At 43.7% G+C, this 70,476-nt stretch overlaps 3 protein-coding genes across 3 annotated transcripts in view; 1 reads left to right on the top strand and 2 right to left on the bottom strand.

Moving 5' to 3' along the window:
• KIF3A (kinesin family member 3A) overlaps positions 1-11,690 on the top strand; it is a 20,202-nt gene extending 8,512 nt beyond the window's left edge. Inside the window, exons 10-19 of the mRNA XM_050905275.1 lie at positions 1,473-1,544; positions 3,447-3,455; positions 5,078-5,234; positions 6,130-6,310; positions 6,637-6,747; positions 7,527-7,652; positions 8,789-8,842; positions 8,974-9,042; positions 9,252-9,376; positions 9,912-11,690. Of these exons, the coding sequence (XP_050761232.1) occupies positions 1,473-1,544; positions 3,447-3,455; positions 5,078-5,234; positions 6,130-6,310; positions 6,637-6,747; positions 7,527-7,652; positions 8,789-8,842; positions 8,974-9,042; positions 9,252-9,376; positions 9,912-9,960 (953 nt within the window). The 3' untranslated portion in view covers positions 9,961-11,690. The remainder of the gene's footprint in view (positions 1-1,472; positions 1,545-3,446; positions 3,456-5,077; positions 5,235-6,129; positions 6,311-6,636; positions 6,748-7,526; positions 7,653-8,788; positions 8,843-8,973; positions 9,043-9,251; positions 9,377-9,911) is intronic.
• Positions 11,691-15,073: 3,383 nt separating this feature from the next.
• Positions 15,074-17,471, bottom strand: IL4 (interleukin 4). Its single transcript, XM_050905625.1, has 4 exons — positions 17,337-17,471; positions 17,024-17,071; positions 15,403-15,534; positions 15,074-15,166 (listed from the first exon to the last, which is right to left on the bottom strand). Exons 1-4 carry the CDS (start codon positions 17,469-17,471, stop codon positions 15,074-15,076), a joined length of 408 nt encoding a protein of 135 aa, XP_050761582.1.
• A 13,284-nt stretch (positions 17,472-30,755) lies between these two features.
• Positions 30,756-54,681, bottom strand: RAD50 (RAD50 double strand break repair protein). The gene is made up of 25 exons (XM_050905320.1): positions 54,531-54,681; positions 54,039-54,122; positions 53,644-53,795; positions 52,836-53,021; positions 52,483-52,687; positions 51,898-52,026; positions 50,958-51,123; positions 49,881-50,074; positions 49,088-49,294; positions 48,016-48,198; positions 47,654-47,811; positions 46,570-46,745; positions 45,647-45,884; positions 44,041-44,230; positions 42,997-43,123; positions 42,565-42,758; positions 42,121-42,231; positions 41,459-41,551; positions 41,265-41,378; positions 40,335-40,462; positions 39,298-39,522; positions 36,184-36,269; positions 35,614-35,756; positions 33,217-33,350; positions 30,756-32,864 (listed from the first exon to the last, which is right to left on the bottom strand). The coding sequence occupies exons 1-25, from the start codon at positions 54,657-54,659 to the stop codon at positions 32,678-32,680; spliced, it is 3,939 nt and encodes a 1,312-aa protein (XP_050761277.1). The 5' UTR covers positions 54,660-54,681; the 3' UTR covers positions 30,756-32,677.
• Positions 54,682-70,476: the final 15,795 nt, after the last annotated feature.

The following is a 70,476-nucleotide window of genomic DNA, read 5'->3' as shown; positions in this document are numbered from 1 at the left end:
TCCTAGAAACGAAGCTATTTGGTGCCATCTCCGTAGATGAACAGCTCCGAACCTGTGTAGTATCTGCTTCCACTTGGGTAGTTGTGCTTGTGGTAACATCCCCTTTTGTGGTGGCTCCCTGGTTGCCGCAAGGTGGCTGTGTATGGCTTGTGACTGGTGGTGTGGAACTTCCCCTGCTCACAGAGGTGGGAGGAAGAAGACACCAAAGATCAATGGTAGGCAGATGCGGGTTTTTATAACCATGGGAATGGTTGGAGGGGAATTTTGGCTGTGGTTTAGGCAAAGGATTCATCTGTCTTATAGGTGTTCAATAACTCACTCTTCTGGTGTCCTATTTTATGTTGATAGAGGAAAAACTTGACCTTTGGGTGTCTTTGTGCAAGCTGAAAAGCTGAATGGCAGCTGCACATCCCTTGTTTGGGAGCACTCTGGAAATCCCATGGTGAAGTTTGCTTTGTTCTACACCAGTGTTAAACTACTGCGTAACATCTAAATCCCAAGGGATGTTGCTGAACCTAGAATTGCAGGTCATTGTGTACCATGGGATGCTGTGGCTTCCAGGGAGCTTGCTGTGCCCCTAGAACCTCTCTGATGTTTCTTCATGGGGAGCAGAGAAGTCAAGCCCAGTGCTACACCTCAACTTCCAGCTTCTCTAGTAAACTAATTTTGGCATTCAAACTGCCTTCCTGTCCTGAAGCACCCACATCTGTTTAAAAAATTCCTGTTAAAGCGTTCCTGCTTTAGATGCACTCTCTTCATTTTGGTATCTGTCCAAGTAGAGTTGTAAATGACCTTTGTCATGCCTTTGGTAGTTGTAACAACTTCATTTTTCACCTTTTGGTAATTTCTAGAAGCAAAAAGATTGACCACTGTCTCCAAGAACCAAGTCCTGCCCAAATCTCCTCCCAGGAGGAGACCACCTTCAGAATGCTGCTTGAAAGGAATAGAGAGCAAATAACTGTGACTTACTGAACTTCCAAACAAGCTACTCTGAGTTCCCTAAGTAAGGGTGCTGCTCAGCAGGAGTATGTACAGTAACTGTCCCTGTGTAAGCTGATTCTGCCTTCTAGAGGGAGGAGTGCACATTGCCATGTACATAACACTGGAAAGGACTCCTGGTCACTGAATCCTCTGCTACTGCAGATATCCACAGCCTTCTCCACTATGATCTGGTTTTCTGTGCTGTTGTTGCTTGAAATGGAAGCTGCCTTGGCATGTTGTTTTAAGCTGTAGGCTGGTTAAGATGGGTTTTAACTGAAGTGTCTTTCTGAGCATGCTATTTTGTGCTGGGAAATAGTTGGCTTTGCAAGCTGAGTCTGGGAGGGATCCTAGCAAATGCTTCCTAATGGGAACTTGTGCCTTTTTGAACTAGGTTGCTGGCCCTTCTGGGTTTCTTTCCTTAAGAACTAACTTCCCATCTGCATGTTTCTTCCTCTCTGGGTTTTTCTGTGGGACGCATTTCTGTTTTCCAGGCAGTAGCAGCAGCAGTAGTTCAGACTCCACATGCTCTGTCATAGAGAAACCTCTGGATAAGTCCTTCACTAGTGAGTGGGAGCTCTTCAGTCCTTTAAGCTTTGGCCTTTCCATAATCTGCACACTCCATTTTGCAATGCTGCACTCTTCCCCGCTATGTCTGTTGGAAAGATAAACCTGAATTTTTAACTCTGCTAAAGCATGCCTTTCCTTTGCTGCTTCCATGCTTGAAACAGTTGTTCAATGTGCGCATTGTTAGCCAGATATGTGAGAGAATAGGAAGCAATTTAGTATGCTGCTTGAGCAAGATTTAAAGACAATTGAGAAATGATAGGTTAAAACAAACAGTTTGCAACTTGTGTTAAACGCTCCCTCTAAAATATCAGGAAGAAGTCTGAGCTAACTTTTTTATGGGAGTTGCTACAATGAGTTCATAAAAAGGACAACTAGACAGGTGAAATGGGTTGTGCTGTGTTATATTGGACTCTGCTTTCTCAAAATTAGTTTTGGAGAAAATGAATGGAGCAGCCAACAAACAACACGAGGTTTATACTTGCAAAGAAAATGTGGTAACGCTTGGTTGATTGGCTTTTTGTTTAAGTATCTGCCAAAAGAAAGAATCCTCAGTGGTGGCTGGGGTTTAACTGCCCCATGGCATTGAGTTCTTGATCACTGTGGGACTTAGTTCCGAGGAACAAGGGATCTAGATTTTGGTCTAGCAGTGAGGAAAGTCTGGTCTGCTCCTGATCAGAGAGGGCTCTGTCCCTTTAAAAACCCTACAGTCAGTCAGTGATGACTGAAGAAATAAATGACATCTCAGGACTTGGCTTGTAGGGACTTCACTCACTGTCGTGGTTATCCTGTATAGATGCAGTCTACTCTCCTCCCTGTGTGGAGAGTGTCTGGAAAGTATTGCTGTATAGTTCAGTCACACTTATACTAGTTACGTTAGTGGAAAGCATCAGCTCAGAGAAAGTGTGGTGGCAGGTTAAGAAGGGTCACAACCTAAGGGAGACCTTTGGTGGGTCATATGATGGTAGGCTTGGAAATCTGCTTGCTTCAAACTTGCTCTTTCAAAGCTTGCTTGAAACGTGAATATTTTATTTGGATGAGGACAGTTAATAGCAAATTGCTGATGTGGCAGTGGGTGGATGAGTCCATCTCCTGCAAGTTTGGAGACAGCCCTGTTATGGATGTTGCACTGGGCTTTTGGTGATGAGGATAAGTGTGGCTATATATGGTTTGGGATATTAACTGTCCTCAAGCGTGACCCTTTTGCATGTGGTGTCTTTCATTATCCCTTTCCTGTCCTGCCTTTTTTGCTGCACTTGCTTGAATAACCGAAACTGGCTATATACCTCTATGGAAGCATCAGTTACTGCAAATTAACCTACTAATACCTTGTGTAATTAAATGGAGAAATCTTGTGCTGAGACTCCTATGTGCAGCTGTCATGTATCTTGCAAAGAATTGGCCTGGAAACTTGGTTAAAACTTAATGTCTCTTTTGTATGCTAATATTTTACAGGTAATGTAACAGAATTGGCTGTCTTGAGTTGGGGGGGGGAAGTATTAAGTCTCTTGTTGAAGAAATCTACCCTCTTTAATTGTTTCTTAGGGCATGATCTTTGCGGCAGGCTCATAATGTTACATTTAGATTCTGCATTGCATTGAATGGGCAGAAGAATGCAAGAGTGAGCTGAAGATTATCCTGGATATGCAAAGCACTCTGAAGTACAGAAACTTTCTCTGCTTTAGCATAAAATCATGATGCATTAATGTTTGCTCTAACGGAGTTTTTTAGTGATGATTATCCTGTGTTTTCTACTCTAGAAACATGCATATAAAATTAATGTTTGTTCTGATGCTGATGATTGTCCAAAATGATCAAAGGAATAATATATTTTCTTTCCTCCTCTTTTTATGCATATGCTGCCTCTCTGCGATTTGCTTTCTACTTCCTCTTAATGCAAGATCAAGCAGGTTGGTGTAATTGATTTCCATCTCCTTATAATACAATTGCAGAGCTTGTGAAAGGGTCTTACAACTTGGTTTGGTTCACATTTTTCTCCTAAACTGAGAATATATAGGGCTGTGTACTAACAGTAAGAAGCCTTTATCTGGCTTATCTCTTTTTAATATGATGAGCTCTGTATAGCACTTTCAGAAAGCTTCTTACTCAAAGACTAGAGAGAGAGATTTTTCCGCCACAAACCCGGAAATAAGTGCTTATTATCTGATTCCAAAGTTTAGCAGATGGAAACTAAGACATTGTTTGCTGTAGTGCTGAAGTCCTTGCCTTGCCACAAAACTAATTAAATCTCCTGTGTGTGTGAACAAAACATGTATACAGATACATACATACCTGCATGCATGTTTACAGATACAATGCATTTTGTCTGTCTGTTAGAGGTCATATATGTATATAAATAAAGCTGAATGCTATGAAGACTGGAGGGAAGGGAAGCCTTTTACTGAACGACTTCTTGAGCATGTTCTGACAATATGCATTATGTCACTGTGAAAAACAGTCCCTTGACAGTTGATGGCTTCTGTTAGTTTCTAGGCATCTGGATTCTATGTGGGGTTTTTTTTGTGTCTGGAGAAGAGCAAAACAATAAAACGAAGGATTTGCATGTAGTGAATAAAGGGAGATTTAGGACTTGTGGGAGACTTGTGGATTTGAGGAAATGCACGTAGGCTGGGCTCGCTTTCACTCCAAATAACCCCCAAGGATCTCTGTTCACCTGCCTTAGGCACTCCTGGGATTACAATGAAAGTTGACTCAAGACTTGTGGAGTGGCTTCCAAGAGTAGCAGCCTCACGCTTTCTTTCAAAATCACAGGTTTTTGGGACCAACCCTTCGGGCCGATGCGTTGCTCTGGCCACTTCCTTTGTAACCCTCTATGAAATGTACCTGGTTTGCTGCAGTAGTAGTTATGTTGTAAAGACGCAGTTGATAAGTCACAGCAAACCTCAGTACTTTCAAATCTGTGGGTAGTCACTGTTACATAGATTGAATACCATCAAAAAGTTTCTTTAATTGCCTGTTTTTCATAGGGCTGTTCTGAATTTCTCTAGTCTCTGTATTTTCATAGTAGCGTGTTCTTAAAATGTCTACGTGTTCGCTTTGCAATAGGTAAGCCCGTAAGGAGGACAATGAACAAGGGGTGTGGTGGGGATGCTAATCTGAAATTTGAGTACATAACTCTTGGTACTTTAGCTCTTGTAGCTGTAGGTCAAGGCAGTCTTCTGTTTTCCTTCATTTGGCCTAGGCTGCATAGTTAGAACACCTGAGTTTCCAGCTCAGACTTCTCTTTAGGCAGTGTTCCTTCTCCAAGTGTTCTTCGTATGTTTTCTATTTTGGGGGCATTATGTTACAGTGTTAGTTATATAGCGTTCTTTCTCTGTAGGAACTGGTGACAACTGGTCAATGTTAAAACAGGATTTGAAAGACTGAGTTGTGCCCAGCTTGGAGCTGATATCTAATTAAATTAATTTTTGTTAAATGCAAGTATTGAATATGAACTTGAGAAAAAATGCTGTGATACAGAGGCTGTCTTATTTTTCTGTGAACTAATTTGTTTCCCCTATCTCTTCCAAAGGCAAAAAGAAAGTTTCCCCTGATAAGATGGTAGAGATGCAAGCAAAGATTGAAGAGGAGAGAAAAGCTCTTGAAACTAAGCTCGATATGGAAGAAGAAGAAAGAAATAAAGCCAGAGCCGAACTGGAGAAGAGAGAAAAAGACTTGCTTAAAGCTCAGTGAGTACCCTGCTTTAAGCAGTTTGTGTGGTCGTGTGGGTTTTTCCTTCCTTAATCTACAACTCAGTTATGGACATCTGGAGATGCCATGGTGAGGTGCCCGTCAAACTTCGTACTGAACATCAGCTCTTGCTATTATCGTAGTGAAAGAGGAGCTTGCCCTGGTTTCAGAGTTTAGAGCAGATGGAAAAGACAAACTTTATCCTTTTGCCACTTCTTTCTTCTCTTAACTTTATCTAGTTGTGCAAGGCAGCCTAGAAACATAAATGAGTCCTCCAAACCACGGAGACCTGTGAAGAGCAGCAGTACTGCTGTACTGCTTGGCCCAGTGGGCAACAGCTGTGTAGCAGGCCAGGTTTCCCGCAGCACACTGTCACGAGCATGTCATTTTGGGTGTAGGGGTTCTCCAGTCTGGAGCTGAAAAGCTGCTGAGATCGCACTGGCCCATGCAAATAGGACAGTCCTGCTGTCAGAGGCTGCTCCAACAGCAGCCAGCATTCCTGGTTTGCATCTCTGCTGCCCTGCCTTGATCTCTGTTCACTCGCTTCTGTTGCTGCAGCTGCCTCTGGTCATCGCTGGCTGGTGGGGCCTTTGGGGAGGGGGGTGCCTTGGGTAGCCTGGTAATATCGCTGGTGCCTTGCAGCCCCTCACAGAGGGGACTTGCAGCAGGAGAGACTTCTCTGCTGACCTGGTTTTGCTTGAGAGAAAGCGATGGGAGCTGGAGCTCAGGGAACTCCCTGCGTTCACTTGCACTGCCTCACCCCAACTTAAACCCTTGGCAGCAAGACACGTTTTTCCAGCCTTGTGAATGCTGTCTGGGCTGTAAAACTGAGCTGGACCTGCTGCCTTGCGAGCACTGTAGGATAGGAGGTTTTACGCTTACCTGTCTCGCTAGACAAGAGCACCAGTCCCTGTTGGAGAAACTGTCTGCGTTGGAGAAGAAGGTGATTGTGGGAGGAGTGGACTTGCTGGCAAAAGCAGAGGAGCAGGAGAAGCTTCTAGAAGAATCCAATATGGAACTGGAAGAACGAAGGAAGAGAGCAGAACAGCTTCGCAAGGAGCTTGAGGAGAAGGAGGTGGGGTTATATGCTGTAGCTGTCTCAAAATAGCAATGGCAGGACACACCACATTGTGTGCCTTGGCATTGCTCATGTGGATGAAACGTGGCTCCACTCTGGAAGCACAGCAGAAGCTAACCACTTCAGAGGCCACATGTTGGCAGGGCTCACCTGTAGGGCAGTGTGATCGCTGTGGGTCTGAGCCAGCCTGGCTAAGCCAGGTCTCCGTGTCCTTGGCAAATGCTTTGTTTTGTTCAAGTAGTTTCTCCTCTTGTTCATACTATTGCAGATAGTTTCTTTGATTATGTTAATGTGTGGATGTCTGTGCTAAATCTTGCACACAGCAAGAACGCTTGGACATCGAGGAGAAGTACACCAGCCTCCAGGAAGAAGCACAGGGGAAAACCAAAAAGCTGAAGAAAGTTTGGACCATGCTTATGGCTGCAAAATCAGAGGTTAGTGTCCGAAGTCCTCAGCCTATGATCACGTAAGGGACTATAGCTGGGAAGGGTAAGCCATCAGCTTTGTAACACTGGAAAAAGTGCCATATGTTTAGAAATGTTTTTCTGTGTTGTCCATTTGGCTCACATAATTCAAAAAGATCTAATTAATTGTGCTGTCAAAGCTTCATAGAGGCATGTTGTAGAGCTTTTCCCCAAGGCAGGCTGAGAGTTGGGGTATGTGTGAGACCCTGAGATATTCAGAACTTCAAGGAAAAACACTGGTTATTTCTGAAACAAAATAAAAGTTGTTTGCTGGCAGCCTGATCTCCTGCTCTGTGGCAGCCCAAATGCTCCTCTGCTCTTAGCTGTCTGTCCTTTCTGCCTGTTGCCCTCGTGATCTCTTTCCTCAGTCACTGGATCAATGTGTCCTTTGGCTGGTATCTAGAGTTCCTGTTTCATGAAAAGTGCATTTTGTCTTTGAGATCAGAGATTTTCCTTGAAATCTTGCCAGGGATATAACTGGTCTGCACACTCTTCATCTGCTCTTAGCTGGTGCAGAGCTTGGATTGGCAGAAGGCCAGTTTCGTTTTTGTGAAACTGAGAAATTAATGCTACTTTTAGCCATCTCTGAGCTGGAACGTTTCAGAGGGTTTACTCTTCAGAGATAAATATTCTAGTGCTTATAACCAGAGTTTGCTTTTGTTTGTATAGGCAGAAGACTGTTCTCTTTTAGGCTGTTACCATGTCTTAAGCTAGCTCTGATGCCTCTCAAATGCCTGGTTTGTCTTCAGATGGCAGATCTGCAACAAGAGCATCAGAGAGAGATTGAAGGATTACTAGAGAATATTCGGCAGCTGAGCAGGGAACTTCGTCTTCAGATGCTTATCATAGACAACTTCATTCCTCAGGACTACCAGGTAAAGACAAAGAACCTAAGCCTGTGATGTAGGATTGTGCTATGCATGCTAAGCCCTCTAGCTTTTATTCTGTCCAACAAATGGAATGAGTTGGCCTCTTTTCTCTTCATGAGGTATTCACAGTGAACTGATGGAGACTTGTTGTGGCACAAATGAGTTGGTGTGTATTGCTGTGAGCCTTTGTGTGCTGTGGCTCAGCTGAGCAGGTGCAACTTGGTTGCATTCATGTGTTCGTGCTGTTATCTGAATTGTTAGAACCAGATGATGTTAAAGTAGGAAAAGATGTTTTTGTCAAGTGACTCTTGTAACCTGGTGGGACTTCTGCTTGAAGTTCAGTTGGAAGAAGATCAGAGTTAGTGGGTGCATTTGGCTCCAAAACCAGCACGAGGATGTGAATAATGAATGCAGGATGGCTTTGTTGTATTTCTCAGGGGTTTTGATAACTTTGACTACAATTCCATGGTGTGGAATCTGTTTTAGGGAAGCAGTGTATAATGTGTCAGGGGTTGTAAGCAGAGGGATATACTAATTTCAGTTCTCTTGCAGTACATTTTCCTAATGGTTTAAAAAAAAAAAATCACATTCACAGTGTATTTAACTGGTATATTCACTGTGTGCCTGTGCTCTGGGTCTGTTCAAAACCTCTTTTTCCATTGTGCTTGAAGTTGTGCTTGCTAATGTCTGATATTAATACAAAGTAGTAAGACTGAACTTGGAACTCTTCACTTCTTGTTTTCTTTGTGACCCCGATATCCAGAAAATTCATGATGAGCTTAAATATGATGCACGCTATTTAATAGAAAATATAAAATCTATTTCCCTTAATCTTTCATTTTTTCCATATTACAATGTGTGTTTATTGCTATCCTGATGGCATTGGCATAATGGGAAACCCATGCTTTAGTGGGAACTCCAATGCATACAGTTTGGAAGTGGTATTTTTCTCTTCTGTAGTCTTTGGAGTGTAAATAGGTGTTTTAGAACATGATATGGCTGTCCTGATAAAAACAACTTGGAATGGTCAAAACTGTTCTTAAGCAGCTTATCCAGGCCTTTAGGGATGTGTGTTCTGGAAAATGCATCTGGAGGGTAGATTGTGCAAGTCTATAACAATTACTGTTCTAATTTCTTTCTAGGAAATGATTGAAAACTACGTTCACTGGAATGAAGACATTGGAGAATGGCAGCTGGTAAGCTAGCCGACTGGCTCATGTACAAGAGCTTCTGAGGAGTTTAGTTGAGCCCAGAAGTAAATTGATAAAGCTGTAGTCAGTTTTACTGTGCACAGTAGACTTTACTAACAGACCTTTCTTTCTTTAAGAAATGTGTTGCATATACAGGAAACAATATGAGGAAACAGACACCTGTCCTGGATAAAAAAGAAAAAGATGTGAGTGACTCTTTATAAGCATGTATTGAGCTGCATAGGTCTAAGTTCTGCTGCCTGTGCGTACCACTGCATATTTATAGGGAAACTGTCCAATTTCAATTTTCTTTTCTTTTTGAAGAGATGAGTCTTTCTAGTGTTACAAAAGCACTGCTGATCAGAGTATAAAGTGATTCTGATGTTTGTTTTGTGGGGTTTTTTGGTTTTTTTAGCCCTTTGAAGTGGACCTTTCCCATGTTTACTTAGCTTACACTGAAGAAAGCTTGAGGCAATCTCTGATGAAGCTGGAGAGGCCAAGGACTTCAAAAGGAAGATCCAGGCCCAAGACGGGTAGAAGGTGAAGAACTTTGGAGTATCTATGTGTAATGGGGGATTTACCCAGGGGAAGGCTTAAGTTTGTGCATGCAAACTTACCGTAAGTCTTCAAACATTTGCTTAATGAGAAGATAAAATGCTAAAAATTTTGCACGGTATAAAGTTTACCGGTGCCAGGTGTGACAGAACCAAGCTGAAATCTCTTTATTACAGTAAAATCTTATCCAGAAAGACTTGTCTGGGGATTTTTCTGATGCCCTTTTGCTGCATTCCCCTCTTCCAGCTTCTTGCTTTATTTTAGTGTGTTCTGTGGTTCAGTTAAGCATCTCGCACGTTGACAGTGCATATAGTGTTATTACTGGCAAGTAATGTGCTGTTGGGGGAGATTTCAGCATGGGTTTTCTTGGTTATTTTTGTTTGGTTGGTTTTGACAAATTCTTGTGGAAGAGTAACGCTGTAGTTTTGACTTGAAATGTGGCTGGTCCCTGTCTTTCCTAGACAGCATAATGATGTGTGTATGGTGTTATTTTTCCCTTTCCTTTCTGCTCTCGAAACAGAAAACGTTCGGCAAAGCCAGGAGCCGTCATTGACTCTCTGCTGCAGTAGGTGTGACCTGTTCAGAATTGCCGTAAAAATCAGTGAGTGTATAAGATTTGGCCAGAATGTGGAATTCAAGAGGTGGCACAGTTTGACAAGGCTATAAAATCCATGCCTTGCTGGTATGGAGCTTTATTTAAAAAAAAATGTATTTTTCCTTAGTTGCCCGTATATTGTATGTTATATTAACATAATATTAAACAGGTATATATGATAGTTGTGAAATTCCATGTGTTAAACGTGTTGTGCAGGGAAACTATTGTTGGCAATCCTTGTTGAAATGTATAGAAAATAAGGGTTCTAGATGTGTGTTTAAGTGCTAGACATGTTAGCTTAAAACGGTTGATGAAATCTTAAAATTTAAGGCTGGTAAATCTGATTTATGCCCTGCTTTGCACATAACTGGCAACTTTCACTATTGTCCTCTGTTGCACTGATCTGTGTTTGAATGTGGTTGCTGCAAACCTTTAAGAGCATCAAGCCCTTTTATTTAAGTGTTCCTCACTGTGGCTATTAACCTGATTGTATTGTGTAGCAAATACACAGTCCTTTCCCTTCATTTGCTGTCTTGCTGTACAAAGAAAGTAGTTGGGTAGGGGAAACATGAACTACAAAAGTCTGAGACTTCTGGGAAGGGACCATGCTCTGTTTAAGTGCAACAGAAAACAAGTGTGTCTAAGTAGTGCTTTTATTTTTGTCTGTTTGCGTGTGATCTGCTGGCACTGTGGAGAATGAGGCCTTTGATGCAAAGGCAAAAGAGAGCTTTTTTCTTCTCTCCTTTTAAGGCTGTGTTGCAGCATTGCTTTGGCTGCTTTTTATGCTTCTGAGCTGGAATTTTTTAGATGTATGTGAATTGTTTTGTAGTCTGAACAGCAGAGATTGTTTAAGGAGAATGCTCTAACACTAGCGCTTGGCTTCAGCCTTGGGACTGTGAGCATTATGGCTCCATTTTCTCAGCCCTGGCTACGAGGGCACTGGACCAGTGCTCTAAACTGAGGATGAATTTGATTCTCCTGTATTAAAACAGGCATGAATTGCCCAATTTTCCCAGAACAGTAACATCCCCTGAAACAGCTGATGCTGTTTGTGTTCCTGTGTAGACTGTATCATCTCGGGTTTCTGGCTATGCTCTGATGAGAGGAAGAAAATTCTGGTCTCTGATGTTAACCATTTATTTGTGGTGGCTGCTCTTTTTCTTTGATATTTATGCTGCTAATAGACACGTATCACTTTAATACATTGCTTTTGTGTCACAGAGAAAATGCATCTCCTTTGGAATGTGTGTGTGCTTTATAACTCACGCTGGAGCACATCATCTGCAGGCATCTTAACAGCTCCCATGCCAGGGTGGTGGTAATTAGCTGTAACTTCCATGTAATCTTAGTGTTACCTAGAGGTTTAAAAAGCTGTGATTACTAATAGGAGGAATTGAATCCTCAAGCATGATGGAAAGAACAAGACAGCTCCTTAGCTGTCCTAAGTTCTTCCTAGTAGCCATGTTTGCAATTACCAGAATGTTCTTGTGAAGTACTTGGAGTAGTTAGAAGTTGGTAGCCCTTTCTTACTGTCATGATGCTTAACTGGATGTACCTTGTGGTGCTCTTAACAGGATCTGTAGTAGTTAAAACTGGTCTTGTAAGGGCATATTTTGCTCTGGAGATACATTCAGCGCTATTCTAAATGAGTTGTAAGCTTTTCACTGTTTTTTTAAATGTGTTTTTCAGGATCATGACCTAGAAGAGCATACTGCCCTCTATTTTGGGGGGGGGGGAAGCGTCACCCAAGTTCATGCAAGGTCTGGCTTTGTCACCTAAGTTCATACAAGATACAAACACTGGCATTTGTGTCCTCTAGCCTAGCACTTTGACAAAAATTCTGAGTGTTTACCTCTATCTAAGCTGTAGTTGGTTTTGCTCTTGAAGAGCTGACCTTTGAATGTGCTTGGATAGAGCTGGGTTAGCTCATGTTACCTGCTTCTCATCAAACAAGACAGACTGGAAATGGCTTAAGTGCTGTTTTGTCTTAGGCCTTGTGTCAGGGCTCAGTCCAAGCAGATAGGTGCGTAGTTTTGGCCTGTGCTAGTTCTCAGAACCAGGGATAACTGTTGTATTTCCCGTTTGTGTTAGTTACGTCTTGTGCTAAGATTTGTTGAATGATCTGGTTTTAAGGGAGTTTCTCCTGAACGGTGCTTTCAAAAAGACTGTAGAAAATTCTTTTACCTGACAGACATCAGTGGCTTAAAGATACCACTGTGAACCATGACACTGCATTTAAAATACTTAAAACTTAACCATAAAGGCATGTGCTTTACAATTTAATGTTACAGTCCTGCTGCTGAAAACAATAGTACTCTACATATTTAATTGAGCCTTGGGGCAGAGAAAACACTTAATAAATAATTGCTTGCACACCTTTGTAATCGGCAGATTGGAGAAACTGGTTGTAATCCCCTGTTACAGGGACTTGGAGAACAAATTACCTGCTCTTACAAGAGGCCTTTAAATAAAGTGGAACACTACCATGGGCATGATGATCTATCAGCTTGGCTTACCTTTTAACTGGTGTGTTTTGTTGAAGTTCTGGGAACTTTTCTTTTAAAACCAGGGAGTCTGGCTTGCAGGTTTACCACGTGGGGCCCTCTCTGTAGCCCTGGACGATCTGTGAATGTCTAATAGGTCCATGACATGTTTTAATGAGGAAGGGGTTTGGTTTGTATGGGTTTTTTTAAGAGCTTAATACAGCCATTCCCATCCCAGGTCAGTACGTGCTCTATAGTATTTATCGAAAATCATATTACCATAATATATATTGTGTGTGCTCATCTTTGCATCTTGCTGCCAGAAGATTCCCCTCATTCCAGAACATCGACCTTAACATTGAGGTTTTTGATGCTTTATGTTGTTTGATGTTGTGTAAATGAGTTATTTCATATTTAACTTGTTCCTGATCCTTTCTTTAAGAGGAGGGGAAAATGGTCCTTAGTGCCTTTCACTGACTACACTGTCTGCACGTGTCCAGCTCTCACCCTTCTCAACAGTTCTGCTTAGCCAGTCCTGTATATAGGAGAAACTGCTAGTCTGTTTGTATAGTTTGTCTTCCTATTTATTGGTTTTCTAACTCTGTTTATTTCTGATTATTCTTTGTTTTATGATTAAACTTTATTCATTACACTGTATATATCAGTATTGTGTCCCTGGAGCATGTTCATACCGTGAAATAAAATTCTTGATTCCTAGTTCCACCTCTGTGCATGTTTTTCAAATAACTTTATACATACAGCATCTTTCTAGCTCAGTTGAGTCAGAAGATACGTCAGGAAGGGTAGCTAAGGTAGTCCGTATAGCTCTGGGATATACGGCACTTACTGGAGAAGTTAGAGACGTGAGTTTGGGGTGCTTGGGGCCAGGGCAGTGGGCAGCAAGCTCCTGTGGAAGAGGTAGACAGGGCAGAACGAGAGGATGCTTTGCAAGACTCCGGAGGAGATCAGTGGGACGAGGCCAGCACGCGGATCACGAGATGTGCCCCAGGGAGCTGATGAGCCCCTTGTTTCAAGCCCGTCCTCTGCTGGGGCTGTCCTGAGCTGCCCTCGGGGAAGAGGAGAGCCCAGCTGAGCCAGAGCACTGCAGGAGCAGCTTCTTGTCCACCGAAACAGTCGGTGCTGCCTGTGTTCTGCCTCTTCTTGCGTACGTGTGCTGCATAGGTGGTACAGCTGATGGGGAGGCGGCTTTTCATGCTGTTCTGGCTTTGAGTGTCCTTGTGCTACACAGCACCCTGTATTTGTGCAGATGGTGTGAATTTACCTGCAGTAATGGGAAATGTTCAGCTCTGTTTCCTTTCCTGCATAAACTCTATTGGTCTGCAGCGCGTTTCTTCCTCTGGAAGATATTTCAGCCTGCTCATGCAGTAGGTAACAGGTTTTTTGTGGTCTGCTAGCTTTGCAGCTCCCCTGAGTACTGTGACTCAGTTGATGCACGAACCAAACCCTGCACAGTCCTGGGACTTTCCAAAGTGCTCTCCCACGCAAAATGGTAGACACCTAAATACCTGCAAGACGCCGGTCCCCTGCTGCTAGAGAGACTTGAACCACCCCCCAGGTCTGCCACAGGCTAGAGTCAGCCCTTCGACAGTGCAGTTTTGCTCCCTGTTGCCATTTCTTTCACTGCTGTTGCTTACTCCTGGGCCACAAAGGGCTATGCCATATATAAATGGCATATATATATAAAAATATATGGTTATAATAAAAGTATAGACTATGAAGTGAGGGGAGAACAAAGGGCCTGCTTAGCTGTGGACCTGGCATCTCCTTTTGCAGCTCTAGCACACACTTCCAAGTTCATGGCTTTCAGGAGCCGGCCCTGTTTGTGGCTCATCTTCTCCAGTCTGGCTTCTCGTGGCCTTTTTCCTCTGCATAGACCTGCTTTCCTCGTGTCAGTGCAAGCCTTAACCCCACAGCGGGACAAACTCTTTGTTTTGGCAACTCTTTGCCAGCACCGCCCTTGTGCCAGTGGACTCTGGCTGCTGTAGCCCCACGTATTTCTTGCAACTTGTATGGCAAAGTAACAAAAATGACTTTGGACTTCAGGGGCTTAAACCCCCTTATTTCTAAAGCCCCTGTTCCATCTAGGAACCTGTCACTGCCCAGCTCTCTGGAGCTAGCACTGCCCCTCTGTGCCCTGGTTCCCAACCCAGTCACAAACTTGCCCCTTGCCAATAATGTGGATAGAAAATACCCATCCTTTCTTCCCTGCTCTGTGGTTTCCCTCTGTTGCCATCAGCCTGGTCCCCACTGCTTCTGGACCGGCCTTGGGGAGGGGCCCCTCAGTTTTTTTTGCTGGGGTGGTGGGAGAGGGCTGAGCGGGTGTCCCCAGGAGCTGGGGGCTCCTCGGTGCTGCCAGCCAGCTCCTGCAGCCCAGCGCCCCACGTGCCAGCCGGCACCTTCGAGCTCAAACGGGCTTCTGTGCTCTCCGGTTTCTGGCCAAGAAACGTCTTACGCAATGCCAGCAAATTTAGTCCAAAAATACATTTATTTAAAGAATTATTATAAATAATCTTTGAAAAATACAGTGTCATTATAGTTTAAAAACAAAACAAAAAAACAAACAGTGGCTTTTCACTTCAGACTCTAGTCTTTTACTAATCGCTGGAGGACTTTGCGTAATTCCGTTAGGAAGTAATTCAGCGAAGTAGTGTTGCCTGCTGCCACAGGACATGGTGCCTGTCATAGGAGAAAAAATGGCTGTTAGGGTGCTTGCTGGGGGAGGGATCTGGTTCTGCAGCGTGGTCTTGGCTGCTAATGGTGGTGCGGGAGAGGACTGGGTGAAAGCAAAACTGGTGACCGAGGGAGAAGCCGGACATGCAGAAAGCTTGAAGGCTGAGGGCTGTACGGCCCCGGCGCGGTGGGTGCCGCAGGGGCCGAGGGCCGCGAGCAGCGAGGGAAGAGCCTTGCCTTACCTTGTGGACTGCGCTCTTCCTTCGGAGCAGGCTGAGCAAGTTGAGGGAAATGCCCTCCAGGTGCCTGTGGCAGCTCCGGCTTTCCCAAGCGACTGTGGTGGCTTTGCATAAGGTCTCCATGTTGCTGTCTTTCTGGAAAAAGACACACGTGGCTTTTTTAGAAACCCTTTTGTACGGTCACGGCTTCGTTAGCAGCAGATGAAAACAGCGCAAGTAATACATTTCTGTTCTAAAGGGCGGGTGCAAAGTGCAGCTCGAGATGTCGAAGCCTCCCCGGAGCTTCCCAGCCGTGGGTGTGCACGTGGGTCTGGTCCCGTCCCCGGCGAGGAGGGTGCCGTCAGCCGCCGGCGAGAAGTCGTGGCAGAGTTTGTCACAGCGGTGAGCACCCACGTGCTTAAAGCATCGTGCTCCTGCTGCGGGCGTGAATGTGGGACCCTGTGCTCGGGGAGCTGCTCCCTGCGGGGTTCCGTGGCAATGAAGCTGCTTTGGGTGGGCAGAGGCTCTTCGGGAATAACAAAAGCCCCTGGGAAGAGGTTGCCTCCGTCAGGTGCTTTGAGTAGATAAAGTCCCATAGCAGAAACACGTGAAAGATGAGGAGCCAGTAAGTGAAGTGCTGGTGGCAATAAGAAAACTATTCAACTGTCTTCCCTGGGCGACGTTCCCGATGCCGCCTCGCTGCAGCAGCGCGGGCAGGTCGCTGAGGGCTCTGCCTGCTCCCAGCTCCCCGGCTTTCACCCAAATGGCACCACCGAATAAGCAACCGGCCCGTCCCCATGAGCACGGCTGAGTCTGCGGGCGTTGGGTCATGCAGCATCCCGGGCGTCTCTTCTCGCTCCCAGGGCCGGTCCCTGCGGCAGGAGGGGTGGGGGGATCCCCCCCCCCCCCCCCCCGAGGGGGTGCTCAGCCCCCAGCCCCCCGAGGCAGGCTGCTGCACCCCTCGGCAGCCGCCCGCCCGTGCAGCGCGAGGTGAGGCCATCGGCTTTCTGTGAAAACAGGAACTCTGGTGCTGGGGAGCTTGGCTTAGGCAGCAATTTTCAGAGCAGAAATAGGCTTTATTATCTGCTATTAAATCTTCTGCTAACTGAAGAGCCTTCCCCCAGATAAGGGGCTAAAGAGGGATAGTATGTCTAACCAGAGCTCGAGATGCTGTGCGATAGGCGCGTGTGGGTGTCTGTGAGACAGTGACACACCGCTCCAAGGCAAAGGAAGAAGTTCCTCTCTTCCTTTCTGAAAAGCTTGAAAAACCCTTTATGCTGCTCAAACACAAGCTGCCCATTCCTGCCTGCCCCTCTGGCCTCCCCCTTGCCTCCGGGGTGGCCGGGAGCAGCCGATGCTGCTTTCGCTGGAGGTGGAGACGGGTGTGGGAAGGTAAGGGCACCCGTCCTGGGCACCGGGAGCGGCGAGGACCAGCCTGGCAGCCCAGCGTCACTGCTCGGGGCTGGCGATGGGCTCCTTGCTCCCGTGCATTGCCACACGGGGACGGGCAGGACTCCCGGGGCTTCACGCCTGCCTCCTGGCTGCCCCGTGCTCTCCTCTGGCCCCCGGCAGCCTCTCCCAAGGACCCATCGTGGCCGTATGATTGTTTTCGAACAAGGACAAGTTAGGCTTTTTTCTCTCTTACCATATTGCCTGCAAAAATATTTGTCACGTTCACGTTGTCACAGGAAACCTTTATCAAGACAGAAAGGAGAGGAGCAATCAGGCTAGAGAAACCACTAACACGGATCCATCCTGACACGTGCGCACGCAGACACACACCCATCCGTCCGTCCGCCCGCTCTCGGCCCCCCGGGAGCGCTGTGAACCATGCGCTCTGCCTCGGCACTGCACGCTCAGCACCTTTCTTTGACTCAGCATCCCTCTCGCCGAGCCCGACGAAACAATCTGTCCCTCCCATCAGCGGGTAAAGGCTGAGCCCTGCGAACGAGCCCTACCTTCGTCTCCAGGAGCTCGCTCAGCAGCCTGATGCTCTCCTTCAGCAAGTTGGAGGTCTGCAGCAGAGCGGCCGTGTGGCCCTGGCAGGCTGACAGCGCCAGGAAGGTGAGCAGGACCGGGACCGGGATGCTCATGGCCTGCTTGGACTGAACCCTCTCAGCTCGCAGTTTCTGGATATTTTGGTGATCTATACCTGTGTGTGCCTTTCTGGAAGAAACATCTCAATTTATGGCTGTAAAATTGCTGAACCTGTAGGAAAAACTTATTTTTCCCTTATCTGCACTTTCCAAAGTTGCTCCTATCCAATTAGGACAACAGGTCTTTTTTGCAAAAGTCAAGATTTTCTTCTGATCTTGCATTACGTTTCAACATAGGAAATTTCCACCGTAAGATAACGGTGGTAGGAGTCAGGTCACATACAAAAGCAAAGTATGTAAACTGCCTGATGTGGGGATTCTTCATTTCTCCGTATCCCAAGACTTTCTCTACACCGTGAGGTGAAAGTGGCCGAACCGGGGAGACCACAGCTCTGACCGCACTCAAATAATGGAGCTTTGCTTTTTTTTCTGTAACTATCCTGCGAGCTCTTCCATCTCGCGTTTCATTTGAATATCTCCAAATCATGCAAAGCATCCTTCATCTGCATACTATTTTCTGTCTATGGTTACCTTAACCTGCGCCCGGGGGAGAAACAGAAAGCGCGGCAGAGCCCTGCCTGGGGCCCGCGGGGACAAAAACCTCCTGGGTAGGAGCGAGGCATCGCCGCCTCCCGGGGCCGGGGGGGTTTATGGAGAGCTGGGGGCCCTCCTGGCCAAATGGGATCCCCGAAACAGTGTGACCCTGCCCGTGGCACCCTGCGGGGACGTGGGCGAGGGACAGGGAGCTGGCGCGGGGTGGTCCTGCGGCATCGATGCCCGGGAGCGCCGGCGCTCGCATGGGACAACGGGGTTTTGCGACTCCGCTCCGGCGCCCGGCGTCTCGGCGAGCTGGAGGCTGCCCCGGCCCGTCCTGCCCGGCTCGGGGAAGAGCCCGGGCGAGGTTCAGGCAATGGGCTCTGCTGGCACCACCGACCAGCACTGCCGCAGGAAATCACGCTGAGAAATTAGCTGAGCTGGGAAACTTCGGAGTTTTGTAATAACTAATAGGTATTTTTCTAACTCAAATAGCAACTTGCCATCAGATGCTTGATAAGAGTTTGTGAGCGCTCAATTAATCCAGGAGCAGCCAGACTGAGAGTAATTTTGTTTGTCTAACTACGAAATGCCCCAGATGAAGTTAGTGCCACTGACTCAGAAAGACCTTTGCGAGGGATTTGCCAGTGGAGCGCTGCGCCATTTCCTACCTGCACTGCTCTCGATGGAGAGCAGATAAGCGAGCGCGCTCCGGCTGCGGGACCGCACGGCGGCGGCGGCGGCGGCAGCGGCGGCAACAGCCTCTGCGGATGGCGGCCGTGGGGCTGGGCTCCTCACTGGGATGCCCGGAGCCGCCCCGCTGGTCTGGGATGGGGTGGTGGTGGGAGGCTCCCTGCCTAAAAGCGATGCTGGAGAAGGGGATGGAGGTGGTGGTCCCGTCCCGCAGACACAGTGGTTTCCCCAGTGATCACAGTGGAAAGCTCTAAAACTGGAGTAAATGAACAGAAAATGCTAAATTAACAGAAAAATGTAACCTTTGAGGTACTCGGGCTGAATCATGGTGGAAAACTGCATCACTGTGCGATGGGAAAGTCACCAGTGAAGGAAAAAATTCCCATGTCCTTTCCCGAGGGTGGGATGTGGCCGATGGCAGTGATGGCCCCATCGCTCACTGGAGGGATGGCTCCGGCTACGGCTACGGCCCCGGTGCGGTCCCCGTCTCTGCCCGTGCGGGGCGGGAGTGTTGTTTCTAGAGCCCTGGCAGCGCCTTCGTCTCAGCCATCGTTCGGGGGATGAGCCTGCTGCCATTTTCCCTACCGAAGGCAAGTGCTTGGTTCAGAAACGTGTCTTCAATTTTTCTCCACTGCCATTCTCTGCCTCGTGCTCTGTGGTTTGAAGCATCTCCCCATCACACAAGGATTCTGCCTGGGCTCCCAGCGCCTGCGTCCCCGCAGCCACCGAGCCCAGGGCTCCGCTGAAAGCCACGGCCACCAGCTCAGCTTTCCCCCTCTTTCCTTGGCCCAAACCGGAGCGATTCCAGGACAGCCACTGAGAAAGGGCCACGAGGCTTTGCCTGGGTGTCACGCGCTGGCCGGGGTAAATTTCGGCTGGCAGTGGCAGGGATGTTCTGCTGTTTTCGTGCATTTCTGTTGCCTGCCGTGTCTGGTGCCGGTGCTAATGATGCTGGGGTTTATCCAGAGCAAATCCAAAGGCTGCAGTTAACGCCCCATCGCATGCATTTGTAGCAATTTCCTGCATTTATAACAATTATTTCCAACGGCCGTTTTGCCTATTCGTTTCCTACCTGCGTACCTGCCGCTGCCGGCACCCAAGCAGGCACTCGTCCCATGAGCCGGCCCCGTCCCTTCCCTCGCCCGTCGGCCGAGCGTGCCCTCCCCTGTGTGCGGCACTGCTTTGCTGCCCGCTGGCTCCCGTTTCAGCCCTGCTGCCCCCCCAGCCCGCGGTCCGCACCCCAACAGACTCCCCTTCATCATGGCCCCATGCACAAGACCTTCTTCCCAAACGAGGACTCGCATCCCCGCTCCCCCAGCCCTTCCTTTCACCCCGTATTTTCCTACGCCGCAAGCCAGGTAGGTTCATTGGTGCCGTTTGCTTTCTTGACGACTTGCTCTCAGTGGCAGACTGGGCAGATTTGCTGTATATTGCCCCCAAAATGCCGGCCTTCCCCACCCCATTGCCCTTGCCCACGGAGGCAGCACCCCCCGATGCTCTTACATTCACTGCTGAAGGTAAGAAGAGGGGAATCGACAGCAGAAACCATTGGTACCAAGAGCTTGTTATTCAGTAGTTTATTGCTTAAGCCCTGAGACACTTTTATAACATCAGTGCAAAGTTGAAATGAAAAAAAAAAATACAATGAAGACATCCAAATACATGGTAATTTGAATATATTAACTCTGTCGTAATACAAATATTTAAATAGAGGGAAGAACAATAAATTACGAATCAGCACACATTCATTTGTTGTCGTGGAAAGGCAATTAGGCAATAATAGTTCCCTAAGAATGAGGTAGCAGTATTTTAAATATGACTGTATTCCACAGAACTACTCTTATATAAGTTAAAAATAAAACACCTGAATACTGGCTTTCCCTTTTTGTTTTGGGTCCCAAGCAAAGAAAAGCTTTCAACAGCCAGGACTTTTTGGTCTTGAATCTTTAGATTACGCAGTGTAAAAATAAGTTATTTAAATAAAATATAATAATAAATAAAATAACTCCAGAAGTACGAGGCCAATGAGCACCCATTAGATCCAAAGTTATCCTACAGACTCTCCTGGTCTTCACTATTAATAACTTAAAAGCCCACCGACAATACAAAAAAGACACATTAAAGGTTACATTGACAGTTCTGGCTGGCGGCGAGGCAGCCCCCTCCCTCCGCTCCTTCCCCTCCCAGCTTTCGCTCTCGGATGCTGCCCTTCCCCAGCTCCGCTCCCACCGGGCACCTGCAGGGAGTCATCTCCCTGAGCTGCTGTAGTAGTTCATTAGCGAAAAATGCACCATTTCAGCCTAGATTTTGATCTCTTTAGGAAGAGGAGATGGTTATGAAGAAGCCTCCCTTCATTAAGAGGAACAGGAAGCAGATAATTTGGTTTTGGTTTTGGTAGGCGCTGCAGGAGGAGGTGAACGAGTTAAAAGCTCAGCCTCCTCGGCCACCCGGTCCAGGCGTGATGCTCTTGCTCCTCCCGGCTGGGCAAACCCTCCCAGCAGCCTTCCTGGGGGGTCACAGCCCTCCGAGGGCTCGCATCCCTGCCGAGGCTGCATCCAGCCCTCCTGAGGGATCACATCCCTGCCGAGGGCTCGCATCCCTCCGAGGCTCGCATCAGCCTCCTGAGATCACCCTGCTGAGGGCTCGCATCCCTCGGGAAGAGCCGCAGGGCTGCGAGGGAGCACTAAGGGCGGCCTCGTCCAGACGAGACCTCTCCTGCGGAGGCTGAGTCACGTCTAACACACAGCACTTGGACGGAAAGCTGGGGAGACGCCAGGCGCCTGCCGGGAAGGGGACATTTCCCATCGCGGCCGAGCGATCTCGGGTGCCTGGCGTACCCGCTGGGACTGGCTGTTAGGGTTGCGTTGGGTTTAGGAGGGCTGGGGCAGAGCTGAGGAAGTGCATGCAAGGAGGAGCAACAGAAGTCTGCAAAACCTATTTTAAGAGCTACCAGCAGTAAGATCCCTGGGCTCGGGGCTGGCAGTGGCGGCTCTCGCCGGAGCGGCGCCCGTCTCACTGTGCAGTCAACGTGGCCAGGCGCCTGTACATCCCCTGGGTGAAGTTCCCCAGCTCCGGCAAGAAGTTGCGCAGATAGATCTCATTTTCATTGCTCAGGGAGCAGTTCTGGGGAAGGAAAAGTGTAAATACATTAGAGCTGACAGCAGGATTTAGCAGCTCAGGCAGCGGGTAGCCAGGCTACCAGCCCAAGCAGATGGTTTGTTTCCATTGCCTCTGTCTCCGTATAAAGAACTCAGCAAATAATTCAGAGTCGTGAGGATGCTGCCCCAGGAGGTTGGGAATTTGTCCTTTGCTCAGGACAAGCACCCGGCCCCTGTGCCCAGCGGTGTGACCCCCACGGCCACCGGTCTGGGGTGGCCGGGGCTGGCGGGGACATTCACTCTTTTCCCGTGGAGGCAAATTATCCTGCAGCACTGCGCAGGTCTGGCCCCGTGCAAGGTAACGGATACCGGCTTGATCAGTCCTGTGGGTATTTCTGGGGAGCCGGCGCTGAAACGGGGCCCGTGCTCGGCAAAGCCGGCGTGGGGGGCACAGCCGCAGCCGCAGAGCGGGGCAGCGAGCGGGGAGGCTGCAGCTCCTGCTTACCGTCTTGTCCTGCAGGCTCTGCAAGTTGATGATGAGCGGCTCGTAGACTTTCTTGCATCTGGTGACTTTCGAGAGCGCCATGGCAGCCTGGCACAGCAGCTCCTGCTCCAACAGCTGGTAAACACAGGAGGGAAAAACATTATTAGAGCCACGTAGGCGATTTAAGTTAATGCTACTTATCAAGGTGGCCAGGACTGGTGGGAGGTTTCACAACGACTTCCTAAACTAACTGCTTTCATTTTGCGGCTGTAATCGCAGCCCCGTGCGGTGACTCGGGCCCTGGGCTGTGCCCAAAGGCCGGGGTCGGGGGAGCCGGGGGGCAGAGGTGCTGGAGGCAGGTCCTCGGCCGCAGCTAGCATCGAGCCGTGTGCTCGCCCCCAGCGACTGGCACTTGAGCAGCTCTTGCTCGGTGAGTAATAAAACTACCTCTGCTACGTGGGCTGTGCACCGCGGCGAGGAGGGCGCTGGCTATGTCTGTGTTTATTATAAATGCGTTTTCCGCCTATCTCTCCATCATCTTTTACCTTTCGATCCGTGAAGGGGACCTGTGCCACTCGGGTGTCATTGCAGGGGACCTGGAGAGGTGACACAAAGGAGAACCGTCATTACGAGACTCTCATTATGAGACCGTCCCCGAGGAGCCGCCAGCTGTGCCCTCCCCCGGGAAGGGGCACCCTGTCCCCATCCCTCTCCGGCAAGGACACGGCACGGATACACCCCAGGTGCTGCCGCCGCCGCCACCACCGAGATCCGTGTTTCAGCAAATTGTTTCAACAGGCTCCTGGGAAGACGGGACCCGGGTTTGCACAGCACTTGCAAGCGGTTGTTTGGGAAGGGGTGGGAGGGTCCCCGGGTGCTCAGCGGGTGCTATGGACCGGCGCAGAGCAAGGACCCCCCGGCAGCTCACACAGTGCTGGGCCATCATGTCCCCATCACCAAGCTGCCCCGGTCACCTCGACACAGCTCTGCGTGTTGGACAGGGAGGTTTGGGGGAGGTTGTCTTGTTCCTCAGCGTTTTTTTCTGCAATGTGCCCAATGTCAGGTGGAAAACTTCACCCTGCCTGACCCCAGCAGCCTCTTGTACCACCAAGACAAGTGCTGAGCACCCAAAGCCTAGGCTGAAATGGGCTGGGGTGCCCAAAGCACCAAGGAACATCAGCATCATCAATAATGTTCCTCTGGTCTGTAAGCAAAGAAAAGCCAGGAGGTGCAGCAGCATTTACCTGCGCTCCTGAGTTGAGCTGTTGGATGCAGTGGGTGATCTCTGACAGCTGTAGTTTGGTAGAGTCAGGCATCAGCGGTCTGGAAGAAATGAGCTCGAGCAGGGGGAGGAGAGCGAAAGCAGCCTTCAGCGAGGGGAGCATCCTGTCGTCGCTGTCCGAGCGCTTCCCGTGCCGGCTGGGCTGGCTGGCCAGGGCCTCTCTGCCTCGCTGCTTGGCAGAGCATCATTTTTATAGTGCGAAGAAGGACCGACGTCTCCATTGACTACCAAATATAGGTGTCTTCCTGTGCTGATCAGGCGAGATGGTGGGAAGTGCCATTCGCCCCAAAGAAGGGCATTATGTAATGACGGCAAAGACTTTTCGCCCTTAACCAACGTTATCTGTTATTCAGCTACCATGCAGATTTTAATCACCTAATTGATAGATGAAGAGATACTGGGATAAGAAGTTGAGAATTTCTCTTTGACGTTTGAGGATCTATTTACTATCGAGCGTGTTTGTAACATGCTGCATGTGGAAAACCATGAACATGTGCACGACTTAACCAAGCGCATCGCAAGACTCGAGTAAAGTCAAGCCATGATGTTATGTGCAGAGAAATACCTCCTGAAGCTTTCCTTGTCTCCACGATGGCAAAGACAAACAGTTACGCAGAAGGACCGGCTCCGCGATGTGCGTGGCTGAATGCCTGCCGGGCTCCTGCCCTGGATGTCGATGTCTCACGGGGGACGACATGACCCCGGCAAGTATCGGGTTGAATTTGGAGCCGTCTCCCTGCTGTGCGCCGGGAGCCAGACCAGCCTTGCCGTCCAGGCGGGTCCGTGCCCATGTGCTGCGGCTGCAGCTCAGGGATCAGCATCACCCTCAGGCTAGAAATCCAGGAGCCGAAGTGACACGAAAGCAGATATGTGCTTTTGCACTTGAACGTGCACCTCTGCCGCCCGGGCAGGGCCCTGCAGCTGGCTCAGCACCCACCTGCCCCGGGGACACCACCATCACGGGATGCGGGTGGGAGCACCCCATTGCCCGGCGCTGCTTTCCAGGGCACCCCGACCGCGTGCTGATGTGGCGGACCTCTCCTCCCGCGTGGCCCCTTCTCCCCGGCGGTGGCCCTGGGGACACGGCGGGAGCACAGTGCCCCGTGCCACAGCTCGGCCATCGCTGGTGGAAAAAGGCATCACGGGTGATGGCGGCGCTTTGGAGGAGGAAATGGCGCGCGGCTGCTGTCGGAGAGGAACAGCTGAACCCTTGTGTCAGAAAAAAAATTCATGTCGTTTGACCATAATGGCAGCAGCTCCGGCGAGCTCAAGTAGCCAAAGTCAGATCTGAAAGAAAAGAAAACCTCAAAACTTTTATCAAGATGTTAAACATCTGCAAAGACAAAAAAATGCTCTTGCATGTAAAGGAAGAAGTAGCTGAGGGGGTTTTCTGGCGTGTGGGTGTTTGGGTTTTAACTAGGACTTGCTCAGCTCTGTAGCATGTATCCCATCCTGCGAGGATGGCTCCTGCAGCGCCTGGCTTGGCATGGCGCTTTTCAGTCCTGTGCGGTGCCATGCCCGTGGGCCACGACGTCCCACGCCGTCCCACGCCGTCCCACACCGTCCCATGCCATCCCAGCATCCATGCCATCCCACACCATCCCACGCTGTCCCATGCTGTTCCACACCATCCCGCGCTGTCCCACACCATCCCGCGCTGTTCCACACCATCCCACGTTGTCCCACGCCATCCCACACTGTCCCATGCTGTTCCACACCATCCCGCGCTGTCCCACACCATCCCACGTTGTCCCACGCCATCCCAGAGGACATCAGAAAGCCAAGAGTAACTCAGGGACTCAAACCACCGCATCCTTGAGCAGAAGAGCAGACATGAACCCGCAATTATTTCCCACCATGGCTGAAACATGTTGTCAGTGGGAATTCCGTGGGGAAACAAGCTGACTCGCCAAAATGGCTCATTTCTTCCCCAAATTCTTAAATGCGCTTTTTCCAAGCGCTGCTGCAAGCCCAGGTGAAGCAGCTCGGTGCCAGCAGCTCCTCGTGGCTCCGCTCACGCCAACACGCGATGCTGTCGGGCAGCCCTGCGGTGCTGCTGCCCCGGCTCGGGCAAAGCCCCAGATTTCACCTTATACCTGGTTAGAGGCTTGTAAATAGTTGTAAATTGTTAAATTCATTTAGAAAATGTAGAAACATTCAAGTTTAAACCTTTTTTTTTTTTTTTTTTAATTTTGAGTAAAGTCAAGGTGTTGCATAGCCTGAGGAAGCGCTGAACTTCACATTTCAAACAAACCCCTTCCCAATTCACTGCATTCTTTTTGTATTGGAAGACCTAACATTACAATGGGAGGACTGGGCTGCGGCACTCCCGTTTCCTTGCTTATATCAGCCCGAAAAAATTGGTTTTCCTGGAAAAAAAGATGGTGATGATTCCCAATCATTGAATTTCCTGCAAAACCGAAAGGCTGGGTCAGAGCCAGATAGGAGCCTGGAGCTTTCCCATCACAGGCATTGGGAGGAAGGTGTAGGAGCTGACGTGTATCCAGGGCAGCACAGTACAGTGTGCGTATGTCCGTCTGTCCCAAAGCCGGTGTCCCTGGGTCCCTTGAGCCAAGCTGCTGGAGCCGGATGCCGGAGCGGGATGCACCGTGGCCCCAGGGAAGACATCTGTGGTCCCATCCCCTGTGCCCTGGCGTGGGGCTGGCAGTGGCACGGTGGTCCCAGAGGGATCGCGGGGCCACGGGGGGCTGCGGGGGGGTGGAAGCCCCTTGGCTGGGAACACCCCGAAGCTGCAAACCTCGCGCAGAGAGCGTGTGTCACCTCCCTCAAAGGCAGATAAAATCATTCCCCCAAACTATTGATACGGTAACATGAACCTGATGATGGGAAAAGCTGACATATCAATTCGGCTCGTGTGGGTGGAAAATGATAGCTAGAAAGTGGAGCCCAGTTCTGAGAAACGGCATCAAGCTGGGGGCTCAGGCGAAAGGCGACGCAGGAGAGGGGATCGCAGCCCTTCAGGAGCGTCACTGACCTGAAGGGAACCGAAATAGCTCGTTCAGAGAGTCTTTGGCTGTGCTGAGCGTTAAACCTTGTCGTGATTGTGAAATAATACGGGAAATTTCTGCCTGTGCATCACCCCCAGTGCTGGCGGCGAGACGGGCGCTGCCGGCCGAGGGACGGCTGAGGGACGGGGGTGCGTGGGGCTGGGACACCACATCCCTGAGCCCGCTGCTGCTGCTGGCCGGGGTGGATGCAGGACCCCAGGCATGTGAACCCAGCCTGAACTGGGGCTCCTCATCATGGAAGAGCTGGTTTTGCTTCCAGCTGCGGCCGGAGGCAGAACGCAGGCAGGTCCCGGCAGTCCAGCAGCTCAGGGGGCTGTGCCTGCCCTGCCTCGCACCCCATGCTCTTCATGCCTGATTTAAGCCACCCCACATCGGTCCCCAACTAATTCAGAAAAATGACCCAAGTGGTTAATTTAAGTGTTGCAGTTTTCCCCATCAGGCTCCTCTTGCCCCAGTGTGGAGGAGAGGCTGGGGGGGCGAAGGCACACACTGGGCTGGCACCAGTCAGGCCTTTCCATAGCTGCATCTCTGGATGATGACACCAGAAAACAGAGGAACCAGCTGAAGAGACCCTCAGTGCAACCAAAACCAGAATTTTTGCTTTGTTCTGTGTCCAAAGCCATGGCTTTTTTCTCTTTTTTTCTTTTTTCCCAGCAGCAACGCCAAGGTTGGTTGCCTACAACCATCACACACAAACGAAGAGCAGTGGGATGGCTGGAGCCACGGCCACCACCGGCACGAGACGGCATCGGTGGACACGGATGGAATCATTGGAAATCAATGGAAAAAAACCAGGCGTGGCTGATGGCTAAAAGTCAGATTTACAGGGGCTACAGCTCCCTGTGGCAATGTCCCCTTCGTTTTCCTGGCTCTGTAGGAAGTGGGGGAACTACAGTCCATAGTTTTAGATGGGCTGAATTTGTGCCTTTGCAGTTAAATAGGCAGTAGCTTTGTCTCAGTACCGGCGACAGTCGGCAGGCGGGAGGAGCGGGAGGTTTTCCACCCAGCTGCATTTGGCCATCCCTGGCTCAGGATGGGGAGAGCAGCCCGGGACCGCGGGCAGGGAGGGCACCCCCTTCTCCCGGGCGATTCCCGGCGCACGGCTGCCTTTTGTCCTCCCGCAGTCTCCTAGCGCGCTCAGCATGCCCCTTCCTGGCTGTTTTAGCAAAGGGAGGCAGCTGTGCCACCTCCGCACCTTTGCTTGAGCAGCAGAGTTCACCCCTACGGCAGTCCCAGCCGCACCGAGTCGTAGGTTTTGCGGAGGAACAGGACGGGATCATGTCATTAAGAAACAACGTCAGAACTCGTAAGGTCCAGCAGATGCTTTAATTGAGGTGATACAAACAACTTCAGGTCTCTATTGTTTTTGAGGGCTTGATTTTGGACAACCCTACTAACCATTTTGTTGTTTCCAATACTATTCCAGCTTTGCCTTTTATGAAATCCTCACTGAGAAGCCACAACATTTTTTCCAGGCCGTTTGCTCGTGTGCGCTGTTCCTTACTTTTCAGAAGATGGTGGAGAAGTCAAATAAAACCTTTTATAACACAAAAAAAAAAAAAAAATCCCAAATGTGGGTCACCATGTAACGTCTAGCATCAGCACATGTAGTATCTCTTGAATCAGTGGTTGAGTTTACAAACTGCGAGTGTTTCAGACCCTGCGCTGGGATGGCACCGCAGGTGCTGGAGCCAACCTGCTCCCTTCGGCCGGTGCAGCCGGAGGGAAAGGTGCGCTACAGCTACAGCTAGAGCAATTGCTGGGTTTTTTTTCTGCATAAATCAAATTACGCAGAGTAGGATGAAGCCGGATGAAGGAGAATTTGCAAATTGCATCACATTTCCCGAAGGTGTAATTTTGCAGTAAGTAGAGAATAAGTGCTGGCTCCTGGCAGCTTGCCCCGGGGGGGGTGCAGTAAACAAACTGTCATACTGAAATAGATTAGAAATGATATTTAGTGTGACATTTAAATGCTAACAAAGATACATGGAGACATTAAATGACTAAGCTTTTGAAAGCATCATCTATATTTATTGGTTTGGCTTGTGGTGTTTATTTGTAGACAATCACATCTGTTTGGTGTTGTTTTTTTTTTATTTTTAAGGCATGCAAAAGCTTTTTGCCTAAAACGTGGCATGCAGGATGAAAACTGGACCTCCACCATTAGAAACTTTATGGAGAAGTTGCTCCTGGAAGTAGCAAGTTACGTGTTCTGTAAGTCACTTTTTTTACTTCAGGCAGGTCAGAAAGCAGTTTTGGTTGTTAAAAAAAAAGAAAAATTAAAAAATACATCTTCTCTGAAGTTTTAAACACCCAAAGTACTTTGGGCCAAGTGTCTTTGTAGCAGTCTGTAAGCAGACAGCACAGCATTGTACTGTGTAAGTAATAGTGAAGGAAGCATCAGAAAATCGAAGTACTGCTTTTCCACTGCTAATATAAATTCCACTTAGAAACAAGACCGTTCAGGCAGGGATGTCTTTAAGGCCTCTTTTTTTTTTTGCTAGTGAAAGTAGTTGCCACCCTGCTTACTAAGTGCAGATAAACCGAAAATAAGTTACTGAAGAAATAAATGATGTGGCATAGAGGTGGGAGGAAAAACACTTGCCTGTGCAGTGCATGCTGCAGCTCTCAATCTACTGCAGATTCCTGGCTCTAACAGCATTCACCAGAGCCGAGGCTGCACTCAGACCCAAATCCCTTGGAAGGGATTTATACCCTAAGCCTTTCCCGGGCTGACATTTGCCGTAAGTCCCCTGCCAACATTTGCCTGTACAGGCACGGGAGGCATTTGGTGGTCTTGGAGGGGTGCTGGGTGCCTGCTCGGCTATGAAATCACCGTCCCAGGCAACTGCCTGATTCTTGGCTCCTGAGCCCACTGCAATCACACTCACTGATAGTTCTGTGAAAGCATTCAGAATTATTTTTAGTTGTCATTTTTGGCTCTTAAATCATGGCATATCTGAGCGAGCGTCTGCCTGTGCCTGTGCCTTCCTTGTGAAGGACACTGCGCGGAGGACGGCTGCTGCGGAGCCGCTCTCCTGCGCCGGGGTTTCTCTGCTGGAAATCCACCTCAGCTCCAACCAAAATGGCAAGCGGAGAGCCCGTTTCTGCACCGCTTCTGTCACCTGCCCAATGAGTTACCGCAATAAATCTGTGCCTCACTCGCCTTAGAACATCTCTGCTTGGTTCTGCACTACAGACGGCGTTGAACTTTGCATAGCATCACGTAAAGGCGGCAACCCCTTCCCCCTCCGATGCTCTGCTCCTCGCAGCGGCTCCGTGGCGGCGGCCGTCGCCCGTGCGGCGAGGCAGGAAGCCGCGGCGGAGCAGGGATCCCCTTGACGCGGTGCTGGGGGCGGCTGACTGCGCCCATCTGCAGCAGCCCTGTTTCCTGTGGGTGCAGCAGGAGAGGCGGCAGCAAAGCCCGCTCCGCGGCCGGTCGCAGCGGGGGCCCGTTTCTGTCCTCACTCTCCCCGAGGCGGCCACGAGCAGCAGCCGATCATCAAAGTGTTTAAAGTTACTCCTACACTCGATTCACATGAGCACACTTTTTTATGTTTCCCGGGCCGTATCAAAACCATGGGGCTGGCGGAGTCTCTTTTCCATGCTGTTAGCTATAAATGAGCCCATGGATTATTCAAATGAAAGAAATCATTATGTGGATTATTTGTTGTCAATTTAATACTGACACTCAATATAGGAAACGTTAGTTTCCCACCACACTTTCTGTACTTTTTCCAAGTTCTGGCAAAAAGCTTAATCCCCGAAGTGTGTGTTTGAGGATAAACTTTGCACCTGGGGAACAGAGAAGGGCTGATTTAGGCAAAGAATGTGCCCAAACTACTTTATAGAGGAATTGCAAACATGCTTTAACTAAAAAAAAGCACAGAATTCACAAAGGTTAGGGAGTTGCTTCTGAAGATAATGTAATTCTTCATGAGCTGGGATGTATGTGTCATGCTAAAATAAACAGGTAGTACAGGAAAATTTGAAAATTCAAAGTCATTTTTTCTTCTGTTGATTATATCTTTAAGAAAATTCCCCTTCAGGAAGTAGTACTAGAGTCAGTGAAGCTTCTTGTTTAAAACTGCAAACGTAATGCATATTAGTAGCATTTTCCTTTGCCTTCTCTTCGCCCTCCCCCCCCCCCCCCCCCCCAGTTGGTGTTAATTGCTTTTTCAGGGGATTGGTGAAAGAGCGTAATTGCTAGGAAGTCCCATTCATTCGCTTATCTTTGAGTGGTTTCCCGATGACTGGGGCCACCCTGACTCTAGTGACTTGCAGTTTCAGAAAATTCAGGTAGAAATCATCCTTAGTTCAAGTGCTCAGTTTCTGGTATTACCCTTTAGAGCACCTACTGCCAACTCCACTTAACTCTGGCCACGTAGAAGGCTGAAGAACATTCGCTATCGAGACGAAGAATCAGACCCGGGGTACTGTTGGGTTTTGTCTTTTTTGGTGCAGACATCCAGACCCTTTAGGAGGTGGTGTCGGCGGCGGTATGATTGAACGTGAGGGGCTCAGCAGAACCAGGAAGGAGCCAGAGCACAGCTCCCGTGGGCAAGCAGGGCCACGCTTCACCCTCCCCGTGGGCAAAGGCCTCGGGGCGCCGGGGCGGGTGCCGGGGCTGCCTCTGTCCGTGGTGCTTAACCGGCCCCAGGCCCTGCCTGCACCTGCCAGGTTTGCCCGCACTCCTACCCCTGTCCTCGCTCGCTTCATCCCTGGGCAATTTGTGAAAAAGGGATTCCTGCATCCTGAAGCGTGAGGAAGGCAGTGTGCAATGTTCGCAGGCTCATTCCCTTATTTGCCAAAGACAAATGTCCTGATGTTACAGAGATGAACTTTTTTTTCCACGGCGTTTTAAAGATTCTTCCTCTGAAACTGAGCTTTGGTCATACGCTGTCTGCTAAAGGAGGTTCAGCCGATCACTGCTGTCTGCAAGGATTTAAAGAGTTGTAAGTCCAGCTTCTGCTTGTGGACTTGTACCCGGTACCTAGAGTTCAAGGTAGAAGAGGTGCCCCCTTACTTGGTTATGAAGAAACAGAGACCCAGAAATCACATCCCTCAGGGTTTGTGTGGCTTCAGAGGCAGCGAGGCATGTTGCTGAGGAACCCTCGTCTGAAATCTCAGGACTTGTGATGATCAGGTCCTTTGCATTTTGAAGCGTGCCATCCCTGTTGGCTTTCCCTTGTCATTCTAACTGAGCGGCAGGTTCCCTTTGGCCTGTGTTCAGCAGGGCCATCAGGTGTTGCTGCACCAAGGAAAAGAGCTTCAGGAAGAACTCTGAGTGGTGCAGGTGAAGCTCAGCATCCACACAAATTAACTCTCTAAGGCATTTTCATAACATTTTCCACAGAACTTGATTGTATCTCATGGAGAATCAGACTATGACATAACTCTCATAAATGCCATCACCTTAAAGCAGCAGAGAGGTAGATGACGCTAAGCAAAGAGAATATGGTTAAAATATGCTTCTGTCATCCATTCACTCATTCATCTAGTTAGAGATGGGACTTTCCTTTATTCTGAAGAAAGCTGTTATACTTTGTGAAGATTCTTGTCTCTGAATAGCCAGAGTAATGTCGCCTTGTAGAGAAAGTAGTAGAAGTTCTCTTTGAAGCTTGTGAATTTTGTGTAGACTAGATGGGTAGCTATGAACATGCCTTGACTAGAGAGATACAAATCAATCCTGAACTTGCCATAATGCAGAGATGGAGAGCAAGCCCTATTCTATCGACAGAGCTGCAGCTGTTCCAAAGAATCTGCACCTGGATCTCCCTGCCAGGGCATACGCAAAGAACATCACGACTTTATTTTCACTTTTAAAGCGTAAAATACATCTAAAAGTTAACTGCATTGTATTCATTTAAATTCTTCCAAATCATGGCGATTCTTAAACCCGGGCACAGAAATATGTAGAAAGATACGAAGTTTAAAAGTCTAATAGTTTCAGACTCGAGCTAAAATTGTTAGAAATCTTCACTAGCATATGATATGAAGGAACTCTATTTTCAGATGCCTTCATTTGAGCTCTATGAAGTTAGGCAGCTAAGCCAGTCTATAACACGTAATTACTTGAAATACTAATGAACGTATGAGCCTAGGGAGCTGACACTGCATTTCATGATCTCAGAGCACTGGTCAATGTTCTTCTTTATCCTATAGAACGTTTCCACATATTCAGAACGGCCCAGAAGTTCAACAAAATCTTCATCGTGAGTTATCACCAGAAGCTGAAAGTTACGCTGTTGGGAGCGGCTTTTTATTATCCTAAAAAGAGATATTATTTAGTGTATGTTTATCTAAATCACATTCTAGTTTTACAGAACTTGTAAATACATAGTACAAAAATATTTAACTATTGATAACGAATGACATGAACTGTCAAGCAAGCAAATGCAGATTAGCAACTCTTTTTACCCACTTAAAAAAATCCCAGATAATTTAAGAAATATTGTTCCTCTTCCAGATAAAGGATAGGGAATCTAAAGCTACTGCTTTGCATGTATATTTGCAGACGCCAACAAAGATATGCCAGCTTGAAATATAATTCACTTCTGCTGCCTATTATTAACATTTGAAAAATATCCATCTTTAAGCTTCACAAGAAGAGATCACTTACTCCACCAGGGCATGTGCAAGAGACTCTATGTTTTCTCGATCAAGATTGGTAGTAGGCTCATCTAGTGCCAATATGCCACAGTTGAGACAGAATGTTTCTGCCAGAGCAAGACGAATAATAAGAGAAGCAAGCACCTAAGGGGGAAGAAAAAAAAAAAAAACAAACCACCACCAAAATCTCACTCTTCTAAGTGTTTATAGAGGAACTACACGTAACATGCTCTTTTTAATGTCATTACAAACCGTGACTAAAGTTTACCCAACAATGTGCTGATAGTTCACAAAGTGACAATAACTAATTAGTTACTGAAAAACTACATTAAAACTTCAAGCTTGAATTGAAAGATCCATGCTACAAAGTACTGTGGGAAAAATATCAGAGCTCTCAGTCAAATACTCAAAATTCAGGAGATATTGGAAGTAAGGATTCCAATCCGAGGTAAAGATGCTATGACATTGTCATCTGCATTACCCTTACACTCTGTTCAAGCCCCACCCTACTGCAGCAGGGATGGTGGAAATTTGTACGCGTATCACAAAGTTTGAGTTACTGAACTCCTGACTACTTACTAAAACTGAAGACAGTAGGATTTACCACCTTACCTGTTAGTTTTGTATTAACATGCCTAATCATATTGTTATGAGATCTCCTGAACTAGTGAAAATTACAGAACGCTCGATGGAAACTGTACTGCCAAAAATACTTTCCAATTATCACGACTGCTGGCATCACAGTTCACGATCAAAGAATTCTCAGAATATAAGCTAAGAAACTGTGAACAAGTTTCACTCTCATTTACATAGGAGTCTAACGTAACATCCTAGGCTACTTTAGGAGAGGACACATTTTTTGCCTATACTGCTGTTTTATAAGATTTGGATTTCCCCCAAAATTAGTATGGAATTTTCAAAACCAAGTACACATCTACACTCAGGTGGGAATTAATTTGACAGCATTTTTCATATTCAAGCAACAATACAGTATTCATCTTCTCATGAAATACCCTTTCATGATTCTATTGCTGCATGCACTTAAAAATACATAATTTTGTTCCATTCCTTGATTTCATTTTCTACTACTGTCTGTACCACCTGGTTGTGGACAAGGCCTGGCTGCCAGTGAAACTTCGCTGGAGTAAGCAACATGGTGGGAACTGCTACTCTGGAAGTAAGGGAGTAGGCAGTTTGTTACTTCAGGTAATGGCAATTCTTACTCAACATCAGAGAGATCTAAATCTGTTGCCATCATAGCCCTTTCAGCTACTGCAGAAGAAAGGGAGCCAGAAAGCTCCAGCTCCCACTGCAGAAGAGGAAGGAGAACGTATCTCCCTCATACAACTGCAGTGTCCTCGGGCTAGGCTGTCACTGGCACCTTGCATAGACAGCCTTAAATGTCAGGGAGAGCTCTCCAGGTCCTTTATTTACAGTACAGCAGGCACAAAGGATGGGCAGAAAGTGTTCCAGCAGGTAAGAAATAAGAGCAGCCCTGGCTGCATTTTTGTCCCTTTCTACTATCTCTGCATTTAGGAAGATCGCTTGTTCTGGTGGGAACGGTTCATCTAAGGAAGCAGCAGAGTTTCCTGCTGTAATACTGCAGGTAGCTTTGGTTGCCCAAGCTGCGTAACCAATATGCCAAGTGTCAAATGGCTACAAGCATCATGTTTTTTTTCCATACCTCAGCTCTTCAAAAAAGCCCCAACATGTGAAAGAGGTGTGGTTAACTATGATGAACCTCTGATCACTGGTACTGCCAAGGCAGGTGTGACATCAGGCCGCTGGGCCAGCGTGCGTTATTAAAGTACCGCGACAGCTGAATGGCCAGACTGCAGAGCCGACAGCTGACACAGATAGGACAGAATGAAATGCAATGCCTGAAAGTATGGCACGGGATGGTATTTGGTGACATGAACTGAAAGGTTATATTTAGCAGTAGGGGAGAGTAGCATAACTTGGAGAAAAAGAGGTCTTATCACACTTAGAGGTAGATGCAGTTGTGAAAAGATGACCAAGGGCCAGTCCTCAGGAAGGAAAAAATATGGGAGCAAGTCAATAGACCTAAAGCTATGGGAACCTTAGTGGTAACTAGCAAGAGACAGACTGGGAGGATTTGAACTTGAGGAGAGAGGGAAGTTGAACCCCTTCACTCCTGCAGGGACTCAGACCAGTCCCCAACTGAAACAACGGATTTTGGCACCCCAAAATAGGGTTCAGATGTTCAGAATCATATATTGCATACTGTCAGCAAAATCCAGATACAGTGAAGGCAAGTTGTACAGAATTGTAAATTAGAGTTGGAGCCGCCTGTTCTTCAGGGTCACTTCAGAACGTGTTACTCTTTTGCATTCACCCGAGTCAGTTTTCAGAATCCTCTTTACTGCGTACTAAAAAATGCTATTACCTTTTGCCCAGCACTACATCTTCCTCGCATATCCAGTGCTGTATCTCCCTTTATCATTACTACTCTATAATTGTAACTTCTTCTTTTATCAGAGGCTGAGACATTCTCATCTGCATCAGAACGAATTTCTATATATTCAATATCTGAAAATGGGAAGGAGACAGTTTTTACATTATGAAAAATCTTTAAAAATATCATAGGATTAAACAGAGCTGAGAGGTATAATATGCAGTCACCATCAAAAATTCTCTGCAGAACTCCCACTAATAGACACATCTTTGAAATTAATTTTTCCAAAATTGAAGGAATGAACTCATGCAGTTCCCCTGTCTCAAGGAAACTGTAACTTCGGAAAACATAGAAAAGGGAAAATTACCTCTATTTATCCTGTAACTAACTACATAACGTGTAATAAAGGAGATTATAGTGGTGACCAACAGATGTAGCCTTTAGAATGGAGGCAACTATTTTCAGATCCTGGATTTTCAGTATTTTGAACAAACACTTTTCAGTATGCAGTGCTCAGTATCAAATGGATACATATGGGCAAAACTACAAAAAATTACATACCTTGTCCTCTGTAGGTGCTTCGCCAAAGGTCACGGATTATTTTGTTGATTTCTTCCATCTTCATGCTATGAAATGTCATTATTGCTCTGAAGAACAACAACAAAAAGTGCAAATTGTTATAGGTGCGGCCACGGACCGCTATGGACTACAGGAGCTTTAAGGAAGGCAGCAGCTCCCTTTCCATACCCTAAATACTTTTACTAAAAATGTAGTGAGTACTACTTCATTTTGAATGCCTAAGTATCTAAAGATTAAACACACTCTATTGTGTAAATAATTCTACTCTCACAAACAGCTCAGTCTGAAGAAGTAGGAGAGTAATGAAGACAAAAAGATTTGCAGTCAGTCACTCGACAGAGAGCAAGTTTACCTGACTTTTTAAGAGATTTATAATTTATGTGTGAGGTATATTTTCAGACTGACACCAAGAAGACGAGTCTGATGTTAAGTCTTCCAAAACCACAATAGCGTTACTCATTGGCACAGTGCCCCAACAGTGCAAATAACTGGGTCTCAGTAGGAAAGGAGAGCCTGTGAAGTTTCCTCGGAGCAGAGAATTCTGTATTGAGAATATAATTTATAATTAACCAAACAGACGTTATGACTAGGGCTACCTTTCTCTTCAGCAGCAAGAGTAACATAGGATGTAATTAATAATTTTCAATTTAATTTCCCTGGTTAATATATCAACATGACTTCAGTTCAATAATAGATGATTCCTTAGGAAAGCATTCAAGAAAGGACAGGATGCTACATTTCTAACTTGGCTTTTTAAAGAAAAAGTACTCTGTAATGAAAAAAATGCTTGCTCAATTTATGCCAATGTCTTCTTTCAAAAAAATACGGTGGAAATAAAATATACTTCTGAAATGGACTGTTACATATACTTTTCCTATCTCCCCTCTTACAGGAATTATTTTCACCTGTTCTGGGGAATACTGAAGTATCAACTCTAATAGGATTTGTTAAGTCCGAAGAAAGAAGAAAGTGTTTTCAACTATTTATTTAACTAAACCCAAGAATGCATTCCTCATCAATATTTATCATAAACCTCTAAATATTAAGTCAATAAAGATCAACTGATAGCACAGAACACCCAAAATGTTGGTTTTCCCAGCTACAGCTTTCAACCTCTGGCCATCAGAGTTAACATTTCGTCTCACCGATTTTTCAGACGATTACCAATAAGTGATGCTTATCTATTTTTCTTGAAATTACAAGACTGATTTCCTGTTTTGCCTTAAATAGAAACAATAGATGATTTGATACCATACAAAAAGATTCTGAATTCTAAAAGGGAAATTCTTGGAGTGCATTTCCATTTAAGCTGAAAGGGAAGAATTATACGTGCTGTGAACAATTTAGATCTTCACAAAATAAATTCTAGATTAGCTTACATTCTAATATTATGTCTAATTTTATTTTATCATTAAAACAGCTTAAAACAGGGTTCCTCTAGACCGTCTTTTCAACTTGGAAAGTTCTCATCTATTTAGTTTCTCTTCTTGACCATTACACTGTACCCTCAACCACATTATTGCTCTTCTGTGCTCCTTTTTCCAGCACTACTAGACCCTTTTTAATACAGGAGACCAAAATTCCATATTCAAGACATGGGTGTACTGAGAATTCATACAATGACCGAAATGTTTCTCTTTCTTTCTTTTTTTTGCTCCTAATATTCAATTTATCTTTCTGTCACTGAGCACCAGTTTCGTATTTCCTGAAATGTATCCACTGATTCCAAGATCCCTCCCCATCGTCCATCAAGCTGCAATAGCTCATTGCAATTCCATCATTATAATTGAACATACAGGGTTTTTTAGGGAGCCATATGTTTTACTTTGTATATGTTTACAAATTTTGAGATGCTATTTTTGGCCAGTCAGTCCAAGACTAGAAAACAAGCTTCCAGAGGAAGCAGAAACAATCACAAAGTTTACTACACTTTCCGTCATATGCAAGACATGTTTCTTTCGATCCTGCCTTCTCTAATGTAAGCACACAATCACCCACACTGGAAAAGGGGAAAAAACACCTCTATATTGTAATATTCTTTAATGAAAACACAATTGTTTACCTGAGAAGATGATCATGGGGAACAAGAAATCTACCTGGCACATCTTATTCATGTTAAGATATGACCAGAAGATGCTAAAATATACTGCTATAGAAATGAAGTAGTACAAGAGACTACGCAAGAAATACCCGGGTTAATAATGAAGGATTTAAACACAGATTTCACCTTTCCTAAACTCATACTGTGGAGTTTATGTATTTTGAGATAACATGTGAGACAGACTTTTAAGAAACACATTCTCCCAATTATCCGTTATGTATCCTGTAATACTTTCCTCTACTTCCCTCAAAAACAAAGCCCACCAAAATTACAGGAAGAAAGGAAAACCATCAGCAATTTTGGGAGACACACTTACAAAAGATTCCTAAAAATACCTTCAAGTGGAAGAAAAAAGCTACACAGGAATAGAGACAGAGGAACAGCCTGCGGCTCCACTGGCTCTTCCACGTTTTCATACAAAAACCAAAGCTGAATGTGTTTATTGCCTGGACATTCTCTAACCACCACAGGCAACACAGCAAAAGATTACTTCAGACCAAGAATTCAGCACAGAAGGCACAGACGGCTGATGTGCTGGGTTCACTCACTATTACCTCTCTCAACTTGAATTGCTGCATTGCAAATATGAGTCCTAACATGTAAAACCATAACTCAAAATAGGTCCTACAGAGAACTGGGAATAAAATTATAACAATCACTAGACTTATCTATATTAAACTCCAGTTATTACCATCAATGCATTTACTGTACGTATATTACATACATTAACTTAAAAATTTCCTACATCCTACCAATCCTGTACAGTTTGTAGTATATTTTCATTAATTTACTTAAAAAGGTGTACCTTGTTATCTTAACATTTAAATGTCTGATTTTATAAAGAGAAATAATTAGGTATCTCAAAGAATTATATCAATTTACTATTTCTAAGTTACCTCTGCAAGTCTGAAATTGAAAGCTGCTTTTGCATCAAGGTTATCAACGGTAATAAAGCCAAAAACATTTAAGAATTACCCTCCTATGACAATACTTACTTATCAAGAGCCTTGTAATAAAGATCCAGGTCTTTGTTCACTAGCTCTGTTGTTCTCATAACAATCATCATCTCCCTGTATTTCTCCTCTGCATCTCTGAATTGTGACTCTCGAAGTTCCTTTTTAAACCGAACAATCTCTTCCTCAAATCCACGTTGTCGGCCAAGTGCAACATGATGGTTTCTTTTCAGAGATTCTATTTTCTCCTCTAAATGTTTTTGTTCACTGTGAAACCATAATTGATATACAAGTCTTTTGTATTTAGTGTTTCACAATTTTTTAATCGGGGTTCTAATTTTGAGTTTATGTTAGACAGTAGCTCATTATATTGTAACTATAAAGTCTGTAACAGTTAAAATTACCGTACTAACGTCACTGAAATTAAGACATTATTGAAAAGTTTGTTAAGAACATATTCAAATCACTATTCTGAGTGGGAGCAGCAAGTTATCAAGTTCGAATGCCAAAGTGCTATATGTAGAAACATATAAAATAATTAATTTCATAGGTGGAGTTAAGTTCGGATACTGAGCAAAATAAGATGAATTAATTGGGTAACCTCTAGAAAGCTAAATAAATAGTTCACACATAAGAACCAGCATACGGCTAATGCCTTTTCAAAAGTGTTTACTATCCAAGTAACTAATATTAAAACTATTGAAGTAAATATAAAATTTGCTGCTGAGACCTAAGTGAGCAGACTGAAACTGAAAACGAAATATTCTTATCCAGAGACATGAATTATTTTTTAAATGTGGATTTAGCAGTGGAAGTCATTAAAAAAATGGATTAGATTGGAACATGTATGGGCACATGTGCACATATATGTATTTCTAGCTAGAAGCACTATATAATTTCACTGAGTCATTTATGTTGTTGTCATGGGGATATACAAACATGAGTTTGAAGGAGGAAGTGGTCTAGGTGAATGGGGAGAAAGGTGGACCAGGAAACACACTAAAACACAGTCAATATTACATTCAGATATTCAATGAAATCTTGTGCAAAACATGCTATTCTGTTTTGAAGATGCTTACTTTTTCATTTGCGGGACTTTCATTTCTCCCATCTCCTTCACAAGTTGTTTTATATTGTCTTCAACTTCTTTTAGCTCTTCATTCCGTTTCCTCAAAGTAAGATTATCCTCTAGCCACCTTTCCTGTATCTATCTCCACAGAACGCAAGAAGTTGTACAATGTTTCAGTATATTGATTCTCAATTACAAAACGTGCGTTCTGCACAACTCCAAAACATGCTACAAGCATAAAATAATTGACAACAATGAAAATCATCACAGTGAGAACTTATCTTGTGCTAGAAATAGGGTGTAATGGAAACCAGCAGTATTATTTCATATTTCAATCTGAAATAATACTTACATTATTTATTGTCACAGGTGAACACAAGAGTGATCCTATGTGTGAATATTAATCAATGTTTCAAACAGGGCAAGTAATTTAGGATGAGATTTAACAAAGTTCCCCATCTCAGTTCTACAAGGTAGACAGTAAGTGGTGGGGTAGAATGGGGAAAGACATCTTTCCTATAAAGAATGTAAACAGTATTTGAAATACATACACAAGAATTTAAAGTACATGACAAAATCTGGAGTAACTAGCAACTTTTGGTACCTGCAATTTGGTACCTTACTTCAGAAGGCAGGTATTCTTCACACAAAGATACTTTTGAAAATGCTGGCTACTATCCCAACAGACTTAACCCTTTTGGAAATACCACAAAATGACCGTTAGAGATAAAAGTTTTTTAAAATGCATCTTTTTTTGCATATACATATCTCAAGACTTTTTTCATCCTAATGCATGTATAGCAGCTATTCTGACTAACAACTGATTAAGTCAATCAGGAGGAGACAAACTTTGCACCACTACAGACCTAGGCAGACAAACCAAAACCAGAAATTATTTCAACTATGCAAAATATACTTTACTGTAGAACAATACATCTACCTTTTGAGTGTCAATATCTTGTCGAATCGTTTCCATCTCTTTACTTATCTTTTCCTTCTGTTTCTCACAGGCAGCTAACTGAGAATTTACTTCATCAAGTTCAGACTCCTTTTGCTAAAGAAATAAAATTGTATACCGTTTAAACACAAGAGTGCTTTTAATATCAACTTTTTATTGACTGTTTCTTAGGTTACCTTTTTATAGTCTTCTTTTCCTTGTTGAATATAGTTTTCAATTTCTTTCACATACTTGTTTATATCCTTAACTTTCTCTTTTATGCCATTTACCTGCAGGGAAAAGATTTCAAATGAAATGCAGTCTTATGTCCAAGAACTGATACGCTCTGTATCACAGACACTGGATGACGCTATTGTCAAAGTAGAATACCTTATCATAGCTGCCTTTAATTTACTAATAAAGCCTTCAGCTTTTGAAATCCAGATGCTCTTTATTACCATGAAAATGTTTTCCAAAACAAATGGTAAATCACTCATTTGTGCTTACACAAAAGGGCCACTTCACCTGAGAAAAACAGGTTTGTCTCTCCGCAAGGACAGGTTACAGTCATCCCTGCTATTTCTCTTAGATCTATTGGGAAGGGCTTTTATACCATTGGTCGCTAAATATTGCCAAATGTCCCTAGAAGCCTTTTGACAAGACTGTCAAAGGATAATTACAGTTGAGTTCAACTCCTGACTTGGTTATGTTCCTTTTCTTCCCTAAAAGTTGCACCAATCTAAAGCATTTGCTGAAGTCACTGCTGTTTCCTAAAAGCGCACTCATTATCATGGCTGCCATCTGTGCCTGAAAAACAACATATAATCCTATCTCCCAGCAATGCCAAAAGCAAACAAACCTTCTCTTGTGTTTCTTTATTACTTGCAGTCCTTTTATTCATTAGATCCTCCTTCTCCTGCTGCAGTTTTTGTAAAGTTGCATTCAAAGGAAGTACCTGTTCTTTTGCGTCCTGAAAAGTAGTTGGAGAAAGTCCTTTTTATTTTCTCATTCTTTTAAAGATCAACAATTTTTCAAGTAGTAAAAAAAAGTCATGTGGTTCTTTCTTTTTTTTGGGGGGGTGGGTGTGGGTGTGTGTGTGTGTGTGTGTGTAAAAAAAAAAAAAAGATGTGAAAACATGCATTAATAAAGTTCTGGAAATTCCCAAAGATATGCAACAGCAGAACAGGACAAACATTTAAAAATACATCTTATTTGCTAGGATTACAATGTTAAGTAGAACACGATTTTTTTTTTCCCCCCAGGAAAACAAAGCTAAGGGTTAACAATTAAGAGTATTTCCTACCTTGATCTCTCTGCATAAGGACTGAACCTCAGTGGTTAATTCCACTGTTTGTTCCTCCAGTTGTCGACGACGCTGCATGCTGCTGGAAATCTGAAGCTTCTCTGCTTTAAGCTCATTAACTGTACTCTTTAGCTGCTGAATCTGATTTTGCTGGTCTTGCTTGAGTTTTTGATTTAACTCAATTTTACCAGTAACTGCAGATGAAAACAAACAGGGAGTGAAACAGTCAATCTGTTATTAAAAACATTTATTGTCTTCCCTATGAAAATTTAACTCTAAATTAAGCTAGTATGACCCCAAAAAAGCAAAACAACAAACTATTAGAATACAGTTATTTCAGAATGTAAAATAAGTAAACTAAAATTTTAATGGCAGGAAGTTTGGAACATTATTTTCAATACAAAAATGAAATACCAGTTTTGTGCGACCTACCTGTATCCCACAAGTGTTTTTTCTCTTGTTTTTCGTGGCTTACTTGTAGAACAGTTCTACTTAAATCGACCCCTAGCAGCTTAGCCTCCTGCTGAGCAATTTTTCGTTCAACATCCCTAACATCAGTCTGGAAGTATAAGGAAAAGTACTATTACTATTGTATTAGTGTTTAACAATGTATTTTTTATCTTTGGCACACAAGAACAAGCTTGGGGCTTGAGGCACACGACTTGAGACCTTCAGATTTATCTCTCTGCTGGAGCAATGTCACATCATTAGCAGTAAGGTTGTGTCAGCCCCCAGGCTGCTAGAAACTGGAATTCCTAATTGTGAGAGGAAATCAGTCAAGATGGATGGATGGGCTTTTGACATCCCCAGCCCACCTCAGAACAGTTACATGTGCTACCTGTCCCTGTGACAATGGAATTGTTGGAGTCTCAGGAGCTGCTGCCATCTCCCACTCGTGAAATGCCCTCAGTCTTTTGCCCAGCCCCAGGTTCTCTGCATAAGTGTCCCTCTTGTGGTTCTCGGTCGAGCAAAGATTTTGTGTTGGTGGTAAAGGCACGAAGACTGTTCAAAACAGTCTCCTACGTCAGAATAATAAAAAGTAGGATATCCATTCCCCTTTACCATATATTCAGATGGCACAGAACAAAGAAGCACATGTGACAAGATTTCAGAAAGTACACAGAGTAGATGCTGAGAATACGCTGAACTACAATGACTATGAGGACTGAAAAACACTTTGGTGTACTTGTGGTTGTGCTCACATTCTGGTTTATACCTCTTTTCCCAGTTACTATAGCACACAACTGAATCAGAAATCAAGGGACTCTGTGATCCTCAAAAGAAAAAATCATTACATAAAACCTGAAGTTTTATTAGTACCAAGATCACTTATGTTATGCTGTCTTTTAAAGTATTTTTATTTTGCTTGAAAAGCCTTAAGACCTCAAAATTTTGTCATATTATTGAATAACTACATATTTAAATGCTAGCAAGTGAGTATAACTTTATATAGTAAAATAAATTACCAAAGCATACCTGGTACCTTTCCATTAGTGTTATATCCTGTAAACGCGCCTTGGCACCTTCCTCCTCAGACAAAGCTGTCCGCAAGAGTGATTCCTGTTCTTCTATCTCACCCTTCAGGCCTGTTAAATCCCTGTTTGCATTCTGTATCTTGTTCCTCAAGTCCGGTATGTCCCTATCTTGGAGTTCAACTACAGTTCGCCTTAAATAAAATACAAATCCGTAAAATTTCCTTTGTCAAAAACAGCAGCATAAGTTCAAGACATTCAAGATCACAAAATCTGTGATATGATTTAATAGTGGAAGACTAAATTTAGCCAAAATAGTATCCCCTTAACCATGCCCACGTTTGATTAAGCTTATGTTCTATACCCAGCTAGGGTAATACACCCCTCATTTTAGACAGGTGAGACGAAACAAACAAGCAAACAAAATCTCTTTTGGTTTTTAGCTTAATTACAGCAAGTGCTCATGAGAGGGTCTAAATCCACTGTACAAGAGTGCCCTCTTGTGAAGGAAAGGTCTAGCCTCTAACATATATTCTCCAAATTCTCGCAGAACAATGGTCTGCAAATTTCTTGAGACTAGAGCCTCTTCACCTACTGGCACGAAACCTGCATACTCTACTCTTACTTTAAATGCTGTTCATACGCTAAGAAAAAAAAAAACAGGACTCTGACAAAAACTCTTTAGGGCTAGTGTTATTTGTTTATGTTTTGGAGGGAGGCAACAGGAAGAGAAAAGGGAGGCAACAACAAAACAGCCTGTCTAGTATTTTCATAGTTTTAAAAATACAGACTAATTCTGCCTGGAAACTGGAAAATACTGTAGGCAACTTTTCTGAATTTGTTAATGTTACCTATGCTTTGTATTACCTTGCAAGTTCAAAAAAACCCAACCCAACATAAAAAGGTTTTTTAAATAACTAAAATAAAGGAATAAATTCAGTCCAATCTAATATGGTTTATCAGTATCAGACACAGAGATGCATTCCCAAGTGATGGAACTGCATATGACTGAACCTCAAGGGAACAAAAATGGCATTGAGAATCCACTACAAAATCCAGAGATGTCTTTCTAGAACATCATAATTCATACAAAACTGCCAGCAACAAAAAGTATTGTTAAAGGAGATATAAATCAAGGTATTATTAAAGGGTGTTTAATATAGGTTCAGTTCCCATTCTGTCTATACAAACTTCCATTTCAGCATTTTTAAGAATCATATTTAAGGTGACATGGTATGAAAAACATTTCAGTAACAACAAAAACAGCCTGTCCATTTTAAATTACAATGATAAATAACAGGAGGGGAACTGTGCCTGTATAGTGTAAATAATCAGTAGAAAAGTAAGTATATAACCACTTTTTCTGCCTCACTCTCATGAGAAGCCCCAAAGGACCAGAAATACCAAAAATATAAAATAGTTTCATATTAAAGTCCAAATGAGCAGAGAACAAATGCTAGCAAAATATTTATCTCAACAATGAGATTTTTTTAATGAATTAACTGGCCCTAAAATAAAGCCTCCTTGATGTCTGCATAATTTTTAATAATCAAAAACCAAGCATTTGGAAGAAAACAGCTTGCAACAATATGGTTTGCTAAGTACTTTACCTAAGTGGTTTAAGACTCATCATTTCATCACGTTTTTTCTCTTTTCTTTTAAGCTCAGACTCTGTTGACTTCAGTTTGTCTGGAGCAAGACGGAGCTTAGACTGCAGATCACTAATTACATCTTGCAGTTCGGCCTCTGTTTGAAAAACTCTTTGACAAACTGGACAACATGACTGGTTCTCCTCTGTCAGTTGTGTAATGAACTGCGAATAAACTGCAGTGGCTCCAGCAAGCACAGCTGGTTTAAAAAGAAACAAAAGACTTTATGTTGAATAAACAGTGCATAATCAGATCTAAACTAGATATGTATTCACCATAAATGACGACAAAATTATAAGCCACAAAAATCACAAAGGCAGGAAACGGAAATGGTCCTAAGTGACCTGGTGCAAATTCAACGCTGCCCCTGCTTTCAGCAGGTTGCCCTAAAACACCTCCTCAAGTCCTCATCAACCTGAATTATTCTACAAGTCTGTTTTATTAAACCATGCTCATCCTTCTGTAATTAGCAGTGGAAGTGAGTACTTCCTTCAGAAATTACTTTCTTTCAGTTAGTAGTAGGCCCTCTGGGCACAAACCCACACCAAACGGCTGGTTCTGTACTTGTCTTCACAAACATTTCCTTAGCTTTGAGAAGGTCATAATCTACATACACAGTAAGCCAAAGCAGCTACTTCACTTACACATAATAACAGAATTAACTGAAAGAATGAAAACAACTGATCCTGCTTAAGTGTAAAACAGAAATAGTAGTAAAGATACAGAAAATTTGTTAAAAAAATAATAAGATTCAGTAATAATCTCCCTTAAGTCAGTTTCTGTACCTATTGTTTTTCCTGCACAAGCAAGAGACTGTCTCAGTATCTGTGGCTTACATTTAAAACAAGCTTTAGGGAAAAAAGTAGAGCTATGTATGAATTTACCTCGCTGTTTTGAACTTTTTTCAATTTCATCTTGAAGTTTGTTCAGATCACTGTCAAAATCTTGGCTTCCACAGACATCAAAAAGTTTTGCTTCATGAACGGACAATTGTTCTTCTTTTCTTCTTAGCTCATTACTGACATAAGTTTTATGATATTCTACTGATGCCAGTCGTTTGCTGAAACATCAATGCATAAACTCTTTTATTACAAAAAACCAAAGATTTCAAACTGTTTAAGCAAAAACAAAAACATGGGAAGTTAATCTGCAATTGATATTACAGAGCTGTTCACCAGTTCTTCTTTAATGATTTTTCAGGAGATCTATAGCGTCAACTTTTTATTAATCTAAGTACAACATAGAGTGTTTCATTTTAATTCCCTTTAGTTTTCTAGACGCTTACTGATGAGAAACTCATTTCTAACGACAAAGCCATACAAAACTCTACAGAATAATACAATATCAACTTTTTTCCCCTACAGCAATTATTGCTTATGAGATATTATTGAACCTCTTAAGCAAAGAATGTTAGCATCCTTCTACTCATGTTTCATACTTTTGAATGATGAATACGCTTATACTTAAAATCTTGGCTTTTCTGTTTTGTGGAAGTTTAATGTGTATCACTGCATAGTGTGCTGATGCCACCTACTCTTGCTGACAAACTGTTTTATATAATCAAATGAAATCAGGAACAGGTAATCGCACATGAACTCGTGATATCGTCACTAACCACTCTGTGACTTATAAGAAAGTCAGAAGACCAGCAATTTCCACCCCCCAAGCACATTCATTCAGCTAGGATTAGTATAAACAATTAAGGATGTTCCAGAATAATATTTTGCTATCTGCTTTTAGTGCTGCCCTTGACATACTACAAATGTTGTGATTTTATTAACCAGCACAAACTGTATCAGCTATACATTACATAAATTCTGCAGGATGCTTTCTTTGATTTTGCAGATACCTAAATAAACAATAATGAATTAAACTAACAAGTATGTTAAGCATATTAAACTTTCCAACATTTAAATTCATAATTACATAAATACTTATGGTGACATAATCAATTAAATTAATACCTACTTAAGGTCAGCAAGACTATCCCTTGTCTGATTAATCTTTCTATTTTTACCATGAAGCCAGTCTTCAAGTTGGTTTTTATTCGGAAAGTATCCCAACAGCGATGTCAGTTCATCAGAATGTCTTGATTTTACTTTTCTAATCTGCTCTTCTTTGTCTGCCTGGGGAAATGAAGCATTTTAAATTAATTTTTTCATATCTTCAAGTTTATGTCACTCAATGCGTTCATGGAGTTAACGGCTTCTATGAAGTCAGACAGAAGCTTTACATATGGTTGTTGATAAACACCTGAAAAATACACAAATCTTGAAGGGACTGTATTAATTTCATGTCCCTCTCTTACGAGATGATGATAGAAAAATTACTTTGTCTTTCTTCAGCATCTCCATTTGGGTAATTGTCATGGTATGTAGATTCAACTGCTCCATCTCTTGATCCAACTTCCTAAGAGCTTTGTCCAGGTTTATTTTCTCATTTTGCAGAGTTTGTACTTCCAGTTCGAGTGTTTCTACATTGCTGTTCCTCTCAGCCTTCTCCAGCTCATGTTCCTAAACAAAAAATAAAAGCCCAGAAGACTTAAATAATTACACTAATCAATAAAGTTATAACTAAAGGAAACAGAAGAAAGCTCTTAAGCTGCCCAGCAGCAGTATCATTAGCTGTTACAGGAATGACGCTTAAAAAGATTTGTAAAGAATACATGAAAAAGCACAAAGGCTATGATGTTGGCGTGGGGAAAGTAAAGCAGATACCGGATGCACTGTTCTGAAATGTAGTACAGCCCCAAGTTGCTCATGATTTTACCATACGCCATAACCACATGATTTAGCTTCAGGAAGCTCACTCATATTTAGTTTGATTCTCCATATTTTAGCACCTACCGTACATTAAATTTGGAATTATCCTAGTGAGGAGGCTAGAAGAAACACTGTCAAGCGCTGAATTCATACACTGCTAACAAACGTAAAACATTTGGCTACAAAGGCATAACCAGCTGTTCAACTGGGACATAAAATGCTTGTAACTTTACGATACTTCATTGGATAATAGACGCTTATAATCAACGAGCCCATCTCACAGACAAGTTATCTGGAAAAATGTAGGTAGTGTAGCACTTTAGGTCATATTTTTCTGGCCCAATAATTTAAGAGTGACTAATCTTATCATATCACCAGCTGTGGCTATTACCCTATTGATAACTTACCAAGCAGAAGCAGTATATTCTATGCATGCACTGTACAAAAACAAAGTAGTGAATAGTCCCTGCCCCAAAGGGTGCACCATGCAAACAGACAAAGCACAGAGAGGGTATTAAAAGGGCAAAAATGCAGCAGGTGGAGTAAACATTAAGGGTTTTGTTTGTTGGGGTTTTTTTAATGATAAAGCCAAAAGTTTTTACTTCAAACTTCTATAAATTTTTCAATTGCATTAACTTACTGTCTTGACAATCTCCTGATCCAACTCCAGAATTCTGTCTGAAAAGCCCTCCAACTGCTGCAATTCATATTTTACATTCTTCAGCTCAACTTGTTTCTTATTTTGAATGTCTGATTTCAGGTCAATGGTTCTTTCTAATCCAGTTTTCTTGTCTCTTATTTCATCTATCTGTTTTTGCTTCATCGCTTCTTTTCGTGCAAATTCTCTCTGAAAGAAGTCAGAAATAATATACTCATTTTTTTCATAGGTAAACAGCATTTTAAAAACACTTCTTCACACTAGCTTGCAAATATTCACCACCGTAATACAAGACATTGAAATACTCAGATAACCAGAACTTGTCAAAAATTTTCTGCTGAAATGTTTCGATAGGAAAATGCAGATGCATCATACCAGTAGTGTTCTGTGAGAGCAACTCCATTCTGAAGATAACTTCAACAAAAAGTTGCTTATTTTTAAACCAGTTGCCCACTGTAATTCTTCCTCAGGCTTTTTAGCTTGTCAGTGATCCACCTGCATGAGAGGGCTGCTGAGAAAAACCTATCTGAAGAACTGCCTGTTCAATAGCTTTGGCAATTCAGACCACTTGATGACCACTCTTAGTTCCAAAACTAATTTCCATGGAAAGATTCAGGCAACCCATAATAAAGAATTCTAGAAGAAAAAAAAAAAATGGCTCCAGTTTTTCCCCCCCAACATTATTCCTCTTCCTCCCAGCACCACGAAGACACATATGGACCAATAACACCAGTAACCAATACTAACTACACTACTAAAACAACAAAACTCCTACCATCAAATGATTTGCAGCTTCTGTATCTCTTTCCTGTCTCTCCTTCAACAACCTGTGAAAACTGGTAATGTGCCTTTCATTAAAAGGTGCTCGCTCAAAACCATCTAATTCCAGCTGTGCTGCCAAAGACTGAATTAATGAATCCCTCGTTGTGATGTGTTCTTGGTGACGATCTGCTTGCAGTTGAAGACGACCTTCACAAAAAGAAAACGTGACATAAACACCCAAAAACTGAGGCAGAAGATACATTTAGGATTCAAAGTCAGTTGCAACTATTTTCTTAAAGTCTTTGCAACGGAAGTATTTTTAAACAACACAAAAAGCTCCAGAGTAAAAACAAGCTGTAGCTTGAGAGATTGCTACTTCAGGTAACTAAACTTTTGTTAATTAAATAAAGAATTTAAAAGAAAGCCTCTTAAAACACTAAAAATACTATTCTGATAAATACAAACAAAGCCCAAACATGTTTTATGTAAGCATATATTCTGTGTCTCAACTACTACAGCTTTACTGAAATTCCCATAGTCCATTGAAAAGAGAATACACAATATATGAAAGAATATTATCCTAAAGCCTTCTGACTAGTCCCCAGCCCCAACCTGAGACACTGAGAATGCCGGGCATTCAGCTTTCACGTTTTTCTTGGTTAAAACACACTTAGACAATCACATCTGGTTAGCAGACATTTTCATCACCTAAAGAAAGTACAAGCTCAGACAGTGAAAACAACTGTGTTGTAAACTGCTAAGCTGACATTGATCTATGCCACCATAAGTTATCTATCTGGAATATTTCTATAAAGAACATATTTTTATAAAGTCCATTTAAGAACAAAGGTACTACATGTTGTAATTATAGCTCAGAACAACAAGTGCACATTAGAAACTCCAGGAGAAGAACACTAAGATCTGTCTGCCTGTGAGAGCCTCATACCATACTGTGCAGCTGACCCCAAACTTGTACACATTTTAGGGGTTTTGTCAAGTTCAAACCCCTTCAATTCTTATCAGTAGTTCCATTTCAGATCTTAACTACATTAAAAAATAAATACAAGGTTATAGATGAAGTCTAAAATACCTCGTTCAATAAGTAGTTCCGATTTCTCACTGTTAAATCTCTGGCATTCTTTAGTGGCTCTATCTAATTCACGCTTACAGTCTGATAATCTCTTCTCCTTCTCCTTCACTGTTCTCTGGTGGTTCTGGTATCTATCCCTTAGTTGTTCATCTGTTCCTTGAAAAACCTGTACACCAAATACAATACAGAATAAAGTTAGCTTTTTAATGAAATTTATAAGCCAATTAATGATGTTTTTTAAAAAGTACTCTTTTTACTATAGCAGAATTCAAGAAATAAGACATAAACACCTCCCACACAGAATTTCTATGTGAAGACATTTATTAAAAAAAATTAAATATGCTACAAGCAAAACTGGAAAAAGAAAATCTATTTTTCTTAGGCTGATAAAACAAATGCATCTAAATTTTTACCACTAAGGAATTTCTTTCCATTTTTCAAAACAGTTTTAAATGCCTTGTCACAATCACAACAGAATACTGACAATTATTTCTTATTTTAAGAGAAAAAAAATAAAAAATCTCCAGGGAGATGAATAATATTAATGTCAGGAGCCATCCCATACTGGTCAAAACAAGTGCTGGCTACCAACAACATACAGTGAGAGGCAGATATCTTCAAGTTACACACCGCAGGGCGTTGTTACCAGTAATCACCACTTTTATGAAAACTTATGTCAGTATTTGCCTTCCTGGCAAGCTAGTCTATGGTAGAGGGAAAAGTTACAAAAAGCAATTTAACCCAAATTACACAGAAACTAACACAGCTTTATTGAGCCATATTTGCAATATCTGATAATATCAAGCGAGCTACATGGGCTATGAAAACGTTCTTCACCAACATCTAATGCATAATAAAATATATACTTAGTTCACTGGGTAGCAAAAGACAGACTGATTCTTCAGCAGAAAGGATGGCAGCATGGAATTTAAAAGGCAACCTTTTCCATCTTCTGTTGCAAATCTTGATTATCTTTCTCCATCTGCCTCCTCCTGCTCTCCAGGGCTTTCACGTCGTTGTCTAGCCTCATTACTTTTATGAGATTCTGTTCAACCGCTGCCAGAGAACTCTGCAAAGGAAAGAATGCTGTAAGTAAAATATCTCACCAGCTTATGAATCCCTTAATCAACTGTCCTATATAATATCGTTAGTCTAAGTGTAAAACCTTCAGCTTTATAAAGCATTTTTTAAAAATACGGGGTTTAAGTTTTAGTTTTTGTTTTAGTTACCAGCTAAATTTGAGAAAGAGAGATTTTAAATTAAGCTACAAAAAAAACAATGCCGCTACAAGAATTTCACAAACTATGTTCTTAAGTCTCCAATGACTGTTTACAGATTAGACCAGCATCCGCCAGCTTTGTTGAGGTATGCTTGATTCTGCTTCAGAGCAAAAGATTAGATAACACAACATAAAGGTGTAAGATTTTAATCACAAAATTCATCCAGCTTTCACGTTTTTCTGTGTTCTTTAGTACTTATGTATTGTTTTGTATTAAAGTCTTAAGGTAATCGTCATGCAAATTACCTTCAGAGGATCAAGTTGATTCTCAATAGATTTTACGTTCTCCTTAGAAGCAGCCAGCTGAGCCTCTCTATTGCTAAGATGATCCTGGATTTCCTGTGCTTTTTCTTTATTCTGTTTTAGGTATTTCAGTTCTGTCTGACACTCTTTTACTTTCAAGCTTTGTTTCAGTCGTACCTGACGGAGAGTTTCGAGTGCTTTAATATACCTTTAAAAAAAACAACATTTCAGATCCTATTGGCAATACAGCAATACTGATGTATGAAGCAATGCCTTAGACATTTTCATTAACATCTACGTTATTAGAGAAGACATTTCTTACTTTGTTTTTATTTAATGACAGTAAAGAGAAAAACCTTGTTGCTGAAAAGATCTCATCAAATTTTTGTTTCAGGGCCTTCCCTTCACTTAATGGCCAGTTGGATTCTTCTTGGTGGCAGAAAATGACATTGTTAATCACCGATTTGGAAACACCAAGGGCGCTGATCATCTCTCGATCAATTTCTGCACACTTGGAACTCAGACTGACCTTCTCACCATGCCTATGTAGCACAGATAAAGAAAATCCCCAAAGTTACTAGTAAATTCTTTTAAAAGTAACCTGCATTTTTAACAGTATAATCTCATTGTAACATACCGATTCAAAAACTTAACGAGTAACAATTTTTAAGCATATAACTACCATTTTCAACACATGCATTTAACACAGTCAATATTTGTAGTCAAGACTATCACATATTTTAAAACTATGCAGAACCACCAGAGGGAGCAAAACCGATCTTGAATTAAGTTAAGGTGAATACACTTAAACAGTGGAGATCGGAGTTAAACACAGGCCAACAATGATCTGAAACTGAAAATGGTTCTAAAGGAAGTAAAGCCTACATACTCCACACAATGCTGCTTTCAAACCGTGTCATTGTTAATACAATTTTCAAATAAATGCAAGTTAACAGATATAAGTAGTTCTTAAAGTAGTGGCTATCAAATGCAGGATTTTTCAATCAACTCATAAAGTGATGAAACTACATAGCTTTAATCTAAGACCACTGGTAGCTACTTCAAGGAACACATTATGAAGTTTTCTCTTGCCTTATACATAAAAATATACAAAACCCAAACCAATCTTCATGCCAAAGAAAGAAAAAAAAATTGACAACTTACTTTGTTCTAGTAATGACAGCTTCAAGTGTTTTAAATTCTGTTTTCTTGCCTTTCTGGGTACAGACCATGGATCGCTGGACAGCTATGAGCTCTCCATTTACATCTCGAAACTGTAATCGAATCTGAGCTCTAACATCTGTTTCATTAGCAACCTTTAGTAGAAACAAAAAAAAACTGAATAAGGGAAATTATTCTCAATGTCCAAATGAATACATGCCTTCCCAGCTGTGGGTAACGTTCTCATCTCCCCCAGCTCTCTGTTTTTCCTGAAACAATACGGTCAGCTCATGTCTGCCTAGAACTTGAGCATCCCTGTTTTCATCACAACCCTGAGTGCAGTTAAGTATTTTACTTAGGAGTAAACACACATTACATCTAGTCACTATGACTTTTACCTTTGGATCGTGAACAAATGAGTTTCCTTTGGTGCCAGGAGGAAAATCTCCAGTGGATATGTATTTAAGACATTCAATGATAGTCTAAGAAAACAGACATAAGTATAGAGTTATAATGGCAATTTCGAGTAAACAAGATGGACTACAGGCAAAAACACAGTAACAGCCCAAATATTTACAAATGAGTTAAATATGTGAGGAGAGAGAAATAAGAAACAACATTTTAGTTTTTGAGTATCATGAGAATATGGTACTTTGCAAAATCGGTTTTAATCAGGATCTGGATCAATTTCCTATGAAAAATATCAACCAGTGCTCTGCAAAATCCAGGCATGAAAGCAGATCTCTAATAATGCCAAACAACACAATATTGACAGTGAACAGCAAGATCTTTGCAATATTATTAATACCTTTCTGTAGAGATCATTATTCATATTTTGAGGCCTTTCAGACCTACTTACAGTTCAAAACCAAACATATAGTAAGCCTTACCGTTTTTCCTGCACCATTTGGTCCCACCAAAATAGTCAATGGATTAAAGAAAGTGATAATTTGTTTGTCTTTATCCTCTACCCCAAAACTCCTCACTCCGAGGATACTCATTTTCTCAATCTTCGACATTTCTGCAGAACTTCTTCTCTTCCAATGTCAGAAGCGTAAACGTTATAAACCCTGTAAAATAAAGCTTCGTGAAAAATCTAGAAAGCAAAAATCACAGCATATCACTGAAAGCTGACAACACACCTATACAAGCACATAATACTATGAACATCTTTAACAACACAGCTAAGGCTCTTCAGTTACGTCCCAAGTTACAGAACATATGAAGGCAAAATGCTCATTTGTTTTAAGCTGAGAAGCTAATCAACTCCAAGTTAAGTGCCATACTATTGATCATTAAATCAAAAACAATGGCCAAAAATAACCCTTTATTCCACATCACAAAACCCACGTGCATGCTTTCAGAATGCCCCAAACACAACAGAGGCCTCAACATTTTCTCCCTTTAAAAATCCACTGTCGCACTGCAATACCCAACCTCGTGCGAGCTTTGCCTCTGTTTCTCACAGGGCCGCATCCAAATTTGTCTGGGACACCCAGCAGCACCTTCGTCCTGCTATGAGGGGGAAGAAAAAAAGCAGGAGACTTTGCAGGCCACAGCTGCAGGGGCAGGCAGGGCCCACGGGCCCGTGCACGGGTGGGAGCTGCCCCTGCCACGGGGTGGGGTAACTGATGGAGGCAACTCCTACCCCAAGGCCCGTTACTGACCCACGGTAAACACGTATATTTCAAGCGTATATTTAAGTGCATTTCAGATCTGTTTCTATACGGCCGGAACAGCGCGGCTCAGTGAGCTCCCACCCGCCCCTCACGGCTGACCCCGTCCCCCCCCTGCCCTCCCCCGGGCAGGGCCGAGCCCAGGCGCCTCCCGGGCCTCTGAGGGGAGGCCCAGCGGGGCTAGGCCCTGCCAGGCCACCGCTGTGGTTGGAGGCAGAGCAGCAGCGCTGGGGCGACCGAGCAGGAAAGGGCATTTCCTGGAGAAACCCCGCTACCGAAGCAGAGGTGGGCAGCGGGAGTTTCCCGCCCGGAGCCCCGCGCTGCAGCGGGGGTGGACATTTTCCAAGGAGAGGCGATGGCACCGCCGCGGCGGGGGCGGCCCTTCCCCTACCTGCCGCCGACCCCCCGAGCCCGCCGGCCGCCTCCCCGCTCCCCCAGCCCGGTCACCTCCGCTCGCCGCCGCCGTCCCGCGCGCCCCGGCAGCCACCGCGGCCGCCGCCGCCGCCGACACGCCCCGCAATGGCGGGCCCCGCCCGCCCCGGCCCGGGCTCGCTACCGCCCCCCGCGAGCCCGCCGCCGGGCTGCCGCTCCGCGGGTAGGCACGACCGCGTCCCTTCTCCCTGGTCCCCCGCCCGCTCTTCTTCGCTTCTCCGTTTCTGCCACAGGCCGTGTGGGGTGAGGGGGAAAGGGGGCAACGATGAGGAAACCCCGCTCCAGCTCTTCCCCACGGCCCCTCTCCTCATCCCATGGCCCCCCTCCTCATCCCTCGGCCCCTTTCCTCATCCCTCAGCCCCTCTCCTCATCCCCCAGCCCCTCTCCCCATCCCCATGGCCCCTCTCCTTGTCCCCCCAGCCCCTCTTATCCCCCAGCCCCTCTCCTCTCCAGCCTCTCCGGCCTGCCCTGTCCTGGGGACCCTCAGTGGCACCCAGCGATTTCCTCCCCCCGCTGAGGAGCTGTTAGCACTTTTATTAAAAACACAAAACAATTGTAAAATAATAATTTCAGAGGGTTTTAAACTAATGTTTCCAGCTTGCTGCCATGGCTCAGTGCCCCTGCAGTGCTGGTATTGCAGCTATGGAAGTGGAAAACTCCAGCTGGCCCCAGCTCCAGCCCTCGCCCTCAGAGCAGAGAGGTCGCCTGTTGGAAGACAAATCTCCCAGCCCCGTCATCAAACGGAGCCGAGTGACAGTGGATCATCCCACAGAGCAGCCCTCTTTTTCCAACAGTCTGATTCAGCGATGAACAGACCTGGGCGTAATTGAGTTGTGGGGAGCACGAGGCTGTACTGCTGAGCCCCGCTTTTAAGGTAAATCTGCAGATCCCCGCAGCAATCCAGCTCGGTGCTTCTGTCTCAGAAACCACATTTCCGATGCTGGCTTTGATGTCCGCTCATTCTGCCCGTTACGTGCTGTTGAATCAGAGCCAGCATGGGATCAACAACTGGCATGCAAAAAGGTGGCACAGCATCATCGGAGCTGCCCTAGCTACCTGGCTGGCTGTAGCCATGCCAGTCCTGTTAGTAACTGTGTGTGCTCGAGTATTTCCAGCATGAGTCCTCGGGACTGTGGGTGAGCGGTGGTTCACCATGACGCTGTCGGTAGTGCAAGTGTGATGCATCCCTCTGACAGCGACAGATGAGAGTCAGGAAATGGTTTACAAGTCTGAGGTGCTATGTGATCTGGTAATGCGCCTTCCTTAGTAGGAAATCTAGAATACAAACTGCAGAAATTCCACATCAATCTCTTTGTGCTCAGTGCAGGAAGAAGATGAAGTGTAGATATATATGTGATTGTAGGATTGCTTCATTTAGGTTTAATTTGAGGGGAACTTTCCTTCAAATCCACACGAAAAATAAGGAAAGAACGACTAAACTAAGTGGTATAAGATATTTTTGAAGTTAACATCTTAGCAGGCTCAAAAAAGCGTTGGGCATGCAGAGAAGTGCTGTTAGAGCAGATGAAATGCGTGAGGACCCTCCGCCATGTCCTCCCGAGGAGAACAGCTTCTCTTGCACAGGGCAGCTGTGGCGAGGCACTAGCCCTCGTACTGCAGCTTCCTATTTTAGAAATTCAATACAGGTCATTGTGATCGTTCAAATACTGTTCTGATGCACAGAGTGTGAAACCCAGACAGGTGGCCTCTCATTAAGTAAAAATGTTTTACTTAACAGCATATAGTATTCTTTTCCACATTTTACACCTGCCTACAAAACATTGTTGGAAATAGAATATAAGCTGTTTGTAAAGAAACAATACTACCTTCGTTACCAAACCTACTTTTTATTTGCTCATAATTTTCTGAAAATCTGTCTTGTGGACTGACAGTTGTCATGCACAGAGGTGAATTTTGTTGGACTTACCAAAATGTGAAAATAAATTGCAGCGGCTTTTCACATTAAATGCAAACAGCTTCCATTGTTCCACAGACAGCTCAATGGCAGCTGGCCAAAGCAACTTCGTGCTCCTAGGTGAGTGACTCCAGCAATTTCTACAATCTGGAAAGAAACCCGAAGAAAAACTCAGTTTCCTAATTAAATTAGAACAAAATTAGAAAGCATTCAGAAATGCCTTCAATATGTATCTGAAGGGAGATTGCTAAATAATGTAGCCGAAATTCCGTGCAGTTTTTTGCCACTAAGTCCACCTGTTTTATATGCTTTCTTAGTCACAGGGCTAAGTCTGAATTATTTGTTGTTGTTGTTGTTTAGAAAAATAAGAGGAAACGAGAAAAAATGAAAACAGACATAATACCTTTAGCAAGGGTACATGTTTTATACCACTTGGTAGGTAGCATAATACAGATCCTGCTCTCAACAGCAAAACAAATCGTTACAAAACTGGCACAAAATAATACAATGAAACAGTTAAACAGGAAACCAATGGATAATATGCATGTCCATTATTGGATATAATGACAGAAACTGCTGCAAGAGCTGTTGTTCCTATCAACGTTCACTAGGATGAGGAAGTAGAAGTTCAAATCACTTTAAAACGTGTAAGTTATTTCTTACTGTGAAGAAAATAGGGAAAGGGAAAATAACCACTTTCCCTGCAATATAAAAAACTTCAGCTGCTTCTGGTTAAGTCCTCAACCATTATCTATCCTTTTCTGTGTACCCGTGAAAACATAAAACTCTTAACATTGCTGATTTTCTGACATTTCTGATCTTAGCATAGTTCATTAAATACTTTCAACATTCCAGTCTGTCCTGGAAAAGAATCTAAGGAAAAATCCTGGATGTTAGGAAAGTCCAAAATTCTAAGCCAAATCTGGAGTTTTGCAACTGAACTTTACTTCTATAATGAGACAGTCAATCTCTCACAATATTAGATCACCAAATAACGTTGTTAATAATGATCACGTGCACAAAGCGCATTAAGAAGTCCGCTAACGGAGCATTATAAGCATAACACAGTGTGTCAAGAGCCATCTATCATCAGATCTAGAAGATGTGGTCTGTGGACTCCAGCTATTGCACAGCTAGTGCCATTGGGCACTGTTTAATCACAGGTTACTCAACACTTTGTAGATGCTTTGGGGTCTACAAAGGGGTTGGAAAGGAGTACCGGAGTTTTAAGGCAGTTTCGGGGATGGCAGGAAGATTCCAGGTGATTGGGGGTAGGAAAAAGGATCTCTCCCTTTGGCTGCTCAAGTTCGTTTCTTTCTAGGGCCCACAGACTTCCTCACCCCCTTGTACCAGTCTTCTCCCACATCCATTGCAAGAAGCAACTCTTCCTCTTTGCTCCATAGTCCCTATTCATCTTCCAGGTAGAAAAAAGTCCAACCAGAACAAAAAAAGCCAGAGGACTGCCCCTTCCTCCCTTCTCTGGGGCTTTCTTATCCTGCTCCTGAGGACCAGGAGTCCCTCCAGGCCTAACTGCAGGGACAAGCTGCCGGCTGCAGATGCCATGAACACCCTCATCTCTTCCCGGCAGCCCCCGGCCAGGCGGGAACCATCTCAGGTTCACCCATAGGTAAACCCGGCGAGCTGCCAGTCTTGGGAATCTAATTTGCCTACGCTTTCAGCCAACTCCAAAATGGATTAATAACTTTACCAGTATATTTTAGTGCTTACTGTGCTTCCTCTGTGAAGGGAAACAAAGCGGCCAGTCTTGTATCAGGTCAAGTTCATGGTTAGGTAACAGAGGCAAACTTTGGAAAACAGCCCTTTGTACTCAATCTCAGCATCATCTGTAATTAAAATGAGTAGCATATAAATGATAGGTGAAGTAAGCCTGGACCTTATCATAAGCTGGCAGCCAGCAGGTGGTTTTGTGACTAACAATTCAGGCTTTCTCTATGGTCGTAGTCTGGTGATAATCCTACTTTTTTTGAGTGCAAAAAAGGTTCACAAAACGTGAGCTATGCCCACTACAGATCTTGAGACAAGAAGAGTTTCGTGTTCACTTCACTGAGACATTACTGGCACAGCAGGCTGTAAGAATATTGCCAAAGTCAAAGATAAAATTCATACCCATCTTTCAGAAGCAAATACAACTCCTCTAATAGATGATACTAGATTATACTCCATTTGTGTGTTGTCTCCTGCCCTGCAGCTGCCTCGTTATGACTCAGTTGTTCAGGAGCACAATGTCATCGGTCTCTGTTGTTGCTGCTTTCTCTATGGCAACACTTTTCCACGTTGCTGTTGGATGATGCACAGACCATGTCCTAACTCTGCAACCAGTCTGACCTCTGGAATATTCTCCAAAAATCGTTGATTAGGAGACTGAGTTATTGGCGTTGTTCCTGGTAAGAGTTTTCTGTTTCACACACACTATTTTCCCACCAATATGAAATCTATTCTCTAAATCAGTGTTTATGCTACTGTGGGGTGGTTTAGTGGGAATGATTTCTTCACTTGTGATCTATCTCCTTTGACTGACACTCAGCACAGTTATCAGCCTTTCAGAGTATATAAATCTGCGAATGTGAAAGTATGAACATGAAAGGCTGAGGAGCAGAAGGGACTACCTGAGTCACTGTTTCCAGTCTCCTGCAACGTGTATTATCATGTCATCCCTTCTAGAAATCTGTCAATAATCTCCTTTATAAAACTGGTTGGAACATTAGGTAGAAGAACAACTAGCGGTTACAAACTTTTATATTTCCAGCCTAAATGTCTGGTGGCCGTTTGAGTTTGTCTGAACATTGTCCTCTATCTAAGATATCTTCTTCCTGCTCTTATCGCCCAATCTGTTTATAGACTGCACATATTCTCAGCCTTCATTTTCCTAGATAATCAAGCCAAGATCTTCCACTGTCTGAGTTCTTTGTTCAGCTGGTCAATGACATTGTTAATGACAGTAGGACAGAGACTACATCTTGAGGCCATTCATTAGTTACCTACTTCAGCCTAATAACTTTCCTTTTCAACACAACTCTCAACATAGCCCAGTAAACTATTCATCTGCCTTAATACTTTCACAGCTTCTCCAGATTAACCAATACGTTATTGTTTGATACAGTGCTTTACTAAACCCCAGATACCTAGGATCCTTGTCGTCTTATAGGATGAACTCTCTTATCAAACAAGGATATCTGGTCACTCTGGCATCATCCATCCTCAGCAATCAATGTTACATTTTGTCTTATTCTACCATTTACTTCTATGTTTTTAACATGTGTTTCTTTCCAAACTTGTTCTAAAGGCCAACACATCAGAAGAGCCAGCCTTCACTAGTCCAAGTTGCTTTTTATGTGTAACTTAATGCACCACTTTATAGAGAACTGGGGGAATGTAGATTTTATCAGCCCCTGATTTGAAACCTCGGTTCAGCTCCAAGTCAGGCCTGGAGGAATGCCACAGACACCTGACTGTCTCCCCAAGAGCTGCTGACCCGGCCAGATCATTTTGTCTTCCTTCTCATTTCTTTGCAGTCCACCCCGTCATTTCAGATGCTGCTCTTCACTCACTGCACCGGCTGTCTCACACTATCTTGTATCAGTATTTTTCCTTCAACTGGCCATCCTTCCTTGACACTTTTTTAGCCACTACGATATCTTCATTTACCTGACTTATTTTTAAATTCCCATGTACTGTCAGTTCTGATTTCACTCTACCCTACAGGATAAGTACAGACGCAAAGTCTGACAGACAAGATATTTGTGCTCAGCTGGGAAATGGAACCTTACATATTGATCTCATTTGTTTCTGCTGCAGTTGGGTGCACAGCATTTTACTGGGAGACACTTATCCTATGTTGCCTTCATACATTTTTTCCGTTCTACTCCCACGTACCTCCCATAATGTCACAACTCTTTCTTTATTCAAATTCTGCAAGACTCATTGATACTGTGATACAAAGAACTGCCATGGTTCTATCCATGGATGATGGACAAAAGTCTTCCGTTATTAAAAATCATGTGCATCTTGTTCCTCTCCCAAATCATACCGAGGTGGTATGTCACCATAGGTGTGATCAGCTTGGGGCAAAAGTTTTCGTTATTTCAAAACCAGCTAAGACGTTGTTGGTGATTCAGATGCTGGTGAGACAGCCCTGGAAGATTAGATTATTGGCCAATATAGCAAGAAACATTTACTCCTTTAATTCTTGTTAAATATAACAAAATATACACTCTATTAGCATATCATATGATAGACATGCTAATGTCTATACTAATAATTTTTAATAAAACTACCACTATTTGTGAAATATAACAAAATGCTTGCTTTATATCCACGCTGTGGGAAAGGGAAACCTTTCAGAAGATCTGCCTCTCTTCTGCCTAGTTTATCATAGACACTTTTTATCCTCTCCCTCTAGAAGACCATACCAGGTCAGGCAAAAGTCCATCTTACTCAGCGTCCTGTCTCTAAGAGTAGTCACATGCTGATTTCTATGGAGGAATGTAAGTATATGTTGTGTTATTCCCCACGTGCTCTTCCAGGAGCCAAACATTTTCAGCTGAGGGCCTCTTGTGTTTCTCTGGATGTGCTCTTGTCCTGGTTTCAGCTAGGACAGAGTTAATTTTCTTCCTAGTAGCTGGTACAGTGCTGTGTTTTGGATTGAGTAGGAAAATAATGTTGATAACACACTGATGTTTTCAGTTGTGGCTAAGTAGTGTTTATACTAAGTCAAGGATTTTTCAGCTTCTCATGCCCAGCCAGCAAGAAGGCTGGAGGGGCACAAGAAGCTGGGAGGGGACACCGCCAGGACTTTGACCCAAACTGGCCAAAGGGATATTCCATACCATATGACGTCATGCCCAGTATATAAACTGGGGGAGCTGGCTGGGAGGGGCGGATCGCGGCTCGGGAATTAACTGGGCATCGGTCAACAAGTGGTGAGCAATTGCATTGTGCACCACTTGCTTTGTATAGTTTAATTCTTTTAGTATTACTATTGTCATAGTATTATTATCATTATCATTGTTTTTCATTCCTTTCTGTCCTGTTAAACTGTCTTTATCTCAACTCACAAGGTTTTTTTTTCCTGATTCTCTCCCCCATCCCAGGGGTGGGGGGGCAGTGAGCGAGCGGCTGCGTGGTGCTTAGCTGCCGGCTGGGGTTAAACCACGACAGCTCTGACCATAGGATGCTCTATGAGCCTAGTCTTAAAAGCTTTTTCAGGAGCTTTTTCAGTTAGGATCAAAAGATCCTTTCAAGAGGTTTTTTTTAACCTCTAGTTATACTTTTCTTGCTGAATTTTAGGACAAGAATAGGTATTTTGATATTACAAGAATATTTAGAGGTTTAGTTTAGCGGTGTTTTCAACCAGACTTAAATAGATCTGTTCATAAAATTATGTATTGAGAGATTAATTATTTGATGTGCGCAAGGTCTCCTTTGTTTCTGTGACTCTCAAGCAGATAGCTATGGAAAACCAGATGACTCTTCTCACATTGTTGAGTGATTTGTCTGATTTTGCTGGAAAATTGTAACCTTTTAGTGAGTGACTGTTACCCTCTCACAAGCCCTTGCCAGGCATCTGAAAGTAGTTTTTAGCCATTTATAAACACTGCAGTATTTTTCAGTACATAGAGTTTTTCCACTAACGTTGAAGGACAAGGTTTTTACTCAATGGCAGGACTGCTAATTTCTGCCATTAATGCCTCCCATGCTTTTACTATTTGGCTGTTGCTAATTAAACCCATGCTTTTCCCAGCTATGTATTATATGCTGAATTTCACAGAACAGCGAGGGTGAAGGAGGAAGGCTAAAGAAGTCAGGTTGGTTAAGTGGTGTTAGAGTCTGTGTGTGTCTAAGAATTTGCTATTATTTTTTACTATAGCTAGAACTGCAGTTTATGTTAGAAAATCCTATTGAACAAAGGATGTTGTATTACTGAGTGGAATGTAAGAACTACTTAGGTTTCCAGATCTCCATCTATCTGATTACGTGATGCAAAAGTAAGAATAGAACCACATAAAGATGTGTGTTATACAAGGAATACTCCTATTTCCTGTGATGAGTTTTTGATATCGTGTAAGAAAATGACATCTTTTATCTACAAAGGTATTTTCCCCTTATTTGATGTCAGAGGGAAGGAAACCCCCAACCTGTCCCCACTGAGGCATCCCACAGTGCCTATAATAATTCACACTATGTTTTTGTGCCTTTTCCTATATGAGAAAACTTTCCCTTCGATTTAATATTCAAGGTGTGCATGAGTATATATAGGCAGCATGTGGTGTTAAAAAGGCATAAATCAAACGTAGCTTTCCCAGAAGCAAAAATGCTGTTGCTCTTTATCTTCTTATTGAGTAGCTGCTTATCTGGCTCAATGGGCGGTGCAATAGAAGAATTTCAAGAAAACTTCAAGGCTCTAGTGGCTCTAGCAAGCAAGGAGGTGGGTCATTATCTTTTCTTCTTCACTTTCTACAGTTCTTTTGATGGAAGTATAAAATCGTGTCTGGGCTAGTTTCAGCTCTAGTTTGCATGTCCTGTGTTCTGTTTGTTAAAATTGAGATGCTGAAGGCACTGCGTGTCAACCCCTCCTCAGAAGCTGGCACTGCAATTGTTTCCCCAAAGGAAGTTCAGAAATAGAAAACCTGATGAAGACGATATGTAGTTAGAGATGCTTAACAATGTGCCAGTCACTTAGAAGAGAAATACCTTTTAACACTATTTTCTTTTTTAAAATTTTAGATCTTTCTCCCAGTACCTGTCAGGAAATTTCAGGTAAGACTTTTAAAGCTTCTTTATTACTGCTGTTGTTAATCATTTGGAAAATGATGATGCTTTGTAGCAGATCTTGAGAGAAAGAGAGAGTTAGACTACTAAAAAAGACCGAATCTCACAAAAAGGGAATACACGTGCTAACGATATGTTCACGAGCAGTTCTATCAAATTCAGTTAAGTTCCTCATATGCAAAAAGTTATGGAAATAAATAACCAATTCTGAGACCAGGGTCTCTGAGACTTGGTTATACTCCTACTGAAGGCAATCCCAGGAGCTCTCACAGAGAGCTTAATACTGAGGCTGTTCTCAACATCGCTGTATGAGGTGCAGCCCCTGAATGTGACCTGCTGTCATTTAGAGCAGAAGGAGGTGAATACGGTTAGTACTGGAAATGCAAAAATGTTCTTACCTCTCGGCAAACAGACGAGTTGAGTGTTATAAAGCATAATGGAGTTTGTCTCCGAAGGAAGCAATTTGCAGGCATGAGAAGTTATCGCCCACAGCCTTGTTGATCAGTGGTTTTCAGCCTGTGGTCTGCAGATTTCTCAGGCTCTGTGAACTGAAAAAAGGTTCATGAAAAATAACTAAGAAGAGGCAGCCTGTTGTTGGGAGGCCTTATCTTTAGAGGAAAAAATGTTTAGAGTTTGCAACTTTAAAGATGGTGAAGAGCAGCACTTTATAGACAGAAGAGTATGATGCTTCTGTCTTGCCACACAGAGATGGTAGCCGTGACAGGCAATTAGCAGATCTAATCTCCTCGGGCTACTCAGTGTGATTTTGATAAAACTGCAACCCCAAGGGATTTTATTCCTCTTTTACAACTCTTTTCCCTGTTTTTCCTTTAGAATGATTTTTTTTAATGTTATATACTTTTTTCTCTCCTGCTGTAGATTTTTATCAAATCCCAGACAATACAGAAAAGCACCTCTTTCCCTCATTGTACAGTAATAGACAATAGGTAATTTCTATTTCTGCTGCGCATGCAGTTAGTTATAGAATTCAATGACAGATAAAATTTAACTCATATGGCAGAATATAATGTTGCTGTTGTTTGGTATATTTTTTTTTTAGTGCAACCATGTTCCCTGTCACCTTGAAAGAACCGTAGAATGGCTGAAAGTTAACTTCAAGAATGATCAAATGAGAACACATGTCTCTCTGATGGAGAAAAACATGGTCCGCATAATAACAACTTTAAATAAAGCACATAGAGTAAGTTTCTCATCAATTATTTATAGTGATTAAACGGGTAAAAATGTTAAATTACTGTGAATGGACTGCTCATTTGTTTTCAAAACATGAAATTAAGCAACTCAGCATCCTGGTCAACTAAACTCAATAGCAAAATTTTGATGCCATCTCCATACACTCTTAATTTCGCACTGTTGAGCATTACAGCTGCCGCTCAGCAATGGTTTTATAGAAAATACTTACCTGAAATTCGTAGAGTCTGGATGGAAGTTACAGTTTTGTAAAAGATGCATCACCCTTAGACAAATCCTAGACATGTCATTAGCCAGGAGATTAACAAGAAAAGGCCCTAAGCCACATCTCAGTAAGCAAAGTCAGCCAGGAAGAAGTATTCCTGATTCTCTGAAGTCTTCTCTCTGTTCATTCATGAAGATCTATCTTTCCTTCTGATTAAATATCGCCTTGAACAACCGCCGACAACTCCGCAGCAATATGCTCTTTTTATTCTCTCCCTTCTTATCACTATTACCTGTTATTATTATTATTCTAGAAACCTGAGAAGGCTGGTTCCTGTCTGATGACCGAGGTGCCCCCGCAGAACGCCCTGAAGCGCTACGAGACGTTCTTTCAAAAGCTGCACGAGAAGTGCTAGGAACCCTGCTGATGGGTGCTGGCAACCCAGCTAGTCGGAGACGTCTTTTACCCAACACTAGAGCCGGTTCTGACGGAATGCCACGAAGCTGCCACAGAGCGCCACGAAGAGACAGCACAACATTAACATGAATGTTTTCTATGTGTATTATCAGATATTTATGTCTCATTGCAGGTATTAACATATTTATTTAATTTATAGAGAGCTTTTATATTTGTACAGAGTCCTAATGTTCAAAGTGATAATGAATAAAAGAACTTAAAATTATTAATTCTATTGTGGGTTTTGTGCACTATGATAACCAGAGTATACGTCGAGGCTTGAATAAAACTATGTGAGTGAAATTAAAAAAATACAGATTAGAAGGCAGATCCATTAATGTGCTCTCCTGCAGACGTTTACAAAATTGGCAGAACCTTTATTTTCTGAGGGCAGGAGGAAAAAATGAGAAAAGGCTATCTTTAAAATATGTGCATAATTAAGTTTGAAATCCGTGTGTTTTCCTGAAATTCTATAACATAATTGCAGTGCAGTATACCTGCGTGATACACATTATTTATTCATTTAGTATATTTATTGTGACAGCAGATCACATTTATTTTAATATTACTCCGAATTTCTTTTCAACCCGTGTTATCTTCAAACTTTGGAGCAAAGAGTGAGGAATTTGTGTTTGTTGGCTCAGCGCCAGGCCACAATGAGTCCTTGAGCCGGTCTCTCGGGTTATTGCCGTAGGAATACGGTAATGGTAATTGTAACGACAGAAACGACGGTGGTAGCAAAGGATGTCCAATTTAGGCTGGGTTTGGTGGTTTTTTCCTCAGGATTGCTTTAAGCTATATTTTTCATGAAGTGAAGAGTGTATTTGTGAGTTACTTTTCCTAAATAAAGATACTACATTTTTCTAGAATCTGAAGTGTCAGAGGAAAATGACACTTTTGCTAACGGATGGAAGTGTACATTGGTTTCCAAATGAAATGCAGTGGATTCACCGAGCTGGCTTGTGGGGCATGAAGTAGTTTGAGGACCTGCCCAGCTAGGCGTTGTGTAAATTTTAAGTCAAAGGTACTTGGCATAGACGTATTTTTGGGAAGTCATAGACCCTCGCCAATGAAGTAAACCACATGAAGAAGTAATTGAGCATAATTATGTCCAAGGAACCAGCAGGTTTGTGAAGATCATAACAGACAGAGCAGACGTGACAAGCAAAGAAATGAAAGGGTGCACAGCAAAGTGATTCCCATCTTGGTGACCAAGAAAAGCCAGGATGAAACCAGACTCTGTTATTAGCAGTGTGACAGTGGCTAATCCATTGGGTTGTGAAACTAATAAACCTTAGCCGGAGGAAATAAATACAGCAGTAAAGAGGAAACGCAAAGGATGCTCTCCCACAAGCCAATGCCCGTGCCGTTAGTCACTGCCGCAGGTTTGGCAAGAGCAGGCAACTGCGAAACACTGAATTTTGAAAGAACCAAACATGAGAAGGTACCTCTGTAAACAGTGCTCCTCTCACACGGCTCCTAAGGAAATGCCAGCGCATCCTTGGAGATGCAATAAGCCGGGAAACCTGACCCATACGAAGGAGGTATTAAGCACTCGAAGGACAGCTTTCACAAGTAACTGTAAATGATGCACGACTGCTAAAATTGATGCAAGGCTGGAGAGCATCAGTTTTTTCTTTTATTTTACGGTTCCTTCCAGCTTTCTGCACAAAACTGAAAAACAGCAGCAAAGTCGGCATTTTACCACAATGTTTGCAGAAACGATATAATCTTAATCAAAACCAAAAAAACCCCTTTTCAACCAACCGTTGCCAAATGACTGTAACGTTACTACGGGTCATGCTAAAAACTCACCTTTCCTTCCAAACCATGCTAAAACTTGTTAAAGGTGTCAGCTATGATGTGATCTACCGGGTGGGGACCATGTTACTCACCCATGCCAATCTAAACCTCACGAGGCGAGCACCAACAAATGCTACTGACTGCTTAAAAGACCACACTGGAGCTTAATTAACTCATTAAGCAGAAGAGATCTCTAATTACAGCATGTTTTAATGCAACCTTGCATAAGCTGAGCTCATACCTACAAGCTTTCACTATTCCTTCACATCACCTTGCAGTGGGTCCATCCACGCAGGGCAGAGCACAGGGGAATCTGTTTTCTTTCCATTTTGCTGTTCTGGAAGCATTTTCCTTCCTGCATTAGTACAGGTTAGCAGAGTTCAGAGCACCTGTAATTCTCATTTTGTGCTACCTGCTTTTCAGGAATACTAGTGCCAGGGTTCTAAGACAATTTAGAGTCCTTGGGAGCATTTTAAAATACTCTGAGTGGGAGAAATGGATTTTTGGTGTGCTGCCAACGCGGTGCATCATCCGTTTGCCATCTGGCCAACCTATTGAAAAGTCGTTTCAGAAGAGAAAGGAAAGGTGCTGTTTCAAACCAGAGTCATCAAGGCACATGAATGAGGTTTTCAGGAGTCCTGGGAGGGAAAGGCTGTACGCGCAAGGGCAGAGGAAGTTACGAGGCTGGTTGTGCAACCTTTAAAATTCACATTCAACATACACAATGCTGTTCACCCCTGTGAGGGAAGAGGAAAAGCCCGAAGGCTTTTATTTTCAAGATGTATAGGCAAAACCAAATCAAACTCAGGCAGAGCCTGCTCTCGGGAATGTCTCTCGCTGAATGCAGAGGGCACCCCGCACCGAGGCAGACTCCTTCTGCAGAGCGTGATGTGTGGTGTGGCAACTGAAACCCAGCGCGTCGCCTCCACGATAAATATCAGAAAACAAGCAAAAGACTAGAGGCAAATATACTGAATTGTTTAAGCTGAAAGAACTATAATCACAGGTTTCTGAGCTCCTACCAGTTTCATTTTCTGGCTTGGGAAGCCAAAGGATTTTAGAAACCAGAAGAGATATTAAAGCTGCCAGAAGGGATTGCTGAGATCCGAAGAGGTGAGCATCCCGCCACTGCTCCTCTGCCTCATCACTTCAGGGAGTTACAGGACAACGGTTTAGATTTTTTTTTAACTCTTCTGGCTACCATTCCCATTGACATTTCCCAAGATGCTGAAAAGCTTTCTAGTACAGCCTGGGCCGGCCGGTGGTCATGCCTTTGCTCCAGACTGGGGCAGAGAGCGAGCAGCAGATGACATCCGCATTCCCATTAGTTTTGGCTGAGTCTTGAGCAAAAGCTGGCTCCTCTGGGTCATCTTCCTTTCCCTGGCTTTCCTCTTCTCTTCTGCTTTTCTTTTTCTCTATAGGAAGCGTCCCACATTGTGCAGCAGCTCAGTCAAGCTGGGCTTAAGGTGGCATCTGACAGAGTCCCACTGACGACAGTGTTTGGTGCTAGGTAGGAACCGTGCTGCTCTCTCCACCTACCTGAGCAACTTCTGCCCTGGCTCGCCTTTAAGAAGCAGCAATAGTGGACTGCGAATAAAGAAGTCAAGGTCATCTGGGCAACGTTTTCTCTTTTCTTGCAGGTGTCTTTAACACCACCGAGGAGCCTGGCAAAACCAGGCGTTTCTTGCTACGGGTCACTTTGTGCAGAAAAAGGGCACATCTGTGAAAATAAAAGCCTTGGTTAGTCCTTGCATTTAAAATCATTTATGCTTTTGTGGTGTATTTGGTAATACATACTTAATAAATTACATACCTTAAGTAATTAGTACATATTTAATAAACCTTACATACTAAACTAACACCGTAAAAATGAGTCAGAGCATCATTCCCAGTGTATCCCGACCCAGTCCACCTCTGCGTGGCAGGTTCCGATCTCCCCAAGCAGAGTTAAAACCTTTCTCCCCCGAAAAAACTGCTCAGATATTGCGTATGTTGTTTCCAGAAAGCAGTCACTCCCACGGACTGTTACAGAACTGTAAACAACATTCCTCCTAACAGCCTGTTTCCTAAGAAAATATTTTACTTCTATGTAATGTAGGTCAAGACCAGCCTTCACAAAATTTCTCAATTTCCCTGGCTTGGGACTGGCCTTTGAACAAGGAGCAGAGCAGTTTCTGTGGCAGAGGTACTCCAGGAACTGCACTATGGAGCAGCACTACTTCGGGATGCTCTTTGAGCAAGAACAAAGTCCAGGGGTTTATCTTTCATCTCCATTGCACGAAGCAGGATTTCTGCTCGCCGCTGGAGCATCCCAGCCTGGTTTTGCACATGCGTATATGCCTCGCTTT

This window comes from Gymnogyps californianus, chromosome 14, assembly GCF_018139145.2.
Source record: "Gymnogyps californianus isolate 813 chromosome 14, ASM1813914v2, whole genome shotgun sequence".
Classification (NCBI taxonomy): Eukaryota; Metazoa; Chordata; class Aves; order Accipitriformes; family Cathartidae; genus Gymnogyps; species Gymnogyps californianus.
Note: the sequence above shows the minus strand (reverse complement) of the source record. Positions and strands in the feature narration are given on the sequence as shown.

What these genes read in the sequence shown, in the direction of transcription:
- IL4 (XM_050905625.1), bottom strand. Translation starts at nt 17,471, where the DNA reads ATGAGCATCCCGGTCCCGGTCCTGCTCACCTTCCTGGCGCTGTCAGCC. An exon ending in GCGAGCTCCTGGAGACGAAG is followed by an intron (nt 17,072 to 17,336) that starts GTAGGGCTCGTT and finishes GTCTTGATAAAG; the next exon opens with GTTTCCTGTGACAACGTGAA. An exon ending in ATATTTTTGCAGGCAATATG is followed by an intron (nt 15,535 to 17,023) that starts GTAAGAGAGAAA and finishes GTCTTTTTCCAG; the next exon opens with AAAGACAGCAACATGGAGAC.
- RAD50 (XM_050905320.1), bottom strand. Translation starts at nt 54,659, where the DNA reads ATGTCGAAGATTGAGAAAATGAGTATCCTCGGAGTGAGGAGTTTTGGG. An exon ending in CACTAATGGAAAGGTACCAG is followed by an intron (nt 43,124 to 44,040) that starts GTATGCTTTGGT and finishes TTATACTTCCAG; the next exon opens with ACTGATGTTAGGGATGTTGA. An exon ending in CCTTATGCAGAGAGATCAAG is followed by an intron (nt 42,232 to 42,564) that starts GTAGGAAATACT and finishes ACTACTTTTCAG; the next exon opens with GACGCAAAAGAACAGGTACT.